Here is a 56156-nt window from a genome sequence, read left to right on the forward strand (position 1 = left end):
CTCCACTCGGCTTCAGTAGATGGGGTCGGTGGGGCAGGAGTGAGAATGAGGCAGGGGGTTCAAAAGGGGAAACGTGAAAAGGAGGAGGGAGAAGCAGAGGGGACCAGGACGAGACAACGGGACCGCCCAGGATGCCTGTGCAGAGGGCACCGGCCGGATGCAGAGGAGATGGGACATGGATGAGAATGGAGAGGGAGAAACAGGGAGAAGACGTGAGAGAAAATCACAAGAACATGCAGCTGTTGAAGAATAAAGAAGTAAAAATAGCGTAAATGATTTCATGTTAAAAAAAAAAAACAAACTGGGGGCCGAGCGCTGTAGCTCACGCCTGTAATCCCAGCACTTTGGGAGCTGGAGGCGGGTGGATGACTCCCTTGAAGTAAGGAGTTCGAGACCAGCCTGGCCAACGTGGTGAAAGCCCGCCTCTACTAAAAATACGAAAATTAGCCGGCGTGGTGGTGCACACCAGCAGTCCCAGCTAGTCGGGAGGCTGAGGCAGGGGAATCGCTTGAACCTGGAAGGCAGATGTAGCAGTGAGCCGAGATCTCACCACTGTCCTCCAGCCTGGGCGACAAAGCAAAACTCTGTAAAAAGAGAGAAGTAAAGAAAGGAAGAAAGACAGAAAGACAGAAAAAGAAAGAAAGAGAGAAAGAAAGAAAGAAAAAGAAAGAAAGAAAGAAGAAAGAAAGAAAGAAGAAAGAAAGAAAGAAAGAAAGAAAGAAAGAAAGAAAGAAAGAAGGAAAGAAAGAAAGAAAAAGAAAGAAGAAAAAGAAAGAAAGAAAGAAGGAAGGAAGGAAGGAAGGAAGGAACAGCAGTTAGAACTCTGCGTGCTCGGTTCTTTCTTTTCTTTTTGAACGTAAATTCAAGATTTTCTTGTCTTCATAAAAGGAAAGATGAACCTTAGAACTGGATCACTTGGCCCTTTCTCTTATCTCCTCCCAGCTCAAAATGCTTGCATCTTTTAGTAGCCAGCATTCTCCTAGATCTGCAGTGGGGCTCAAGGCATTCAAGCCTTAGCACAATCTTCTTTGTAGTTTTGGCTTTTTTCCAGAAAGTTGGCTTAGTTAGCCCACCATAGCCATCCTGCTTCCTGTCATGACGCCGCTTTTCCTGGGCATGCAGAGAATCCTGGCCCTTCTTGTGCTGTGTCACTGGTGGGGTTGGTGCTTGCCACACCTCTTACAGAAAGTCCGGCAGGTTTTAGGAACATTCACCGTGTTGGTGTGAGGGCTTCCGGCTTGGAAAGCAGCAACCGCGGTTCTAATCCGAATCCTGGTATAGTCTGGCTATAACCTGGACACACTGGGGCGAACCCACGTGTCTTTTGGTTTGCTTTTACTTTTTCCACCAGCTGCAGCCTTTATCTGCAGCCAGAAAGCCACAAACACGGGGCCCAGTCAAAGAGAAACCTTCAACGTGCTCTGTATCTCACTGATTTAGAGAAACTATGAACCGACTCTCAACCTGGCTGGTCTGCAGCTTCCACGGATGAGTAATGTAGTCATTGCCTCTCCCTGGTTGAGATATTTCAAATATTTAGTGGGGCTTTTAACGAGAGACAGACACTCTCGAGTGTGGAAGAAGAAAATGACGGGGTGTGAAGATGAGGCGACTTTAGGACAGAAAAAAGAGAGACAGAGAGAAGGAAGCCATAAACGTTTTCCGGTGGGCATGAGGCGGTGCCAATCCTGAACCCGGTTATGTCAGCGCAGCCCTCGTCCAGCACAAACACCGTTTCCCACATTGAGGAAATCACCTCGATCAGCACGTCTAGAGTGCGATGAGGAAGTTTCACTCTGGGAGAACCCCCTTTGTGACACGGTCTCCCCTGCCAGGTAAGTATGAATGAGCGCATAACCTGCAGGGACAGCACAGCCTCCTCTCCCCTGGCGGTGTGCTCACCCCTGGCCATTCTTCCACCAAAGACGGAAGCTTCCGCCATTCCCTCCACCAAAGATTCCACCCACGGTCCCCCACGCGACATCCCAGGCCTCCTTTCAGCGGCGGCTCCGCCCGCAGCCCCCACGCTCTCACCGCAGCCGCTCCGCCCGCGCCTCTGCCGAGTCCGCGCACTTCACCCCCAGGCTCCCGCTCCCCCCTGACGTTTCAGTGGACGCGGGGATCTGAATGGAAAAGGAGAAGCCTGTGCAAGTGCTTGGTAGAGTGCAGACATGGCGGGATTTGACGGTGGTACCACTGTTTTGACATCCTGGAGTGATTTTTACACCTGCCTTCTGCTTAGGACGCCGGCAACGGTTCTCCATGTGCTCCTACTCCGCCTGCCGCCTTCGTTTGGTCAGCGAACATCGTCTTCCTCCACCTCTGGATCTCCGAATGGAGGGGCCCTGGGGGGCGTCATCGGCGCTCACTCCCCTCCCATCCTCCAGTCACCTCTTCCAAAGGCCTAACAAGCACGGGAGCTGCAAACCGAGGTGGGGAGGCTCAGCTGACGGGCCGGTGTACACACAAACACCACGACCTGGCTTGGCCTCTCTCTTAGTTCACAGCTCAGCCCCATCAATGCCTCCAGGGCGGCGGCAGCAAAAAGGGTGTGCTTCTTGGGTGCTGACATCCCTGCACGGCTGGGTACACCTGAGTGAGATGCTCAGTCGCTCCCTAAAGCTACTTCAGCGGATAACTGACTCGGAGATAAGCCAGAGCGGTGTCTTGAGAGGCGGCCCACCAGGACTTGCCCTCCTTTACCAGGGTTTGCACCTCACAGAGGAGACTGTTCTGCATCTGGCCCTTGGAGCAGGCTGTCTGACAGCGCAGTAGGAAGACTCCCGCGGGAGGAAGGCTGGTGCCAAAAGCTTCCCTGACCGGGAATCGAACCCGGGCCGCGGCGGTGAAAGCGCCGAATCCTAGCCACTAGACCACCAGGGAGATGCAAGACATTGCTGTCTCTCCTGTCTTTGGCCTGAAGTGACAGTTTCCCTGTGCTCTGGGAGGACTTCGGCCTTTTGGGGGTCACTGATGGCTCCTAAAGTCATCTCAGAAGGCCGTTCCCTCTTTTCTCCAAAATAAGAGCATACAGGCAATGCAATGAGCTCTCAGTGAGACCCAGGAAGGCCATAAGTCCTGAGTTCCTGAGTGAGATGCAGCATCCCAGCTGCACCTGACCACTTTACTACAGATGCACCTTTGCAGGGGCCGCAAGAGAAAGGATTCCCTCCTGCCTGAAGTTCTCTGTTCTTCTGGGATTGGACGACCTGGACCCAACTCCCTCCCCCAGCACTGGGATGGGGCTTTTGCAAGGGCAGGTGATCTTGCTGTGCTAAGGAAAACAGAGCAAGGGGGTGGAGGAGGAGCTCGGGTGGAGGAGCTGAGGAAATCAGGTGAGAAACGTGAAGCGGTTGGCTATACCAGGCACAAATAGGACCCACTGGACCCCAGAGCCTGCATGTGAAGCCAGGGCTTGGGCCACCTTGCTCCTAAAAGGGGTGCCTACTTCCACGGGGTCTGCAAAGGGACTGTGGAAAGAGAGGCCTTTGGCCCACGCCTCTGAATGTGTTCCACCACAGCGTGCCCTGCGGCCTCTGTCTTGCTGCTGAGGGGCAGTCAGAACCGCAGGGCTGCAGAGCCTCTGTGCTGGTCAGTGTCCCAGCCTGAGCGCCAGAGTTCAGCGGGCAGGCCCCGGAGCAGGTAGAGAGGACGGCACCTTTCGGACAGAATGTGTGGAACAAGAGCGACGGCTCAGCCCTTCAGGCTCCTCACGAAATGAGAAGTCAGGAAGATCAGGGTGCAGACCTGATTTCCCACCCAGGGCTGAAGGCAGACAACTGGAGAGTGAGCAGCACCTGGGCCAGTGAGGTGGAAGACAGAAGCCCGCAGTGTACTCCTGCCCTCAGCCTTACCCCCTCCCTCCCACATCGGCCACACCCCTGACCACCTTCCTCAGAAGTGTAATAGGAATCCAGATTCCACCTGGCCTGCTTGCTGCGGGAGGCACAGTGGCCGGATGGAGCTTGAGGCAGGTGCGGGAAGATGCAGATTGTGTAACTGGAGGTTGGGAGCCCAGGGTGCAGAAGAAGTCTGGAGTGCAGGATTTGGTGGTATGTGTGTGGCAGTAAGCAGAAGAAAGAGAAAGCCAAGCCACTGGAAACACCTTAAGAATTCAGCTAGAAAATTCCCAGAGAAGTATGCATGCAGGCGTTCACAAGATCCAGAAAGCAGCTGCCGCATACCTGCAAGCTGCAAGCAAGCCCTAAACTGCTGACCTTTAAACAGCCGGTTGGATTCACAAAGACAGTTTCCCAATAGTCTTAAGAGCAGAGGTTCACTAAAGCCACTGTGCCCTGCAGCCAGGATCCCAGTAAATTCTTTAAGGAACGTTTATGGAAGAATTTTGAAATTGTCCTTGGTAACCCCCAAGAATGTTTTGGTTAGGAGTAGAATTTTAGATGTCATCGATTTAAAAATTAAAACTAGAACTCTGGAACCCATAGGGATATAAAATTAAAAGAACACATTCACTATCCTGAGTAGAAAGATCTCTTATAGAACATAACAAGCTTTAAAAATAAAGAAAATATAAGGCAAAACTTCATCAAAATTAGATGCTTGAGAACTAAAAATAAACCCTGAAGCCACCCCACCAACTAGACAGACCCCTTAGCCAAGGAGACCCCAGAGAAGTGTTAAGTACTGACTTCCTGGCCAGTATTTGGAAGGTCAGACACCTGTCCTTAGACTCTCTCCCTTTATTGATTTAGACACAGCCGACCAGTACTAATGTTAAAATAGCGACCATGAGACTGTCAGAGCAGACGCTTTACAGCAGGAAGATACCACTTTATACACAAGATGTAAGGCCGTGCCAGGCAAGGTTAAGCCGTGCACCACTCAACTTAAAGAATAAAGTGTGTTCTAATTGCCACAGGTATTTTTCTTCTTCCTTTCTTCTCTAGCAGCTACACCTGCACTGGCCTTGAGATAAGCAATGCTGAAGCCCTCGCAGCTCACCCATTACCACACACTGACTGAGCCCCCCACCCACAAGCCGTAACTGCTGATTTGATTGGACAAGAGACTGATTTCAGCCACTTTCTCTTGATAAGAGACCTCTGGCTGTGGACGGGTTCTGGCCAGTTCACAGAGGCTGTGCACCTGATTGCCTTTGTGTCCCTCCTTCACCTTTTGAAGCAGGAGGCCTAATTACAAGGTATTTAAATGTTGCCTCCACCCCAAAGTCAACGTGGGTTGCATGTAGCAGGCCTGTTTCTTCAGCATGCATGCAGCAGGATCCCTTCATGAATATTCAGAGCTCTCCTATTCCCTGTTGAATATGTATACGTGGCCAGCCAGATCAACATAGATACCTGCTCCACTGTCCTCTCCCTGGAAACCTGCTTTTCCGGTTTCAGCAGGAGGGCGTGCCTCCCAGTCTGTCCGAATGGCCACCTTGCACGCTTGAACCCTATATAAAAAATAAAATCTGCTTTCTAAGTTTATAAATTGTGTAATTTTTCAGTTGAGAGTTTTCAGTTGTCAGTGAAGCCACAGACTGGGAAAAGTCATTTGCAATATAGCTATTTGAAAAATTACTCCATTTCTGAACATATAAGAGATCTTCCATAGATCAGTAATAGAGAGCTAAGCCAAATAGAATCAGGCAAAATATTCGAATAGGCTTTCCAAAGGAGAATTTCTTATGTGTTGGAAGCCATAAGAAAATATGCTTGATAGTATCACTCCTTAGGCAGGTACAGACTAGTTCCACATTGAGATAGCACTAAGCACTCACCAGTGTGCGGCTACATTTACCCCCCAAGACAGGTCTCACTCTATCCTCCAAGCCGGAGTGCAATGGCACCATCTCCACTCACTGCAGCCTCCCTCTCCTGAGTAGCTGGACTACAGGTGCACGCCTCCATGCCTGGACAATTTTTGTATTTTTAGTAGAGACAGGATTTCACCATGTTGGCCAGACTGTTCTGAAAGCATAGCTCCATTTCACAAAGTTAGTACACCAAATGCTGACAAGAATTTGGTGCCACTTCAACTGTCATTGCTGCTGAAAAACCATTCTAGAAGACTGACAGTTCATTCTAACGTTAAACTTATAATCAGGTCACGACCCAGCAATTGAAGTACTTCCATGAATCTCAAGTGCACAAAAGACTGTTATGCAGATCAGGAGGTCAAGAGATCCGAGGCCATCCTGGCCAACATAGCGAAACCCTGTTTCTACTAAGATAGAAATATTAGCTGGGCGTGGTGGCATATGCCTATAGTCTCAGCTAATCAGGAGGCTGAGTCAGGAGACTTGCTGGAAGCCGGGAGGAGGAGGTTGCAGGGAGCCAGGATCATGCCACTGCACTCCAGCCTGGTGCCTGGCGAAAGAGTGAGACTCTGTCTCAAAAAAAAAAAAAAAATTCATCACAAGACTTCAGTAACACCAAAACCAAAATTCAGAAGTGATCTATGATACTATGTGAATAGATCTCATGAGTATAATGAACATAACTACAGAATAAAGGCCAAATACCAAAGATATATACATTCACTCGTGAATTTTAAGAACAGGCAATTGTAACCTGTGGCAAAAGACATCAGAATAGTTATTAACTAAAAGCACACAGGGTGGGAATTGCCTGGAAAGGAGCTCTACAGGCCTTTCTCAGATAATGACAGTTTTTGTAATTGAGTTGGGTGGTGATTACATTTACCAAAAGTAAACAAATTGCACTAAAGGCTTGTGCACTTTATGTGAACTGTCGTTTAATAATTTACTGTTCTCATTGCTTGAACCCGAAAACGAAGGTTGCAGTGAGCCAAGACTGAGCCACTGCACTCCAGCGTGGGTCACAGAAAAAGACTGCATCTCAGAAAATAATAATAATAATAATTGTTCTCATAAAAATTAGCGGGCAGGGAATGGAGGCGAACCGATGTAGTCATGACAACTAGTGTAGATTTTATCGTAAACTCATTAAAACTCTTTCTCATTTTGTGTTTTTAAAAAGTCCCGCTGATAGAGCTGTTTTCTCTCCCAGAAAAGACTGTAACCGTATTATTTCATCAGTGGAAGCTGTAGAGAAAGGGTCCTTGAGAGGTGGCATCTTCGCCTATGGGGCTGTGAGACGAAGAGCACGTCCAGGTTCCTTTTGCCCAGGCCGCCCCTAGCTCACGCGCTGTGGGCTGAACTCCTCTGACTGCGGCGCTCCGGGCTGGCGGTTTACTCTGCTCTCTGCAGGTTGCTGGGATTAAAGGCAAAGCGAACTGCAGGTCTATTCGCCACCATCGCAGGGTAGAAAACACCACTGTGACTTGGACTAGAACCGAGGCTGCCGCAACCACAACCACAGGTATCAACCACTACACGACCTCAAAGCCTGCTGCCAACCATCGTAGTTTTTATAATTTTCAATGTAGAAACACACACTATTTTCTCTGCTTTTTCCTGAACGTCTGCCGACGTCCCTGCTTTTCTCTCTTTCATGCGCCTCTCCATTTCTTTCACCCCATTCTGCTACATGATTTCAAAAAATCTCACCTCTCAGATCTGGCCACTGCCTCTACAACAAGCCTCCCGGAAGGTCTCCTGGTCTCATCTACACCTCTGCCTTTTTTGCTCCGTTTTTGTTTTTGTTTTGACGGAGTCTTGCTGTCTCCAGGCTGGAGTGCAGTGGTGCGATCTCGGCTCACCGCAACCTCTGCCTCCTGGGTTCAAGCGATTCTCCTGCCTCAGTCTCCCGAGCTGCTGGGACTATAGGCGCGCGCCACCACGCCCAGTTAATGTTTATATTTTTAGTAGAGACGGGGTTTCACCGTGTTGTCCAGCATGTTCTCGATCGCTAGATCTCGTGATCCACCCGCCTCAGCTCCCAAAGTGCCGGATTACAGGCGTGAGCCACAGCGCCTGGCCTCTTTCACTCTTTCTCAAGTTTCTCCTTTTGACGCAGTCGGTTTCCTGGCTCCTTTCCCGCCACCTGCACCGACTGCACTGACCGCACCGATGGCACCGATGGCACCGATCGCAGGAGAGATGGGAGGGGAGTGCAAGCCGCCCAGCGAGGCGCAGGCACCGGCGGTCACAGTCCCGGGCATCTCAAGGGGCGCTGGCTTCTGAAGCAGGTGGGAGCAAGGCCGAAGGCGCTACAGGTTAGGCTTGCTGAATAGTACTTGCTTCTTCTTGGGTTCACACGAAGCAAGCATTCTCATCTCGGTGGTTCGATAGGTTAGCGCGTTGGGCTGTTAACCCAAAGGCTGGTGATTTGAACCCACCCAGGGATGTGAGCTTCTCCTTTAGATAAATTTCTGCTTGTTCATACTAATATCTCTAAGGCAGACAGACTCCCTGGAAGGGCCTAATTGTCAGCTCATCCTTTGTCAACTTGGCATCCAAGTAGAAACAATAGCAAAGTCATTTTTTTTCTGCTTAACCTTTATCCTATATATAAATGGAGAAGAGGACCCGAAATCTTCGCTGATATGTTCACTGTTCTTCGTGGTCTCCTGTAAATTACAGATGTACTAAGGTATAAAACTGTACACCTTATTTTGGATGAGTAAGGAGATGACGAGTGAAGAAAACAAAGAGTTTATATAAACATAAGGAAGAAATACTCATAACTACTACATTCCTCTTTCTGCAACTGGCCTCCTGGCAGCAGCTGGTATTTGTGACCAACCACCTTCTTATCTACCATTCCACATTCTGCCTTCAGCAAGCACCTTGCCTGGTTGTGGTTTTTCACCTGGTGAGGGGACATAATCTGCTCCTAAGGGATCTGTGTGTATCTTTTACCACAATGAAAAATTTAACACACACACACACACGCACATGCACAAAAACATACAAATAGATATGGGTTTATCCTGAAGAACTTCAATAAAGTTCATATTAAAAAGGAAATGATCTGCTTTAAAAATCAGTTTTTTTCCCCATTGCTTCCTTCACAATCCACAGCTTCTCTTCTTTTGTCTCAACCAGTCTTTCCAATACAATTCTCCCCTGCTTGTGCCCGTGGGATCTTCCCCCCACCACCTGCCTTTCTTCCAGCCTCTTCACTGCAGCAGAAGGAAAAACCTGACTATGGTGGATGCACTTTCTAAGTCATGAGAAGATACAGAATAGAGTCAAAGTGGATATTCTTCAGCAAAACCATAAGATATATTTGGGACTCTGGAGTCTGAACGCCTTTGCTGCATGGCATAATAATTCATCAGTTTCCTTTTCATGAATCAGGACTTCTACATTTTTCTTCCCTAATATCTGATTATTGTTTAGAGCTAAATAAAATAAGGCATAATGGGCCAGGCTCCATGGCTCACGCCTGTAATGCCAGCTGCAGTGAGCTGTGACCACACCACTGCACTCCAGCCTGGGTGAGAAAGCAACACCCCCATCTCCAAAACAAAAACAGAAAACTGTTATGTATTGCACTTCAGAATTTCTTCATGAAAGTCAGAGATCCCCCAAAGAGCTTTAAATACAAAAAGAAACCAAGCCAGTTAGTTCTAGCCTGGTCTCAGCATTGTCTTATACACAACATGTAGAGAGGCAGTCACACTTAGAAAAGTTTTCCTATTGAATAAATTGAAGTTAACTTTTGAAACAGAAAGAAAAAAATTTCCCCAAATGTGGCTGGTCCTAGATTTTAAGTGATTGTTAAATGGGGAGAAAATCTTCCAAAAATCTTTGGAAGAAAATTCATCACCTGTTGTCATTTGCTGTGTCCCTAATGCAGTAACATCCTCACAACACAACCAGATAAACAGTTTCCAGATTCTGTTCTTTGCTTTCCTGTATTACAAATATTTTTTGGACCGGGAATGGTGGTTTAGCTGTAATCTCAGCTACTCCAGAGGCTGAGGCGGGAGGATCACTGGAGCCCAGGAGTTCCAGACTACAGTGAGCTAGGAGTGGGTCACTGCAATGCAGCCTGGGCAGCAGAGTGAGACCCTGTCTCCTAAAAAAGAAAAACTAAAAAATAAATATATATGTAATGTTTGGGCCAACACCTTTTGTATTTTTTTGAGACAGTCTCCCTCTGTTGCCCAGACTGGGTGCAGTGGCCCCATCTTGGCTCACTGCAACCTCCGCTTCCCGGGTTCAAGCGATTCTCCTGCTTCAGCCTCTCAAGTAGCTGGAAGAACAAGTGCACACCACTACACTTGGCTCATTTTTGTATTTTTAGTAGAGGCGTGGGTTCACCATGTTAGCCAAGCTGGTCTTGAACTCTTGACCTCAAGCCATCCATCCGCCTCAGCGTCCCAAAGTGCTGGGATTACAAGTGCCAGCCACCATGCCCAGCCAAATTCCAGGTCAACACCTGTTGATACACATTGCCAGACACAGATTCCGCAACCCGTCCTGGAACACCGATGGGCCCACAGAACACTCCGAGGCTCCGGTAGCTGACGATGTTAGCAAATTCTGTTCTGGGTTTCTGGGGTACAGCCCCGAGGGTCCCCTGCACAAGTAGGTCCCCGCAGCTCCCCTCATCTCCAGGCAGATTCTTCCCCACACACTTCCCCTTTCTTTGGGCCACTGAATCCTCTTGGACCTCTGAGGCGCCCACAGCTTCTCTCCTTCCAGGAGCTTCGTTTCTTGATCCTCACCATTGTGGCCCAGCGGGAAGCCCAAGGTCCAGCACGCGAATCAGGAACCTGATGTTTTTTTGGGTTTGCAGGGATTGGCTGAGAAAATAGATGAAAGTAACCGGCACCAATATCAAATCTGCGGTGACTCGCCAGAAACACTTCGTATTTGGCACTTTGCTAAGTGGTTTGTGGAGTCCAGCAACTGCAAGGGTCCCGGGTTAGTCTCCTGAATGTCTTCTGGCACGACCTCGGTGACTACCGTCGTCAGTTTACCTTGTGGTGATGGAGCCTTTAAAGGCACTATTAGGCTATGCATTATAAGTTTTCAGGTCAGAAGGGTAAAGGAGCAAAAGGAAAGTGAAGCTCAAAAACCAACTGCATTGGCCGGGAATTGAACCCGGGTCTCCCGCGTGGGAGGCGAGAATTCTACCACTGAACCACCAATGCTTCTCCCTTAGTAGGGTGTGGTGGAACAATGAAAGGAGTATACAGAAAGACGGAAACTTACAAGAGGTTTTATCAAGTGTAGACTAAAAGCTAACAAAGGCATCCAAAACAAATGTTTTTTGGAAAACTTTTACTAGACAAAGTTATAAATATTAAAATAGCTTATTTTTCAGATCAAACTGTTAACTACCTGCATTACAAACCCCTGATAATAAAACATCAAAATTCCATTCATGTTTCTTTTTTCTAATCCTATATCTTCAATTGTCAACCTCGAACTGCTGCCTTGCTTCTGAGAAGGTAATATAACTGGTGGTTTAGGTGAGTAAAATTCTAACCGGGGTGGACATGAGAAGCAGAGGCAGAATTAGAATTAGAAGAAAGAGAAAATTAAAGGCCTGAATCAAGGTAGAGATAATGGGGAAACAAAGGTTGGTCCACTGCGTTCATCCTTTGCAGCTGTTTTTTTGCAAAAGAGTGATTAATGATTGGTCTTGTAATCATTATAACACTCTTATTTATCTGCTTGTAGACGTAGAATGCATTTGAAGGAAATGTGATATAAAAAGACTAATAACGTTTGCAGTCAATGTTTCATTGTTTGGGAGAATCCAATTTCCTAAGATAATATGCTTTGATGTATTAGCTATGTAAGAAGTAGACTGGATTAAGGAAATATTGATGGTCAAAATATTAACATATTCGTCTTTTGATGAAGTTCAAATGGGAGAGTGGTTTCTTTCCTCAATCTTCCCTGGAGGGATTAAACTGAAGAGAAAAATCTAGACTTTGCCCCACATATTGGGTCTGGGAGTCATTAAGACTTTTTCAAAGACAGGAGCTGTGACATGAAATCATGCTTCTTCTCTAGTCAAGAAGCTAAGCCAGGTTCCAGCTGAGTCATAAACTTGAGCCCAACAGGGAAATCACCCTTCACATTGACCTTGCAGAGCTGTGGCTCTATCCATTGTCTGCCCAACACCCAAGACAGACACCTGCTCTGGCCATCAAAACTTCACATATTATCTATATCAACCAGAGCACATATATTCCCAAATCTCTTTCTAAAATACAAAGCTGTACTTTCTACTCATAACTTCTAAATTTACAAAGAGTCACAGATATTAAAACTCAACACACCAGGGGGGAACCAAGTACCTTGATGCAAGTACCCAAGCATCAAGTACCACCCTCTACCTCAACACCCAGTGATCAGCCCTAAGCCAGCATCTCCCAGAGAGTACGGGGTGGCCCTGGGTGTTTGAGCAGACACCCAAAGCTGCTTCTACCCCTGCCTAGACACTTATCCTCACCACCATCCATCCTATTTCCCAAAGCAAATCTTTCTTTGGATAAATTCTCTTTTTTTTCACGACAGAACAATTTCAGTTCAATTCAAAAAATAGTGTTTACGTGTATTGGATGCTCCACAAGACTACTGCTGCTTTAATATCACACTTTTCCACCATCAGCTCTTGTGACCATTAACATAAGCAGATAAACTACAGCCAGTATAGTCTGCACCATTTACGTGCCACACTATATGCTGAGTGACCCTTCCGCAGCTTAAATCTGCACCTAACTTCAGCCTAAAGTCATGTCACGTCCCTTTATTTCTTCAGTACAATGACTAATACCTCATTCTCTGTACCGTGTTTCCCTCTAGGCTTATCATTCTAATAGCTCTTACTAATACTCAAATCCAGGAGCAGCAAACTACTTGATATATCACAAGCTTCTCACGGGTTCAGGCAATGGATTCCCCAGTGAACGAGCAGTCTCAACTCAGGCTTCCATAAGAAAATACCACAGACTGGGTGGCTTAAACACCAGGAATCTCTTTCTCACAGTTTGAGAGGCTGAGAAGTCCAAGATCGAATTGCCAACTGATTCAGTTCCCTGGTGGTGAGGGGTCACTCCCTGGCTTGCAGACTGCTACCTTCTCTCTCTGCCTTGCCTGATGGAGAGAGAGAGAGCACTTTGGTCCTTCTTCTGTTTCTTATGATGACAATGATTTCATCATGGAGATCCCATGGTCATGACCTCATCTAAATCTGATTACCCTCCAAAGGCCCTACCTCCAAAAGTACCTTCACATTGGGGGCTAAGGCTTCAATATGTAATTTGAAGGGAACATGAACATCCATTCCGTCACACCAGCCCCCACATTTGCAATCCAGTCTCTGGGTCATGCTTAGCAATATAGAGCCCAAGGCTTCAAGTGACAGGATTTTTATGCTCTCATGCTCTGGCTCCTTGGCTCCAGAAGCTTCTAGAACCAGTAGCGTGGCACATTCTTTAGCAACCATACTATAAAACTCATGGTGGGTAAAGGAGTGCCTTATTAGGTATTTTGGTTATGCCCCCATTGGTGTGCTTGGCTCAATCTATTAATAGTTAAGTAGTGATTGCATCCACCTCAGCACCATCCCCTGCAGTCATCCTGTCAGTTTCCATTCCGTTCTTCTATCCTTGGCTTGCTTGTCCAATATTCTCAAGCGATTTACTCCTGGTGCTCTCCTTTTGCCCTCAGAGATATCTTGTGATTTCTTTGATTCTCTGCGCCTCTACAGGTTAATATGTCTAATTTTTAAAAAATCTGTAGAGAGATGTTGGGAAGCTGTTGGGAAGATGTGGGGAGAGCCCTTGGGCTTTTGGCCCGGGTAAATGGCAGATTCCTGAGGATTCTGGGCCTAGGCCTCCAGCTGCACTAGTGCTGGCCACTTAGCTGTTCTCAGCAGCGTCACCTGGGGCAACAGTGCTGCAGTACACTGTCGAGAGGACAAAGCAAATCAAGAATCGGGGTCCTGGAATCCACCTAGGCAAAATTGAGGGCGTGTGGGGACAAAGCGGTAGAGAAGGGTGATCAATCCAGGATCTGGACACCACACATTAGGAACTGCATTTATTAAATCGTTGATTATCTAAGCCTCCGGGGAGTAGTTTGAACACCTGCCGGTTTTCTGAGGATTTTTTGGGGAAGGGATATGCATGCGAATATGTATGTATGTATATAATTCGTGTGATTTCCAAATATTGATTTTACGAGTTCCAGATGCAGATTTAGAACCTTTTCAAAAAATATTTTGTTTTTGTGGTCTCGGCAATCGGTCAGACCTTCAACTGTATCAGAGTAGAGCGGAGCTAAGCGGGACGCTCAGGAAATGCGCTAAGATGTCATCCACTTTCAGCATCAGCCTGTGAAAATTCAGGCGATCAAAGAGAATGAAAAGAACCTTAAGGAATTTCTGGAACCAAAACTAATATTAAGCAGGCCTGCTGTGACACCCCCTTACTGGCAGACCAGTGGCCATTGTAGCCTGGCCGACAATCTGTCTAGACCGTTGAGGTCTAAAATGTACGCACAGGTTCACTGTTTGTTTCCCAACCTCGATTAATTTTACCCCTAAATTAAAATCCTCATGTTTCCGCCCGGTTTCGAACCGGGGACCTTTCGCGTGTGAGGCGAACGTGATAACCACTACACTACGGAAACCACATGCGTACCCAAATGGCAAAATATAATCATGAAAATCTTAGATCGGCCATTTCTATTAGAGTGTCTAACGTAAGAAATCCAACCGCATTTTGAAATTTGACTGAAAAAAGCCCAACAAGCACCGGCCATCAAGGAGACTGTGGCTCCCAATAGGGCCAGGCTTAGCGTCCCGCGCCTATCCCCAAAACGAAGGCCATGGGGAGCCATACCTGGGCTCTAGCCCGGGAGGTCGTGGGGTTTCCAGTTCCAGAAGTGAGCGCCCGGGTGCGGGATCCTCCCGGCGGACACTCTCCGGTCCCAGAAGCTGCAGCAGCCGGTGGGTTTGGAGCGTCAGAGCCCCGGGCGCCCGCGGACGCCGCCTGTCCAGGGGTGAGGACCGCACGTCGGGGACTTTTCCCCGGCGCCGGCACTCAGCGTTCTTGGCTCTTCGCGTCCTCCCGGGAACCGCAGGATCAGCCCTGCCCGCCCTTCCCCAGGCCGAGGGGCCCGGGCTGCGCTCTGTCCTCGCGGGCCCTTGGGCCTCGGCGCCTGGACTCCTGCCTCCCAAAGGGCGTCCTTCGCTGCCGCTGTCTCAGTCTCCCCGACTCCATTTAAGTAACAGTTCATCAGACTTTCACATTTCAGCAGGTACCGTAGCGAAGGCTGTGTCTCAGGGCACTTGGCTGTTGAAAACACGAGCACATCGTATTTCCCTTTATTTCCCATATTTGTGTCGCGGAGGCCAAGCCACGCCGTCATGAGCCCGAGTGTGAAACCTGGAAGGCCGGGCAGCCCACCCGGCGTCAGCCCGCGCCTCTGCCTCGTCGGTCTTCTGAGGCTTCTGGAAGGGCAGTTTCTTTTTCCCTGTTACAATACTGAAACGTCTTATATTTGCTTTTTGTAATTTTCCTGTTCAATAGGGTTATGAATTGCGGATTTTAACCTAAGAGGGACAACGGCAGTTTTCACTGAAAACTTTTGGATGGATTTTCACGTTCACTTCGCAGAAGACGGCCAACAGGCAGAGGGTCTCTTTTTGCTTGAAGATGCAGGGCCACGTGTTAAAGAAGGTTCTTAGTAATATTTGTCCAATGGCTCAAAAGAGAAACGCTTGCAAACCTCCAGTCATCTCAACCATACACTTGTCCCAAGTGTCCTCTCTGGGATGCTCTACATTTTCCAAAGAGGCAACAATTTCCCTTTCCTGGAAACAACTCTGCTTTATACCATTTGGTCCATGTCCTGGGTTCAGTTATCTTGGTGAGACTTGATGAAAACAGACGGTCCTCAGCAGTTCCTCTCAATGGTTCACCCTCTTAGATAGAAGAGGTGTTCTTGGCCTGTCTGCCTTACTTTGAGCTAACACTCCACCCAGTTTAGGAGCGCTACCACATTTGTTGAAATTATGTTTGTGTTCTTCCTCCCACTGGCTTGAGTTCCTCAGGAAGACATTCATATCTGAACCCAAGTGTTAAACACGGAGAAAGGAAAATTCAGCACGTACCATGTTTATAAGATATTGTGTGTAGCGCCTCTCCCAACTGTAAATACGGAAGCGTATTGTTAGTAGCGCTGCTTCAGATTCCAGAACTCTCCCACCTCGGCCCCTCCTAAACTTAGGGCGGAGCTATCTAAGGCAAGAACGGATGTCTCCAGCCCTTCTCTGAGCACCACTCATTCCCGCTAAGCCCACACTTACTTGAAGAGAATCCACTGTGAGGGCAGCCCCAAGGTCAAGGCCGCTGGGTCTTGGGCAGGGTTTCATGGAGTCAGTGTCCCCCTCTTGGACTTGCTGTTTTCCCCTCAGCATAAACCAGACCTGAGTGTGCCTTGTGGATCTCCTTCACATGGTGCAAAGTTCACTGTGCGGTAAGTTACTCACTGCTCCGCCCAAGGTGTTCTTTGAGGAATCTGATGATGCCTTAGACACTTCTTTTTCCCCCTGACTTATCGGAACCCAGCTCGAAATCTGTCCTTATTCTCACCACCATAGGCTACCCCACCTTCCACCATTACTTTGGAAGTTTAAAAAATTATTTTCGTCCCCCAAACTTGCTGACTTTCTTCCATTTTGCCTCTCAGCTTTGCACTTTAAGGGCATTGGCTCAGGCTGAGCCAGGTCCTGGACACTCACAGTAGGGACGGAGGTCAGGTCTCCGCCGCCGCAGTGTCTGGAGTATGCCGAATACACATCTCACTCCCTCGTAGACTCAGAGAAAACTGAGCAGAAAGTGGCCTTAGAGAACTAGAACAGTAACCTGATCTTTCTGATGAGGAAGCTGAGGCTCCAAAACTGATGTTCCCAATCTCCTCCCCACGTGATGGCAGCAGAGCGCCCACACAGCTTTGGCCTCAGCGTCCCTGTCCAGAGCACCTAATTCACCCTCTGGGCGCTCTCATCTGAACGTCAAAGGACTTTGTATCAAACATAGTTATTTCCACTGTTAAAACAAAAGTTTCAGAGGGCTTCTCCTGGGAAATATCTTTTTTTAGCTATATAGTCTTATTGTTTATATTCAGTCAGTTTTCAATCACTGGCTGATACAAAAGGACCAAGGAACACACACATATGAACTAACACCTCCATCCAATAACATGTATTCGTGGGATTATCTGTAAAATGTCTAGAGTGAAATTTTGGTGACTTTCCAAGGTGGCTGACTAGGGACCAGTTCCCCTCAGAAAGATTAAAGTTAGCAGTGAACGGACAAGTTCCACACGGCAATCTGAGAGAAGAAAGCCGCGTGGTGTCGGAGTGCCCCCAGGAAGCAGCGGGGCGCAGAGAAGGACAGCAGCAGGAGCCCGGCAGAGACCAGCCCCTGCGGACCTTGGGGCTCCGCAGCGCAGGTGGCGGCGGCTTCTCTGCTCCCCCACCCCTCTGACAGTCTGCTCACCGCCAAACTGTTGGGGAGACCCTCGACCTTATGACAGGGCAACACCATCGTAGCGGTCTGCAAACTTCCCAGGGACGGAGGATGAGCGGCCGGCACACTCAGGCACGCGGCATCGTCCTCGGACCCAAACGGAGCCCGTGCCGCCTGCGGGCTGTGCAGCCATGCGGAGCGCTGTCCCGCCTGGGGACCCTACCCTCCTCACTGTCCACCTGCACAGGTACCCCACAGCCTACTCTGACTTGGGCAAGTACAGGGCAGGTCCCTGGGGAGCTGCAGGAGCCCTGGAGACCCAGCGCTGAGCGTGGGGCACCCCGAAGGGAGGGGGGCACAGACTGCCACAGCCCTTCTAGGGACAAAGGAAACACTGGGCTGGCACAATCGCGGGGGTGGGCAGCACTGACACCCAGGAACGGGCGTGGAAAAGCAGGGGTCGCCTCTCCCCTACCCCCTATATGGCCGCAGACACAGCAGTGGTTTTCTCCAGGACCCCGTGAGTGTGCACTGAGAGCACTGTTCAAGTTTTCATGGCGGCACCACCCAGGCTGCAAGTGAGCCTGGCCGCTTGGACTTTCAGGAAGGACGGGTCCAACTCTCGCTCCCTATGCAGGCCCTGGAGCGCCTGCCCTGGACTGGAAGAAGCAGCTTTGCCCCAAACCCCACTGTAGTGGAAGCTGTTAGAGCGGTAGATCCACAGACTTCAGCTGCACCACAGCCGGGAACCGAAGGACAAAGGCTTTGTGAACTGAAGGTTGTGAGCTCTGTGGCAGCGGTGTGAGAGCCAGGCGGATCACATTCCTGCCTACTCAGGAGGAGGAGCTGGGGCACCTCGACCCCTTCCCCTGAGGCCTCAGCACACCCAGCGTGACCTCCTGCTACCGCCCTGTCAGGGCAGGTGTTTCCACTGCGCACCAGCCTACCTGCGGCCCTTACCCTTAAGCACCATCTACTGGACCGCATCCTAAACTGCACCGCCAAACAAAAGCCTGCTGCCTGAAGGGTTTAGGCCATGAGACAAGCTTCCTGAAGATTCTGCACCCTCAGTCCCCAACAAAGGTTAACGGGTCAGCTTTTACTTCCAATACATCACTACGACAACAGAATCTGAGAAATCTGTTCAGAAACTGTCCGCAACCAAGAAACACATCCAGAGCTTGGGCCCTGAAAACACCCAGATATGAAACAACCATACACAGCAAACACCACAGTCACACCATCAATTAAAAAAAATTAAAAAATTAAAAATACTCATTCAAACAATAGCAAATTCAAAAATAAGAAGAAACAGTTCCCTCAGATGAGAAGGAATCAGTGCAAGAATTCCAGCATACTCAGAGTATTTACATACTTCCAAAGGATGGCACTAGTTTTCTAGCAACTGATCCTAGCCAGACTAAAATGTCTGAAATGACAGATAAGAATTCAAAATATGGATTGCAATGAGACTCAACAAGATCCAGGAAAAAATTGAAGCCCAATACAAAGAAACCAGAAAAACAATTGCGGAATCTGAAAGTCAAGATAGGTTTATTAAGATAAAACAAATAGAACTTCTGTAATTGAAAAATTTGTGAAAGGATTTCAAATACATTGAAAGTTTTAACAATAGGCTAGACAAGGAGAAGAACAAATTTCAGAGCTTGAAGCTTGGTCTTTCAAATTCAGCCAGTCAGGCAAAAATAAAGAAAAAAGGACTTTTTAAAATGTACAAAGCTTTTGAGAATTATGGGATCATGTAAACAACCAAACCTATCATTGTTGGCATTCCTGAGAGAGAAGAAGGAAAAGCAAGTAACCTGGAAAACATAGTTGAGGGAATAATTCAGGAAAATTTTTCCTCATCTTACCAGAGAGATTGATATCCAGATGCAAGACATTTGGACAAATTCTGCAAGATGCTATACAAGGTAACCATGCAAGGCATACAGTCATCAGACTTTCCACGATCAGTGTGTAGAAAAAATCTTAAAGGCAGTTAAAGAAAAGGGCCAAATTCGGGTGGATCACGAGGTCAAGAGATCGAGACCATCCTGGTCAACATGGTGAAACCCCGTCTCTACTAAAAATACAAAAAATTAGCTGGGCATGGTGGCACGTGCCTGTAATCCCAGCTACTCAGGAGACTGAGGCAGGAGAATTGCCTGAACCCAGGAGGCGGAGGTTGTGGTGAGCCGAGATCGCGCCATTGCACTCCAGCCTGGGTAGCAAGAGTGAAACTCCGTCCCCAAAAAAAAAAAAAAAAAAAAAAGAAAAGGGCCAGATTATCTATAAAGGGAATCCCATCGGACTAACAGCAAACTTCTCAATGGAAATCTTACAAGTCAGAGGACATTGGGGCCTATTTTTTAGCTACCTAAAAGAAAAAAAAGTGTCTGTCAAACTCTCATACTCTGCCAAATTAACCTTCACAAATGAAAAATAAATAGTTTTTCCCAGACAGAGAAATGCTAAGGGAATTCATTAACACCAGAAAGGCTCTATAAAAATGTTCAAAGGCATTCCAAACATAGATAGTACTTGCTACCATAAAAGCACATGTAATTACAAAGCTCATAGGCCCCATAAAGAAATACATAATTGACTCTACAAAGCAACTAGCTGAACACTATGATAGGAACAACACCTCACACAGCAACATTAACCTTGAATGTAAATAGCCTAAAAGCTCCACTTAAAAGGCATAGAGCTGGCCAGGTATGGTGGCTCACACCTGTAATCCCAGTAGTTTGGGTGGCCAACACGGGCTGATCACTTGAGGTCAGGAGTTTCAGACCACCCTGGCCAACATGATGAAACTACATCTCCACTAAAAACACAAAAATTACCTGGACGTGGTGGCAGGTTCCTGTAATGTCAGCTACTCCAGAAGCTGAGGCAGGAGAATCACTTGAACCCAGGAGGCAGAGGTGGCTGTGAGCCAAGAGTGGCATCACTGCACTCCAGCCTGGGCAACAAAGTGAGACTCCATCTCAAAAAAGAAGGAAGGCATAGAGTGGCAATTTGGGAAAAAAGAATCTAACTTTCTGTGGCCTTTAAGAGAGACCTATCTCACATGTAATAGCCCCCATAGACTCAAAGTAAAGGGATAGAGAGACATCTGTTATGCAAATGGAAAACAAAAAAGATCAGGAGTTGCTATTCTTGTACCAAATAAAAAACTTAACTAACAACAGTTTAAAAAAAAAAAAAAGACAAAGAAGGTCATTATATAATCATAAAGCATCCAATTTAACAAGAAGATTTAACTATCCTAAATATATATGTGCCTAACATTGGGGTACCCAGATTTATAAAACAAATACTACTAGACCTAAGCAAAGAAACACACAGACATACTATAATAGTGGAGGACTTCAGCATTCCACTGTCAACACTAGAAAGACCACTAAGGCAGAAACCTAACAAAGAAACTTTAGACTTAAATTGGACTCTTGACCAGCTGGATCTAATAGATGTACATAGAATATCCAACAGCCACAGAATATACATTCTTCTCATCTGTGCACAGAGCATTCTCTAAGATTGACCACATGCTCAGTCATAAAGCAAGTCTCCATCATTTTTTTAACAATGAAATTATATCAAGTATCTTCTCTGACAACAGTAGAATAAAAGCAGAAATCAATGCCAAGATGAAGTGTGAAAACCAAACAAATACATAGAAACTAAATGACTGAATCAGTTTTAGGTAAACAATAAAATTACGGCAGAAATAATAAAAAAATTGAAATAAGTGAAAGTAGAGGCACAACATGCCAAAACCTCCAGAACACAGCAAAGGCAGCATGAAGAGGAAAGTTGACAGCACGAAATGCCTACCTGGAAAAGACAAAAATATCTCAAGTTAACAACCTAATATCACACCTAACGGAACTAGTAAAACAAGAACAAAACCCAAAGCTAGGAGAAGAAAAAAATAACTAAATCAGAGCAGAACTAAATGAAATAGAGACCCCCCCCAAAAAAATACAAAGGATCAATGAAATGAAAAGTTGGTTACTTGAATGAATAAACACGACTGATAAACCATTAGCTATATTTATAGAGAAAAAAAGCTCCAAATAAGCACAATCAGAAATGACAAAGGTGACATTACGACTCATACGACAGAAGTGCAAAAGATCTTCAGAGACTACTACGAGCATCTCTATAGGTACAAACTAGAAAACCTAGAGGAAATAGTTAAATTCCTGGAAACACACAGCTTCTTCAAATTGAAGCAGGAAGAAATTGAAATCCTGAAAAGACCAATAATGAGTCATGAAATTGAATCAGGAATAAAAATTCTATTAATCTGAAAGAGCCCTGGACCAGACAGATTTACAGCTGAATTCTACCAGATGTGCAAAGAAGAGCTGCTACTAATCTTACTAAAACTATTCCAAAAACTTGAGGCAGAGGGATTCCTAACTGATTCTATGAAACCAGTATCATCCTGATACCAATATCTGGCAGGGACAAAATAAAAAAAGACAACTACAGGCCAATATCCCCAATGAACATAGATGTGAAAATTCTCAACAAAATACTAGCAGACTGAATCCAGCAGCACATCAAAAAGATAATTCATCATGATCAAGTGGGCCTTATTCCTAGGATGCAAGGATGGTTCAACATATGCAAATCAAGAAGATGCTATTCAGCATCTAAACAGAATTAAAAACAAAAACCATATGATTATCCCAATAGATACAAAAAAAGCACTTAATAAAATCTTACATCCCTTGCATGATACACACCCTAAACCAACCAGGTATCAAAGGAACATTAACGCAAAATAAAGAGAGCCATCTATGATAAACCCATAGCCAACATCATATTGAATAGGCAAAAGTTGGAAGCATTCCCCTTAATAACTGGAACAAGACAAGGATGTCCACTCTCAGCACTCCTATTCAACATGGTACTGGAGATCCTAGCCAGACAAATCAGGCAGGAGAAAGAAATAAAAGCCATCCAAACAGGAAAAGAGGAAGTCAAATTATCTCTGCTCACCAAAGACAAAATCCTGTATCTAGAAACCCCTAAAGATCCCTCCAAAATACTCCTAGACTTTATAAACAAGTTCAGTAAACTTTCAAGTTACAACATCAGCATACATAAATCACTAGCATTACTATACGCCAAAAATGCTCAAGCTGAGAATCAAATAAAGAGCTTAATCCCATTTACATTAGCCACACACACACACAAATAAACAAAACACCTAGGAATACATTTAACCAAGGAGGTGAAAGATCTCTACTGGGAGAACTACAAAACACGGATAAAAGAAATAACAGACCACACACACAAGTGGGAAAACATTCAATGCTTGTGGACAGGAATAATCAATATTGTTAAAAAGACCATTCTGCCCAAAGCAATCTAAGGAGTCAATGTAATTCCTATTTCGTTACCAACGTCATTTTTTTTTAATAATTAGAAAAAAGATTATAAAATTCTTATGGGCTGGTTATGGTGGCTCACACCTACAGTGCCAGCACTTCGGGAGGCCAAGGCAGGAGAATTACTTGAGGTCAGGAGATCAAGAGCAGGCTGGCCAATATGGTAAAACCCTGTCTCTACCAAAAAAACACAAAAATTAGCCAGGCATAGTGGCACACGCCTATAGCCCCAGATACTTCAAGAGGCTGAGTTGGGAGAATCACTTGAACCCAGAGGCAGAGGTTGCAGTGAGCTGAGATCATGCCACAACACTCTAGCCTAGGTGACCGAGAGAGATCTCTGTCCAAAAAAAAAACAAAAAAATAAAAACCATGAAACCAAAAAAAGCCAGCAATCCAAAGCAGAAAGAACAAATCCAGAGGTATCACATTACCTGACTTCAAACTATACTACAAGGCTATAGCAACCAAACAGCATGGTACAGGCACAGAAATAGACACATGAATCAATGGATAAGAATAGAGAACTCAGAAATAAAGCCACACACCTACAACCAACTGATCTTTAACAAAGTTTTCAAAATAAACAATGAGGGAAAGGATATCCCGTGAAATAAATGGTGCTGGGAAAACTAGCTAGCCAAATGCAGAAGAATGAACTGGACCCCTACATCCCACCACACACAAAAATTAATTCAAGATAGTTTAGAGACTTAAATACAGGATGTCAAACTGTAAAAATCCAGAAGAAAACCTAGGAAAAACTCTTCCCTACATTGGCCTATGACTAAGACCTCAAAAGAAAATACAACAAAAACAAAAACTGATGAATGGGACTGAAACTTAAAAAGCTTCTGCATTGCAAAAGAAATAATCAACAAAGTAAACAGACAACCTACAGAATGGGAAAAAATATTTGAAAACTGTGCATCAACAAACATTTAAAAAATGCACAACATCACTAAGCATCAGAGAAATGAAAATTAAAACAACAGTAAGATATCATCTCACAGTCATCAGAATGGCTATTTTCCAGGCTCAAGACAACTGTGCTCTTCATGACTTCTCAGTCTTTATTCACATTGAGAAGCAGTTTCTGTCATTCTCTTGAATGCAGTTCACATAGTACGGTAATTTGTCCTCATTTTCAGACGTTCAGATTTTATCCTGCTATCCTTTCACATATGGTAGATTTTCTGTTCTTCCTAGGCATGTAATGGAAATCGAGGAATTCGACATCCTCACGATCTATTAATATTTCTCACCTTCCCACAGCAGTCAACTTCCCATTCTAGGCTTCTGAAACAGAGGTAGCTAATAAAGAAAACTCATTTCTCCTTTAACTTTTTCCATAAATTCAGACCATTCTGAGGTTTATTCTTTTCTACACAAATTTTACTCTTTATAGGCATTCAATGAATAAATATAAACACTAATTTAAAAAATAATTGATTAATTTGACCTCTTCATTTAGAGGTAGTATCCAGTGTATCCAAATTCTCCCCCAGGAATTCTATTGGATAGGGCTGGAAAGTTCTGGAGAACATTCTTCTATACCCTCTAGGCATCATGTCACAGGATGTCCTCACCAGAGCCAGAAGAGTGACTCTGAGTATATGAATGAGGGGCTAGAGCGGGCTGTGCGGTCCCTAGGGAGGGAGAGACAGGCCTGCAATTAAGTCTGGAGGGGTTTAGGGAATTCACTGATTGTACCAACCAGAAACTGACATTTCTTCCCCCTCCTATTCCACACTCAGCTGAAAGTGGGAGACAGGAGGAGAGACACCAAGCTGCTTTCTAGCTGACACCCAGTAGCTCTGCGATTATCTGCAAAGATTGGGAAAGGAACTTCTACATTACATGTCAATTTTCCAGAACCATTTACTCCTGGAGCCAGGGGTCTGCGAACATGAAGGTGAGATCCTGGAAGCAGAAGCCTTATCTAGATTGAGAACATGCGATTATAGTTTTAGGCCATGTGGATCCGGTCCATTTTTGTGCTGCCTCTGTACTTCTCTTTGCTTCTGCAACTGGGCATTGCTGCAGAAAGGGACCTCAGCTTTGATTTTTCTCCTTATGGGAGGGAGCCTGAAAATTCCAGTTTCCTTCCCTGAGGTCCTTTTCCTGTTGCAGAGCTAGGGTGTGGACTACGGGTCCTCCCCATAGAAGATAGAGGGAGCTACTTCACAGGGAAGACAAACACCCAGCCGTGTCACACACTTAGGGAACAGATACTTTCAAAGATGTACTTTCCTGCACCCATTAACGTTTTAGCCTCAGCCAAGCAGAAGCTCTGGTGTCCCCATGTGCTGGGACAAAGTGCAATGTGCTCGGGCTCAGGTTCTGCTGGGCACCCACAGCAGGCCACACACTGTCACGTGCACCGGCTTCAGGTGTGGATCAGGGTCTTTCCCCCTAACTGGCTTCTGCTGTGATGTGGAAGGTCATCATTCTTCCGGCCTTAATACGGGAGGAGAAGGGGTTGGAAGGATTGGTCTCCAAGTGAGAGCATCCAGGGGGAAGAGTGTGGGAATAAGGGTTGTCAGCACAACAGAAGAGGCGGGTGACCTCCAAGGCATGCAGTCACAGCATAAAGGTGGAAGGTCACTCTCACTCTGCTGAAGTGGCACCATGGGAACCTTGGTGCTACCACCCGCCAGTCAGGCCACAAGCCCAAGAACAGCACCAGGCAGTATAAGGACATATGAGAATGACGTCACTTCACACAGTCCTGAGAAGGAGACCTGTCCCTGCTTGGGGCAAGCCACTCAGTGGGAGCAGTAGTACCCTTCCTGCTTCCCTGTCTGGGCTGACTGTGAGGAACAAGTGAAATCAGGCACACCAATGTGCTTTAAACCTGTGAAACTCTGCCCCAAGAAGCTATATGCCCTTTAGAGTCTCCCTAGATGTGAACAGAAACATGAAATGTCTGCCCTCTCACCTTTCCCTTGGTCACATGGCTAAGTACATGCTTCAGCCTCTCGCTCAGGCGGTCAGTGATGGTGACGGACTCCTCCAGGCGCTGCCGCAGGTCCTGGATCTCAGCAAGATCCTTTTCCAGCAGGTCGGCCCCTACTGCAAACCACAGGACACAGGAGAGGTGTGAGGCAGGGAAGCCTGATCCTCCCTGGGAGCTGTGAGGCCCGCCTGGCAGCTGTCTGCGAGATCCCTACCGACCTTCACCCTTCTGTCAGCTTCCTCCCCTCCCCTGGGCATTCAGGAAGCACCAGGCAACTTTACTTAAAGAGCTCCTGGCTTTCGGTCACACAGTGGCCCCCTGTGAGGAAATACCACAGGTGCCCTCCCAGACAGAGACCGCCAGCACATCTAAGGGAGATGGACACTGGGTGAGAAACTGCTAAAGGCCTCTAGGCAGAACTGGCCTAGGAAGGGGAAAGGCTGTCTGCCTCCTGGCCATGGATGACCGTCCAGAGAGCCTCCCTCTCCACCTCATCTCTCTCCCCCGTGATGATCCCCAACTCCACAGCCTTTGAGAGAAAGACCGAGGTAAGTGCACACGAAACTGTACCAGGCTGTGAATAATGCGTGACAGTGAGTGGTTTCCTTTAACCAGCTTTGGCAAAGAGAAGCATGGAAGAGCCTGTGGAGGCGTCAGGATCTGAAGGGGGACAGGAGAGAGGGGAACAATCTCCAAGGAAGGAAAAAGATGCTCAGAGGGAGGAGGCTGAGAAGAGGCTTCGCCCACTGGGAGGTTTGTGTGGAGTCCGGTTTCTCCCTGAGAATTTCAAGTGTCTTGTCACACTGCCTTGGACCCAGAAATGGAGCTGCTTCAAGCCGCTCCTCTAAACAGCTGCAGTCCTAGTGCTGGGTGCCAGCATGTCTGGCTCCAAACCCTAAAGCAATGTTTACAGGGCAGGACGCACTCATGGTTGTACGCACACTGTGTGTGAAAAAGTGGAAGAGTGTGGAGGGGTGGGTGACCCTAAAAATCGTTTCCCATCCTACAGTAGCTCTTGACCTAAGGAAGACCTTCCCCATGGAAACCTGAGCTGAGCCTTCCAGGACAGCCTTATTCTAGGCCTAAGAGGGTTGTAACACAGAGAGAAGGCAGAAGGCAGCATTTAAATGTGAGGTCGCTCATCCTCCTTGTGGAGCGCCTCAGAACGTCCCTGACTTCTCCTGCTCTCCTGCCCAGAGTGAGTTCCCAGGTAGGGTGGCAAGGAGAAGACACTTGCGAGGAGCCAGCACTGAGCTGGTTCTCATTGTCTGATCCACATATCGTCCCATCATCTTTTGTGAGCCAGGTTCTATCAGAGGCATCAAAAAATTCCCTGGCCAGAAAAGGAAAGTGTCATTCCTATCGATGGGCTCGATTTCACCAAGTGCCGCTTTGTGTTTTACCAGAGGTTTTGGAGTTGGGCCGGTACAAAGAGGAGAAGGAGGCTAGGTCTCAGATGCATCCATTTTTTGAGGCCTCATCTCGTCCCATAGGCCACTGCTGCCATGTTCTAGTGTCCTGCTCAGCTGGCCGGCTCCACTCAGAGGATGGAAGGGCTGGGCAGACCTGGTTCCTTGGTTGCTGGGCAAAGCAGCTGAATCAGCAGCAGTGGCAGCGCTGGCATCTGTTCAGAAAGGAATATGAGTGAGAAACCAACAGGGAAGTCATAAATGAAGTCTTTTAAAGGGAATTATAGTGAAATGAAGAGTGCCCTCCAAAAATTCACTCAGCGAATGAATTCATTCATTCAGTTCACTTGCAACTTCAGAATGTGACCTTATTTGTAAATGGGATTTTTGCAGATACAATAAGTAAGATGAGATGATACTGGATTGGAGGTAGGTCTTATATCCAACAGGACTTACGTCCTTATGAGAGGAGACACAGAGGTCAAGAGACACACAGAAAAGACCATTTACCAATGGAGGCAGAAATTGGGGCGATGTGTCCACAAGCCAGGGGAACACCCCCAGAAACCACCAGAACTAGGAAGAGGCAAGGAAGGGCCCTTCCCTGGAGCCTTCAGAGGGAGCGTGGCCCTGCTGACACCCTGATTTCAGACATCTGACCTCCAGAACCATGAGAGGGTATATTTCTGTGTGAAGACGCCCAGCTTGTGGGGCTTTGTTTTGGAAACCCTAGATAACGAATAGAGCAATCCAGGGAATGAAGACGAAGGCAGATGCCATCAGACTCATTTCCCAGGGACTATCCACTTCACCCCAAAGTCACTGGCATTTCTTAGCCCATGACCTAAGCAGCAGTGGTTAGATGTAACATCTGAGCATCACCAGGCACACACAGGGGAAGTACGGGGCCCCTCTCCTCGCTTTTTCTATGATTCCCAGTGCTGGAACAATCCCAGGGACGTACTTCTGAAATGGTTCTCCCAATAGCAGGACTCATGACCAGTCCTAGGAGTTCAGACAGTGACGGGTGAAGCATTTTGCTGGCCTGTGAGCGGGTGGCTATTATTCAACAGTCTATGCCCTTGCCAGAAACAGACCAGCTCCTCATGCCTGGAATTGAGGTTGTAGGAGGAGAAGGGGAAAATGGCCTCCTCTTCCGGACAGCGTGCAGAGAACCTGGACAGTGTCCCTTCCACTCCTGGTGGTTCTCGCTGCGGCCCTGGCCGACTCTGGACCTGCACTGAAGCTGAGGAGGTTTCTGTCTAAGGCAAGCGGTGATTTGGATTCCACCTAGAATGGCTCATGACACTGCAAAAACAGTTCTTCTGTACAGCTCACATTGTCTGGCTCCTGTACAAAGAATAGCGAGTGTACTCTTGCATGGGGGATTGCAGAATCAGAAAAGACATGGCATCTTACAGATCAGTGATGCTGTGAGAACATGGCCAGGTCCTCTGGGCCCTTCGTTGCTGTGTCCCTTTGAGAGAAAAAAACAGCTAGGGTGACAGAGCCCTAAAACAGAGGAGTTTATTTTGGTATGTTTATTTATTTATTTGTTTGTTTGTTATGAGACAGAGTTTCACTCTTTTTGCCCAGGTGGAGTGCAATGGCGCGATCCCAGCTCACTGCAACCTCCGCCTTCCAGGTTCAAGCTATTCTCCTGCCTCAGTCTCCCGAGTAGATGGAACTACAGGCGCCTGCCACCATGCCCAGATAATTTCTGTACTTTAGTAGAGACAGGATTTCGCCATATCGGCCAGGTAGGCCTCAAACTCCTGACGCTGTGATCTGCCCACTCGGCCTCCCAAAGTGCTGGGATTACAGGTGTGAGCCACTACGCCTGGCCAATTCAGAGAAGTTTAGCAGTCTTCCCCTTTTCGAGGATTATTTTCAAGGACTACAGAGCAGACAAGTTTCTCCTCTGAGCAGGTGGGATGAGGTTTCTGTTTGCCCTCAGCAACATCACATTCTTCTAGGAACTGGATATTTAAATCAGTATCCAGTAGATCTCTCCTCCTCCAGTGTAGAAAGTATCAGATACTAATGAGAATCACTGTGAAATAAAGAGTAAGGAAAACGATGGGAAGTCTTCAGTTCAATGCCTGACTTAAAGTAGGAACTTAATCAAAATGTGATTCCCAACCCCTTTCAAACCTCCTTTATGGCAGAAAATCAGTTTACTCTGAACCATGGCCATGGGGGGGTCTAAGTCTTACCTGTAACGGTGATCAGTGTTTTCATGTTCCCTTGTCACACCACACGGGAAACATGCTCCGCACTACAAATGGAAAGCAACGGAGCCTTGGCTTTGGTGAGGGGAATTCAGCCTCACAGTGCAGCTGCTATGCCAGTGCACTACAACTGGTTGACTGTTCTAGAAATTGTGGCTCAAAAAGCAAAGAGGAAGTGGTGATAAACAGTTGCCTGTCTGAAAGGACAGTGACTTCAAATGGGAAAGAGAAGGGCTTCGATCTCCCTCAGGAAAGACTGTCATGGCAAAAAGTCTGGCTGGTGCTCCCCACAAGTGTCACTACAGAGGCCATACCTCACTGCAGGTGATGGAGGGATTGCAGGTGAGGGAAACGTGTGCTTGCCTTTCTGCCACCTCCTGGGGCAGTGCTGAGGTTGAAACAAGTGTCTCTGGGCAACGGAGTCAAGGATGCACATGAAACTCCTGTTGGCCCCTTGGAACAGGCGATGTGCCTCCCAGGCACAGAGCATCTATTGATAAATTCTTAGCTAGAAGTACAGGATGTATAAGGTCTTGTCCCATCGTCAAAGGCCAGGACTCTGTGCTCAGTGCAAGGAGAAGAAAAAGTGGAATGGAAAGAACACTGCTCCAGAAGCCCAGCAAAGAGGTGCTGAGAAGCAGTGAGCACCCTCTCTGTGCAGCCCATGACTTCTTAGGCTGCAGAGTGAAGGACTCAGAACCTGAGCTTGTAGTTAGGTAGACTCAAATTTATGTGACCCCAAACTTCTTCATCTTCAGTAAGTTCCTTAACTTTACTGAGCCTCGGTGTCCTCCACTATAAGCCAGAACACCACTACTTACTTGAGGGGATCCCTGCATCAGTTAAATGAGGCAACACGTGGATAGTGGTCAGTACTGTGAGCACAGCAGGTGCTCAGTCATTGGGAAGCTCCTGTCTTTTCTCGGCTGCTCTAATCTAGAGGAAACGTTTTGGTGCTTTGTTCCTCAGGGTGACATGAGAAATGGGAATAGTACCAGATCAAAACCCATGTGGGCCAGGTGAGGTGGCTCATGCCTGTAAGCCCAGCATTTTGGGAAGCCAAGGCATGTGGATCACCTGAGGTCAAAAGTTCGAGACCAGCCTAGCCCACATGGTGAAACCTCGTCTCTACTAAAAATAGAAAAATTAGCTGGGGGTGGCGGTGAGAACCTGTAATCCCAGCTACTTGGGAGGCTGAGGCAGGAGAGTCATTTGAACGCGGGAGCCAGAGGTTTCAGTGAGCCAAGATCATGACACTGCACTCCAGCCTGGGCCACAGGAGCAAAACTCCGTCTCAAAGCGATAACAAAACCTTTGTGGCTCATTCACTGCCTAAAATAGCCAATTAGGAAAAACATCAGATATAGCCAGGGACTAAAATAATTTCTTGGTATTGTCCATATTAGGATTTAATTCATCCTGGCCTAAAGCTTCAAACATTTTCCTCAGGAGGGAAATTAAAGTGAAAACTGAGCAGGAGAAAATGAAGGTCTGGCTTAAAGCTTAACCTCCTCTTCCCATCTCTACCAAGGCAACCCCAAGGACCCTCTTGGGGAAATTCTCAGGAGGGACATGCCGGTGGTGTTGGTGAGAGACTCAGCTTGAACCTCACAGCATGTGCCCATTTACCGATGGTTTAGAGGGTGTTATAGCAAACTTAGTAGGATGATGAATGGGATCTGTAAATTCACAAATAATCAAGATGATTAATTGTGAACAGAAAATAGGAACTGTCGGGAGGCCGAGGCGGGTGGATCACGAGGTCAAGAGATCGAGACCATCCTGGTCAACATGGTGAAACCCCGTCTGTACTAAAAATACAAAACATTAGCTGGGCATGGTGGTGCGTGCCAGTAATCCCAGCTACTCAGGAGGCTGAGGAAGGAGAATTGCCTGAACCCAGGAGGCGGAGGTTGCGGTGAGCCGAGATCGCGCCATTGCACTCCAGCCTGGATAACAAGGGCAAAACTCTGTCTCAAAAAAAAAAAAAAATAGGAACTGTGGCTCTTTACCCCAGGGATTCCAGGATCAGGGGTGCAATGTGAGCAATATTCATGTCCCTAGTGTGAAAGATGACGTAACTGTGTTGCAGTGAAGAGGGAATATTTGACGCCTTCCCAACTCATGCCCCATGCCCCCAAGTCTATCACCATGTATGTGCCAGAGAGGATCTAGTGACTGATGACATGTGAGACTAGGAATGGAGAAAAGCTACTTGAAACCCTTGGGGCTCATGCTCGGCACCGAGTCCCAGAGCTCTGGCCAACCAGGTACATCACTGTGGACCTACAGGGCCTGGCTGCCAAGATACCACCTCTTGGTCTAGACAATGTGTGAGCACCAAACACTGGAGCCCTGTGGTACTCACTGACGACAGTCACTGCAGGATGCACTTCCTGTGTGTCAAGCCGGGGAGGTCCTGCTCAGGGAGTGATGGTGGCAGACCGGGTGTGGCTGCTGCATGGGATCTGGGGCTGAGTCTGGGACCGGGAATCCCACTTGGTCTCTAGGACTTCCGTCACTTTACCCACATTATGCGTCCTCCTCAAGATACTAGTGGGATAAGAAAGAAGGAAAAATAAAGGTCACCTGAACGCCACAGCTGTACTAACGTGGAAGCTCAGAGGAGAAGTAAAGGGGAGGTCAGAGGATTGTTTCTTAAGAGAAGCCACACAATTCATTTCTGTTTAGGGACAGAGCGCGGAGGAAAGGCAGGGGCAGGGAGAGCAGCACTTGTCTGGTGCACTGGCTACAAACACTCCGAGGAAAAGAGAAGCCTTACCAGGCCTTTAAATAACACTAACACTTCCTTCACAAGACACCCAGAGGCCATAAGAGTTCAACTCCAGGCAGGCCAGGCGCGGCGGCTCACACCTGTAATCCCAGCACTTTGGGAGGTTTAGGTGGGCAGATCACGACATCAGGAGATCGAGACCATCATGGCCAATGTGGCAAAACCCTGTCTCTACTAAAATACAAAAAATTAGCTAGGGATACTCGTGTGTGCCTGTAGTCCCAGCTACTCGGGAGGCTGAGGCAGGGGAATCACTTGAACTTGAGAGGCAGAAGTTGCAATGACCTGAGATTGTGCCACTGTACTCCAGTCTGGTGACAGAGCCAGACTCCATCTCAAAAAAAAAAAGTTCAACTCCAAGTATGGGCACGGTGGCTCATGCCTGTAATCCCAGCAATGTGGGTCCAAGGCAAGATGACTGCTTGAGCCCAGGAATTCTAGGCCAAACTGAGAAGCATAGTGAGACCCTCTCTCTACAAAAAAATACAAATGGAAAATGAGCTGGGTGTGGTGGCACACACCTGTAGTCCCAGGTACTCTGGAGGCTGAGGCAGGAGGATCCCTTGAGCCCAGGAGCTCAAGGATGCAGGGAGCAGTGATCGTGTCACTGCATTCCAGCCTGGGCAACAGAGCAAGGCCTCATCCCAAAAATAAAATAAAGTAAAATGTGGAAAAAAAGAGCTCAACTCCCTCTGTGAACATAATTTGTTACATAGCATTTGCCGTAGACCATTTAAACAGACTCCTGGAGCCTCACTGCCGTCTCCCAGTCTCTGGCTCCCCTTCCCTGATTATAGAGACACAGTGTAAACTGTTATTTGCAATGAAAATTTGTAGCTGTTTCACATCTGCCAGGACTCCTTGGGTCACCCTTGAAGAAATCAGATATAATCTTACTCTGGTCTTTAGACAAGGGAAGCCAGAGGGGATCCCCGGAGCTTCGGAAGACTCCTAAGACCCAGACAGGCTACAGCAGCTCTATATTACTAAATTGGTGAATGAGTTGGTGAAAACAAAATAGTACATTTAAAAACTTTTAAATGAGGCTGCCTTATCACTAAGGATACACACAAAATGGTTTACTGAATAAATAAACTATTCGTTTTTTACTGGCCATGTGAGCTCCTATTTCTCTGAGCTTCTGGCTCTTGCTTCTAGATTATTCACCAGATTCCATCTCTGATAGCCCCTAAAAATATGGAGTTACCTGAGAGTCGAAGGCACCTGTCCTGCTTGGTTCTTCTTACTTGTACAGTCACCTGAGAACAAAATTCAGAAAGGACCAGTCATGATTTAAGCAGGTCTCATTTCCCAGACTGCAAACAGACATGGAGCTCTGTCCGGGACCAGAGACATAACTACTTGATGCTTGACTCCAGGACACTGATGAATTCTCCCAGGTCGTGGGTTGAGTCTTTAGAGAGCTTGCCTGGCAGGCTTTCCTGAGCCCCCGTGAAGGTTGTCATCTCCACTTGCTTTGCCCTGAGTCTTTATTCCCACAGATATGGGACTCATCTCCAGCTGGCCTCTGGACCCCTCCAGCCACAGCCTCCAAGTCCTGGCACGAGGCCAGCACCAGGCCCATGGCTGTGTGTTCCACCGTAGCTTCCATGCAGAACCTCCCCCCTTCTCCGAGGAGATGAGACATTCCTGTCCCACCTGCCATCAGGAGACAGTGCACAACTCAAGCCTTCTGTTACCGTGTGCCCTCCGGGTATTCGAGGGAAAATTCCATGTAAGAAGCTTCTGAAACCGTGAATTTTCTCACCACCTTGTACTAGCACACAGAGTGCCTAAACCAGGCCAAGCCAGCAGGATTCGTTATCATTTTTTTGAAGTGTACTGATTAATGTTGCCTATTTAATCCATGGAGCAATCATGCAACATTCAGGGGCTGGTATAATTTTTTAGGTGGGGAAACAGAAATCAAAATAAATATTAATCTGTCCAGAGCCAGTAAAGAACACATATAAGCTAGTGGTAGGGTCTTTGGATTACAGAAACCAGCTGCCACTGTTCTTTCTCTCTTTCTGCCAAATAGTTTCAGATCAATATCATCATCCCTGGGGAGGCCTCCTGCCCTAACATCCATATTCCATGAGGGATGGAGGGGCTGGTGATTACCATGGCATTCTCTCCCAATGTGTTTCTTCTTGGAGCACGTCACCAGCCAGTCCTGACTCTGTCATGGTCGTAAGGTGGTGATTACAAAGCAGGACACCAGGTTGAAAAGTGACTTGTGAGTAGGGTTGGGCTCCTGTGAACTCAGGACCGTGGGAGAAACTGGAAGTCTTCCTTGGGAGCTTGTTTGGAGGCTCTAGCAGGGGAGCGCAGCTACTCGTTACCCTTGACTGAAGACCAGTCCTCCTCTATCAGGGATGGTCGTCCTCTTTGACCAAGCACACAGCTTCGGGAGGGACGCACATGGAGTGGTGAGGGAGGAAGGGGACACCTGCCTAGCCATCCAGATCTGCCGAATCAACCCTGGTGATCAATGGGGTGACAGATGTCACAGCCAGATCACCCTCACATCCTAGACTGGAAGTCTTCCTAAGCTCGGTGGCCAACTTACCGGTGCTGAATTTTCTGGCAAGACTCTCCACCAGCTGTCTGCCTTTGGCCGGCTGCTTGCGGAAATGCTGCTCCTTATAGTGGTCAATGTTACTGATCTGAATAGCTGCTCAAAGGTCTTTACTGTGTTCTCGGCATGCTGGATGAGAAGAGAAGAGCTGCTCTCCCAGTCTGCATCTTCTGCTGTAGATGAGTTAACTCTCGAGCCTCCTCCTGGATCGAAGACTACTTCCTAAAGCAGAAAAAAAGAAGTAAAGGTAGAGAGGTATACCTGTTAGGCTATAGCACGTTAGGAGAGGGGACTGGAGGGTATGACCAGAGGAGGCCACACACTGAATTCCAGCACATGTTTAGTGTCCCGAATGTGGTAAAAGGAATGAAGGAAGGAAAAGAAAAGCAATCCTTATGTGAAAGATCCTTTCTAAGATTGTCACTTTCCCTGCTGCTTGCTAAAGAAGAAAAATCACATGATCGTGTTAATAGTTGTAGAAAAAGTATTTGACAAAATTCAACACTCATTAATCATCAAAACTTTCAACAAAGTGAGATAGAGTAGAACTTCCTTAACTTGATAAAGAACATCTCTACAAACTCTACACGAATGTCATACTAGAAACTAGATGCTTTCTCATTAAGATCAACAATAAAGCCGGACATGGTGGCCTGTGCCTGAAATCCCAGCACTTTAGGAGGCTGAGGCCGGTGGATCATGAAGTCAAGAGGTCAAGACTAGCCTGGCCAAGATGGTGAAACCCCATTTCTACTACAAATACAAAAATTAGCCAGGCATGGTGGTGGGCACCTATAATCCCAGCTACTCAGGAGACTGAGGCAGAGAATTGTTTAAGCCCAGGAGGCAGAGGTTGCAGTGAGTCTAGATACTGCCACTGGACTCCAACCCAGGCTACAGGGCAAAGCTCCATCTCAAAAAAAAAAAAAAAAAGAGAGAGAAAGATCAGCAATAAGACAAAGCTTTCCCCTCTTACCACCCCTTTTCAACATCACCCTGGAAATCCTAGCTAATGCAGTCAGATAAGCAAAGTAAATAAACAGTATGCAGATTAGCAAAGAGGAACTAACACTGTCTGTGTTCACACATGACGCAGTTATCTATGTATTATAGAAAATCTCCAACATCATGAAACCCGTCTCTGCTGAAAACACACAAATTAGCCGGGCATGATGGCATGTGCCTATAACCCCACTACTCAGGAGGCTGAGGCAGGAGAATCGCTTGAATGCAGGAAGCAGAGGTTGTGGTGAGCTGAGGTCATGCCACTGCACTTTAGCCTGGCAACAAAGCAAGACTCTGTCAAAAAGAAAGAAAGGGAAGGAAGGAAGAAAGGAAGGAAGGAAGGAAAGAAGGAAGGAAAAAAGGAACAAAGGAAGGAGAGAAGGAGAGAAGGAAAGAAGGAAAAAGAAAAGAAAAGAAAAATGTTGAAAGAACTGACAGCAAAAATCTCCTGGAACTAGTAAGTGATTATGTCAAAGTAAAATCTAACAAAACATGTACAAGATCTATATGGGGAAAACTGTAAAACTCCATTGAGAGAAATCAAGAAGGATTAAATACACAGAGAGATATTCTGTGTTCGTAGACAGGAAGCCTGAATATGGTCAAGATGTCAGTTCTTCCCAACTTGATCTAAAGATTCAACACAATCCCAATCAAAATATCAGCAAGTTATTTTGTGGATATCGGCTAATAGATGCTAAGGTTTACATAGAGAGGCAAAAGACCCAGAATGCACAACACAATATGGAGAAGGAACAGAGGGCTGATACGAGCTGACTTCAAGACTTGCTGTAAAGGTACAGTAATCATGCAGTATGAGATTTGTGAAAGAGTAGACAAAGAAGTCAGTGGAACAGAACAGAGATTCCAGTAGACTCCAACATACAGCAGACTGATCTTTGACAAAGGGACAAGGGCAATACAATGGGAAACAAGATGGTGTTTTCAACAAATGGTGCTGGGACAGCTGGACCTCCACATGCAGAAAATCTAGACACAGACTTCACAGTCTTCGCAAAAACTCACTCAAAATGGATCATGGACATAAAGGTCAAGCATCAAACTATAAAAACTCCTAAAAGATAACAATGGCAGAAAATCTAGATGACCTTGGGTTTGGTGATGAGTTTTTATTTATTTTATTCATTGATCTAAAGATTCAATGCAATACCAACTTTAATTTAGAGACAGAGTCTCTAAGTAAATAAATAAATAATTCTCCTTATTTGCTGGAATGCAGTGGCATGACTATGGCTCAACGTAACCTTCCTTGGGTGTGATCATGGCATGACCATGGCTCTCCGTAACCTTCCTTTGCTGTGATCGTGGCATGACCATGGCTCTTCATAGCCTTCCTTGGGTGTGATCATGGCATGACCATGGCTCACTGTAATCTTCCTTGGGTGTGATCATGGCATGACCATGGCTCTCCATAGCCTTCCTTGGGTGTGATCATGGCATGACCATGGCTTGCTGCAGCCAAACTCTTGGGCTCAAGTGGTCCTCTTGCTTCAGACTTCAAAGTGCTGGGATTACAGGTATGAGCCATGGAGCCCTGCTACATGATTACTTTTCAAGTATAACAGGAAAGTCAAGACCCATGAAAGAAATAAATGATAATCTGGGCTTTATTAAAATTAAAAACTTCTGCTCTGCAAAAGACTCATCAAGAAAATGAGAAGACAACAAACTGTTGGCAAAAGACACGTCTGGTAAAGGACTGTTATCCCAAATACACAGAGAACTCTTAAATTCAACAGTAATGAACAACCCAACAGAAAATGGGCAAAAGACACCTCCCCAAAGATGATGGTCAGATGATAAATAAGAATATGGAAAGATGCTCACGTCATATGCCATAGGGAGTTGAAAATTAACATGTGATACCACCCTACACCTATTAGAATGGTGAAATCCAGAACACTGATAACGCCAAATGCTGGTAAGGATGAGGAACAACAGGTATTCTCGTTCGTTGCTGGTGGGAATGCAAAATAGTAAAGTCACTTTGGAAGACAGTTTGGCATTTTCTTGTGAAACTAAACATACTCTAACCAAATGACCTAGCAATCTGCTCCTCAATATTTACCCAAATGATCTGAAAATGTGTGTTCACACAAAAATCTGCACATGGTGTTTACAGCAGATTTAGCCATAACTGCAGAAATTTGGAAACAGCCTAGATGTCCTTCAGTAGGTGAATGGGTAAATTTTTGTACATGCAGTCAATGGAATATTATTTGGTACTAAAAAGAAATGAGCTATGAAGCCATGAAAAGACATGAAAGAAACTTAAGTGTATTACTACATGAAAGAAGCCAATCTAAAAAAGCTACATACTGTGTGACTCTGACTATATGACACAATAAAAACTTCTGCAAAAACAGGCAAAATAGTGAAGACAGTGCAAAGATCAGTGGTTGCCGGGTGCTGGGGGAAAGAAGAATGAATAGGCAGAACACAGCATTTTTAGGACGGGGAATAGTCATTCTTTATTATAATGGCAGATACATGCCATTATACGTTTATTCTTGTGTCAAAACCCATAGGCTATATACCACCAAGAGTGAACCCACTGCAAACTGTGGACTTTGGGGGATGATGATGAGTCCATGGAGGTTCATTGATTGTAACAAAGGTTATCACTCGGGGGCAAGATACTGAGAGTGAGGAAGGCCGTGTGTGTGCAGGGGCAGGGGGCGCATGGGAACGCTCTGTTACTTTCCACTCAAGTTTACTGTGAACCTCAAACTGCTCTAAGAAAGTCTATTAAAAAAAGAATGATCACAGGAGTATAAGTTTTAAAAATATATTTGACAAGTGAGTGTAGTGTGGGCTTTGTGAATTCAGAGCACAGGATTCTAATGTCATCTCTGCCAGATGCTTTTATGCAACTTTAATCAAACGACTATCACCTGGGGCCTAAGTGTTCTTGCTTCTAAAATGAGGAAATGAGACTAACTGACTCTAGAGGTTTGGTTTTGTTTTTGTGTTTTTGTTTTTGAGATGGAGTCTCACGGTGTCATCCAGGCTGGAGAGCCGTGGCATGATCTCAGCTCACTGCAATCGTCGCCTCCCAGATTCAAGCAATTCTCCTGCCTGAGCATCTGGAGCAGCTGTGATGACAGGCGCCCACCAACATGCTTGGCTAATTTTTGTGTTTTCATTAGAGACTTTCACCATGTTAGATGGGCTATCTCAAACTCCTGACATCGAGTGATCCTCCCGCCTCAGCCTCTCAAAGTGCTGGCATTACAGGTGTGAGCCACCGCGCCCGGCCTAGAGTTACTTTACATTTAAAAACATTATTCTCTGGGTCAGTGAAATTCAAGGGGAATATATTGGGGAGTGACTTAATGGAGCAGGAAGCAGCATTTGAATCACTTCCAAACCTGTGCACCACTTAGGCAAATTAGTGACAAGTTAGTATTTTCAGTAACTGGTGCTCACAGGCAAATGTGTAATGGATTAACCCCATATGATTTAAGTGCTTCCAAAAAGCAGTAGGAAAATGGCCATTAAAGACAAACTGACAAATCTAGCCAATAGGCAACTATTTGACAATTTCGTCAGCTTATTTCAAAAGCTGAACTTATCAAAATTGCTATTCTTGAAGCCAGGGACCTGAGTTTCCATAGAGGCTGGAGTGAAATGGAGGGACCGCTGTATAAATCCACCTCCTCGGGCACTGGGACGGCTCAGCATTCACTAGAGTGACATGTGAAGAAATAGGAGATTCCTACATGCTCCTGTGGATCCAGAGAGAGACCATTCACATGGCTGGAAGATGTCCAGCTCAGGTACCCGTGAAGACCAAATATTTGGTGAATACATGCAATGGTAGTTAGAATACAAGCAAATGTCTCTGAATAATATAAAGTCATTACTCATAAAAATTTTACAGATTTTTATCTAAGAAATTTCAGGAAGGTGTTAAGAGCAAGTCCTACAATTAAGGTGTGGAGGCTGGATGCAGGCCCTGAGAGCTGCTCTGATGAGCGATGACCTAACACTGAGAGTGGGAAGTCTCTCACCCACTGTGGGATGCAGAGGAGAATTCTGCTTCCTCAGGCCGAGGCATCTGCTCATCTATTCATTCCTATCAGGTCCCTTCTTCTCTGAGGGCTGATCCATCCCAGCCCTCAGTTGGAGCATTTTCTCATGAAGAGCTCTCTTACAGCCATCTTTAAAAGGAAGGACGGAGAAGAAAGGTGTCTATGTCTTCACAATGGCCAGGTTTTTCTCTAAAGCTACCTAAGGGAATTGAAACAATGTCGTGGCTTACAGAAGTTGGGTTATTAGTGGAGATCCTGTAGGAGGATGGAATCTCAAGAGCAGAGGCCACAGGAAGTAAAGAATGAGCCTACAATGTGCCCCCTTGAGGGGAACATCCTCAGCCACGAGGACCCAGCCACCCACTGGGTAAAGGAGAGAAATAGCATGTACTGGGGACTGGGGGTACTGTGATGAGGAGGAAGGAGAGGCTCCACAGGCGTTTCAGAAGAAAACACAGGCAAATGATGAAATCAGTGAATGAAAACAAACAGGGTTTAAATTGAGCTAAGGGATGAGTATTTTCATTTCTTATAGTTGAGATAAGGGACACAGGGAATGTCACTTTCAAGGTCAGGAAGTATTTTTGCTTCCAAAGTTTTGAGACTCATGAAGGCAGAAATACAGAGATGCCAGAGTTCAAATCCCACGTCACTGGGACATCAACAACAGTGCTATGGGGAAGACTCGGGGCGCCCGCTCTAGAGTCGCAATCACAGAATTAGAATGTGGAGGTAGCTACAGAAGCCAGGAAAGTCCCGACTTCTGATGGCCTGCCACACTGAATGCAAGGCTGCCTGTTTCACCCTGGAGGTCCCTACCTACTGGAGGACACCCCCTCCTCAGCCACCTTTAATACTTGTGTACACTTTCGCTTAGATTGCCAACCAATTTCTAACCACAGAGAATAGCCTAAGCATTCCTCTCCTGAAAACATCCAAACATTTTGTCAGCATGTTTTATTTCCTTGAGGACGGTTTCAATAAAACAATTCTTGTGGCTTTTCCTAAATGAATTTGTTTTTAACTTCTGGTGATTCTTACTGTTCCTTTTTGGGAACTCTCCAGGTTTTCACTTCCTACATTCTTACAAGAGTGTAGTGAGCAAGACTGCAGTATAATCATCTGAGTATGACTAATACGTTTAGCATCATGCTGTATTACCTTTAATACATAATAAATAATATATCCCAATGCAATACTTGCTTCCTTTCCCTTGCAGTAGCAATGTATGGGGTTTCATTTAATATGAGGTCAATTTTAACCTTCCAAACTCCCACCCCACCCACCTTTGCATGCACTCATGGGAAAACTCAGTCTATATCTGGTTTGCCCACATTCCTAGGCTATAAACCTCTAGGCCTCCCAATTTGTGAGGCATCATTTTTTGGAGGGTACTGAATTTTTATTTCTGTCTCCTTCACACCCCTATGAATGAAAACTGCCTTCAGCCACTCTCTGCTGGCCTCTCACCAGCACAGAGCTGAACAAATGCCTTAAGGTGAAAACCTTTACCAAGTGTTCAGTTCACGTCTCAATTCACTCTAGAATCCTGGACAGCTCCACATGTCTACCTCTCCCCACCCCCATGAGGTCACTGAAAGTGCTGCTGTTTTCTCTGACTCTTAATTGCTGCCCTCTCACCAGCTTCTCACCCTCTTCTCCCTTGCCAAGAACTACCAAATGCCCTGAGGAGGACAAATTGTTTCAGTCCAGTGAGAGCTCCTCTCTCGCTGTCTCTCTCCCTCTCTCCACCCCTTTATGTAGCTGGCCCTGTGGGTCAAGCTTTTTAAGACTTCAAACAGAATTCCTTTAAGCCAGATTTTATCTACTTCTTTTCAAAGGAGGTACTGGTTTGCTACAAAATTCCATGGTAACTGAAAGAGGAAATCTACAAATTCCAGGCAAATCAAATTTTTCTACTTGGATTTCTGAAGAAAAGAAAAACAGAGAAGAGGTCCCTGGTAGGTGCATACTTGCTTTTTTCTTGTAATTCTTGGGTTAAGTTTGAAACGATATTAAAGGCTCTTGCTAGAATCATGTGCAAAAGAGTGTCTACCATGAGCTAAACAATCATGCCTGTCCAAGGCCCAAGAACTTGATGAGGTTGGCTCCAGCCCCCTGATGCCCTAACAGAGACCCTGCGGGAGGATAGACCCCTGCTTTAGGATTCTACGTCTGCACTTTGAGTAGACCCTTCAGGTAACCAGTTTTTCAGAACCCTGGCCATTAATGTGGTGAGAAGAGGTCAACCAAACCAGTGAACACTCCTAATATATTTTAGGGAATGTTGAAAGTTCTCACGGGTACAGTTAGAAATGAAAACAAAGACATAATAATAGTAATAACCGATTGAAGAGCATTATGACAAGCATGGTTCCTAAGTGCCTTACTGTGGAGTAACTTATTTTGTCCACATAACAACCCTGTAAGATAGTTGAGTATTTTCGGTTGCTTGTTTTTTGTTGTTTTTTGAGATGGAGTCTCACTCTGTCACCCAGGCTGTAGGGCAGTGGCATGATGTTGGCTCACTGCAACCTCTGCCTCCCGGGTTCAAGGGATGCTCCTGCCTTAGACTCCCAAATAGCTGGATCATAGGTGCCTGCCACCACACCCAGCTAATTATTGTATTTTTAGTAGAGACAGGTTTCACCCTGTCAGCCAGGCTGGTCTCAAACTCCTGACCTCAGGTGATCGGCCTGCCTTGGCCTCCCAAAGTGCTGGGACAGGCTGAGCCACCGCGCCCAGCTGATAGTGTAGAGTATTACAACCCCTTGATGCAGATGAGAACGCTGTACTGAAAGGCTGAACTTACCTTTCCAAGGGTCCCATCATCTCTATGACAGTGAGAGCCAGGACTCAGCCAGGCAGTTTGTCCTCCAAACCCATGCTCTCAGCCATTAGGCTTGGTGATAGCGATGAAGACTCCACCAAGATGTGCATTTCCTCCTTGCTCAACCTCCAAGCTTTCAAGGAGAAAATGGAAATGAAAAGTGAAGCCCACAGGGTGTCTATTATTTTAAAAAGAAGGAAAGAAAATTACCAGTGTTGGTTTGATGTGGAAAAACTGGAACCCTTGTGCACCGTTTGTTGCTGGGAATGTATTAGGTTGGTGCAATGGTAACTGCGGTTTTTGCCATTACTCTTAATGGCAAAAATTGCAATTACTTTTGCACCAACCTAATAAAATGGTACAGCTACTGCGGAAAACCATATGGTGGTTTCTCAAAATATTAAAAATAATTATGAGGATGCAACAGTTCTACTTCTGGGTACAGACTCAACAGAACTGAAAGCAGGGACTCAAAGAGATATTCATACTCTTACATCCTTAGTGCTATTACTCCCAATAGCTAAGAAAGGAAAACCATCCAAGTGTCCAACAACAGGTAATGAATAAACACAGTGTGGTAAACACATGCAATGGAATATTATTCAGCCTTTTAAAAAAGAAAAGAAATTCTGACACATGCTACAGCATAGATGAACCTAGGGACGTTGTGCTGAGTGAAATAAACCAGTCACAAAAGGAAAGCTCCTACATGATTCTGCTTATATGAAGTACCTAAAGGAGTCAAATTCATAGAGACAGAAAACAGAAATGTGGTTGTGCCAGGGGCTAGGGAGGGAAGAATGGGAAGTTAATGGGTTAGAGTTTAGGAACTTTAGTCTAAGAAAGTAGAATATTGCATTCCAAAAATTCAGTTTTCATTCTGTTCCAAGATCCCCTTTAGCTAGAGCAGTATATCAAAGTCACAGCTCTTAAGGGAAAATCATTGTGTATGGAGAGCATCCTTGTGGATAAAAGGTGCATCAATAGTAGATCAAAAGATATCCCACTTTTGCAGATAGTGACACCTGTTGGTCCCATAGGATTTTACCTAGTGTTAGATAGATAAGATGTGAACCACTTCTAAACACCACAGGTTCAAATACCAGGAAATACTAAGAAATTCAGCACAAACAAATAGCCCATTAAAAAAGACTCACAGACAAAATAAGCTTTCCTCTACCACCTAACAGAGAATGTATCCCAGTTAACCACTACGCCCAGATGTTCATTTCATAAAATCAAAATCAGAGTTCCATGTTGATCACTGATGGGAAAAAATAATTGACAATGTACAAATGAGAGAGAAAAAAATCCTTGTCTAAGAATTACATTTAGTGTCTAAAAGCCAAACAGCTCAATTTCTGCTCATGAGACATAACAGATGAACTGAGGAACATAAGCCAATAGCTCTGGGATTATAGGTCTGTATGGGACGCCCGTCAGTTGCAGGATTCTGTTCGCTACGATGATATGTCTCAGGTGGGCAAATCTTTGTGGAAATAGCAAGAAAAAAGAGAAACTGTCAATGAATAATATAGACAGTGTAGTGGTTAATTTTATGTGTCAACTTAGCTAGGCCACAGTGCCCAGGTATGTGGTTCAATATGATTCTGGAGGTGTCTGAGAAGGGGTCTTTCGGATGAGATGAACGTTTATATTAGTAGACTTTGACTGCTCTACTTCATGTGGGTGGACCTCATCCAATCAGCTGAAGGCCTGAGTAGAAAGAGGTTGACCTTGCTGGAAGAAGCGGAAACGCAACCAACAGAGCATCTTAGTACTCCAATAACAACTCTTCCCTGGGTCTCCAGCCTGCTGCCTTCAACTTTCCCAATCATGTGCCTAATTCCTTAAAATAAATAAAGACAGGTAGATAATAGATAGATGGATGATTCTGCTTCTCTGGAGAACCTTGACTAATCCAGACAGCATACTAATTCACCCTTGCCACTTATAGAGGAAAGAGTGGAGGAATGTGTCAGGAACCAGGAAGGTTTTTCTTCCCTTCTGTAAGCTGCTTGGCACAGAGCTATTGAAGAGGTGACTCTTGCTTGGTCTTCTCCAGACCCAGTAACCACAGACACAGTTGGAGTTATAAAAATATCTTGAGAGTTTAGCTGAAAAGCAGATGGGGCAATACCCTACTGCTTAATGTCTGCCACGTCATCTGTTGTACCTCCTGGTAGTTAAGTCAGGAGGGCAACACTCCCTTTATTTTATTTATTTATTTGTGTGTGTGTGTGTGTGTGTGTGTGTGTGTGTGTGTGTGTGTGTGTGATGGCATCTTGCACTGTGGCCCAGGCTGGAGTGCAGTGGTGTGATCTCCGCTCACTGTACCCTCTGCCTCCGGGTTCAAGTGATTCTCATGCCTCAGCTTCCTGAGTAGTTAAGATTACAGGTGGAGCCATCACACCCAGCTAATTTTTGTCTTTTTAGCAGAGATGGGGTTTCGCTACGTGGGCAAGGCTGACCTCAAACTCCTGACCTTAGGTGATCTGCTCACCTTGGCCTCCCAAAGTGCTGGGATTACAGGCATGAGCCACAGCGCATGGTCCCTTTATTTGATGATCAGACAGATGTATAGAAAGTTTATTGTGCTAGCAAGAGTATGAAGAAAAGGATTCTCTCAGTTGACAAAATAAACTGGAATATATGTTGGTACCACTTCTACGGAAGGCAAATTTACAGGGCTTATTACTTAAAATAAAAAATGTGTACTGTGCCTGCTCTCATACCAGGACTCTACCCTATAGAAATACACATAACAAATAACAAAAGATATTTGTACAAGAATGATGACTGCAGTATTATTTGTAATTGTAAAATCATGGAACCAACTTAATTTCAACAACAACATGTAAAGGGTTAGATGATGGAATAAGCAAAAGAAGAAATGCCTTCATCAAAAATAAGGTAAGGGATAATAATAATCTTGATTCTACTGATAACATTATCGATTGAGCAATTATTAAATGTAGGCAAACCCTGACAATAAGGTATTATTACCGTCCTCATATTACAGTTGAAAAAAATATTGAGGTACAAAAAGCTTGTCAATAGCCCAAGGGCACAGTCAAAAAGAAAGAAGATTTCACCCAGAACCCCTCCCTGCACAGATCACACACGGTCTCTACTGTTCCCTGTTCCGAGAACTTCTGTACCTTCCAACTGCATTTCTTCCCAGCACAAACTTCCGGGAGGATGAGAAGAGCCACTAGATGACAGGAGGGGAAGTGAGGTATTGCCTTCAAGGGAGCTGACCACCTTGGGAATTATAAAAGGTCAATGACAATGACGTCCCTGGGTGGGCTCGAACCACCAACCTTTTGGTTAACAGCCAAACGCGCTAACCGATTGCGCCACAGAGACACAGATAAAGAAATTCCTTCATTCTAAAGGAGGACAAGCTGCCAGCTAGCACCGTCCTTTTTCGCAAAATGACTGAGTAATCTCCAATGCCTCAGAAAACCGGAGCAGTCAGAGGGACGAAACCTGTGACCTGCCTGTCAAGTTTGAAACCTGTCCATTGAGTGATTCTGAAACACCCCACCCCCGACCCCCCACCGTGCCCCCAACCTGCCTCAGAAGGCAGCGCCTCCAGAGATGCCAGGATCGCGACTCCTGTTAGAGCGACTTGGGCCCCAGGGAAGCTGACTGCCCAGGGCGCTCAGTGAGGATTTGTTGAATTAATAATACATTTGAGAGACTGAGTATACAATCTGACAACGGCTGGACAATATATATAAAAAGAGAACTCTGATCCACAACCTGGGGCCACCTGCCCAGGAAATCAACCTCCTTATTTACAAATAAACAGCCCGGGAAGCCAGCCTGCTGTTATACAAGTCAGACTCGCTGAGAGCCAGACGGTTTAAAAAACAATAGCGCCTGTAACAATCCTCTGGAAAGGGCCTGAGCTTGGTTAGTAACTGACGCTTTCCCTAATTTATGCTCCCACTTGCAAGGTAGGACGCACCAGGGAAAGCCAACTGTGCACCCCTAACCAAGCACACAGGATGCCCTGCTTCTACTTAGCCCACGGGCAGCTTCCCCACACCAACAGCCTCCACTCAGGGCCACCTGAAGCCTTCCCTGTCCTCAGCTCTAAAGCCGCCCCACTCCTCTGCCTGCCTGCAAAGCTTCCTCAAAATGCCAGTGCTGGTGGCTGACGCCCTTACGTCGGAATAAATAACCACTGCTTTTTCATTTGGCTGGCCTTCATTTCCTCACTTTGTCATCTTTAAGCTGTTAGTCCTTTGAAGAATTCTGAGAGTGGAAAATAAATCAAAGGTTTTTTCAAAGGGGGAAGTTCTTTTTTAAAAGGCTTTATTCTGGCCAGTTGATTTCCAAGTGTGCAATGTCCCATGGGGTAGGCAACAAAGGGGCCTGCAGTGCGCCATCTGCCCCGCCGCAGCTCCCCGCTCTCAACAGAACTGAGATCTGAGGGGTCTGTGGGGTCAGTGGGCAAGAGCAGGAAAGGGGCAGGGACCAAAGGAGCCATGAACAGAGGAACAGCAGATAGGGACAATGAGACCGCCCGGGAGACCTGTGCAGAGGCAATAGCTGGTTGTGAGAGATGAGAATGGTTTTTGTCATGCATTTGAATGGGAAGAAATAGAAAAAGGACTTGAAAGAGAAAAAAAAATGCAAGAACTTCTAGCTATGAAGAACGAAACAGGAAAATATTGTGGATGTTTTTGCATCAAAAATATTAAGAGCAGCCCACTGGCAACCCCAGGTTATGGTGCACCGTGATGCTGTAATAGCGCCCTTCGCTGTGGCCGAGGCAACTTTGGCTGGAATTGGAGCCACAGTAGCATCTGGCTTCTTTCTTGGCAGGATTTGGTACGTGTTACAGTTTCACTTTTTAAATTCCCTACCAACTGCACCCAGTAGCTGTGGTCAGAGAGCAGGGATGTGTCCCTGCCACGCAGTCAGGACATGAAAATAAAATCCCCACAGTGCACTAAGCTAGGGCAGAGTCTTTGGAGGTTAGACGGGGCTGTGGGTCTGCGCATGTGCAGAAACCATCTCAATAGGTAAAGCCCTGACTCCAGGAGCCTTGTCTGTGGCTTAACTGATGTAATAGTGTGGTAATAACCATTTTTCTGGCTGAGCTATTTCAAAGATCAGTAAGGCCTCTTCAGATGCAATGACAATGAGCTTGCTATGAGTTCACATTCAACAGCGTATTTTACAATAAAATCTGATCATATAAAACCCAAGAAATATAATACAACCTAAACTGGATGCCATTCTCCACCTCTGCTACCCCATTTTTGGCAGACGGGGGGAGCACTAATAGTACATTATTGATGTATAATTCACATAGAGTAAAATATGCAAATCTTAAGGGCATAGAAACGTAACCATCACCCAGGTCATGTTATAGAAAATTTCCATCAGCCCAGATAGGTCAGTAGCCTCCTTTAGATTCCCACCAACCTTCTTTTCACTTAGGCAAACCATTCTGATTTCTATGTTCACAGATGAATGTTGACTGTTTCTGAAATTCACAGAAAGGAATACGCTTTTCTGTGTCTGGCTTCTAATTTCATGCAGCATAAGGTGTTTGAAATGCATCCATGTTTCGAGTGTGTGATTTTGGTGTTGTGATGACCGCTACTTCTGTGTGGATGCTTGGGTTATTTCCAATTCTAGCTCTCGTGAACAAAGCTGCTGTATTCCAGGGCAATTCTTCTTGGAGACATGTGCACTCATTTTTCTTGAGATTATACTTTGAAGTGGAGTTGCTAGATCTGGAGCAGGTCTAAGTATAACTTTATTACCGACTGCCAAAGAGTTTTCCAGAATGGTTGTGCTGCTTTACCTTCTCACCAGCAATGAGAGTATAGTTACTCCACATTCTTGTCAGGACTTTGTGTCTTTCAAATTTTGAGCTGTTACAATATCATAAACCGAGTAGTTTACAAATAACAGGAATTTCTTTCTCACAGTTCTGGATGCTGGGAAGTCCAAGTTCAAGGTGCCAACAGATTCTGTGTTTGATGAGGGCTCGCTCTCTGCTTCATAGGCTGTGCATTCTTCATGTGTCCTCACGTGGTGGAAGGGCAAACAAGCTCCCTCCAGCCTCTTGTATAGAGATACTAATCCTATGCATACAGGCAGAGTCCTCATGATCTGATCACCTTCCAATGGCCTAAACCTCCTATTATCACCAACTTGGGGATCAGAAGTTCAACAAATGAATATGGTGGGGGGAAGGCAGACACACAAGCATTCAGACCATAGCAGTGCATAAAGGCATCTCATCACTGAGGTTTTAATTTGTGTTTCCCTAACAAGTAATGATTTTGAACATTTTTTCTTATGTCTTTTGGCTATTTAGAAACTTTGTGTGTATGAAGAAAGACTATTCTAGTATTTTGCTCACTTTTAAATAGTGCGGCTTTTATTATTGATTTCTAAAATTTCTCTCTAAATATTCGATATCTGAGTCATTTTTCAAATAAGCGTACTGCAAATATCTTCTCCCAGTCTGTGGCTTTCCTTCTTTCTTATGGTAAGTTTTAGATCAGTAGCAGTTTTTAATTTTGATGAAGTCCCATTTTCTTTTCTTTTTTTTTTATTTTGTGACCTCTAAGACATCTTTCCTACCCCAAGATTGTGAAAATATTTTCCTACATTTTCTTCCAAAATATGTTTATATTTTAAATCTATAATTTTTCTCAATTTCCTCTCCTGATCTGAGCACAATGCTTAACCACTATAAAATCCACAGTCTGCAGACCAACAGCCCAGTCTCCCAGAAACGTGCATAACCCTTGATGTAACAACATTTAGAGTAACTTCCTGCTGTGCTCTTTGACAACTGTCCATCCTTGTGCTCCCACCCCTCACTCACTCCCTCTCCTGCCTTCTCCCTTCTTCTCTCTCCTCTTCTCACCTCTACAAGCTGAGAAAACCAGAAAGACCTAAAACTAAGGAGAAGAAAGACCTGGTCTAACCTGTGCTCAAGATATCAGAGCACAAGAAGAAGAAAGACTGAGTCTGATCTGTGCTCAACACACACCTGTATTCTGGTTTGTAAATCTGGTTCTGCTCCTGTGTGACGTTGGATAAATAAACTTTATGTGCCTCAATTGTTTCTTCTGTAAAATGGGGCTAATAAGAGCAGTCTTAGGCCAAGCATGGTGGCTCACGCCTGTAATCCCAGGACTTTGGGAGGCTGAGGCAAGTGGATCACTTGAGGTCAGGAGTTCAAGACCAACCTGGGCAACATGGTGAAACCCTGTCCAACTAAAATTACAAAATTTATGGGAGGCTGAGGCAGGAGAATTGCTTGAATCCGGGAGGCGGAGGTTGCTATGAGCTGAGATTGTGCCAGTGCACTCCAATCTGGTGCCTGGCAATGGAGCGGTACTGTGTCTCAAAAGAATAATACAAAATTCAGCTGGGCATGGTGGTGGGCACCTCACTACTCAGGAAGCTGAGGCAGGTGAATTGGTTGAATCCAGGAGTTGGAGGTTGGAGTGAGCTGAGATCACACCACTGCATTCCAGCCTGGGTGACAGAGCAAGACTCCACCTCAAAAAAAAAGTAGTCTACTTCACTTTGCCATTGTTAGCTGTGTCTGGATTTGGTTGACAATTAATTAACAATCAATCAGAGTCATTCTCCTCCTTGTCATTTTCCACTGATTTATTTTTGAAAGCAACTGTTGATGTGAGGTTTTGCATCTTAAATTAGTTTTGCTTCTTCTAAGAATTCCTGTAGATGGGCTCATGAAGTATGCCCACTGTTGCATCCGGTTCTTTATGCGTAGCGTCTCTGAGTTTTATCCATATTGCTGAGTATGTCAGATGTCCTTTCCTTTTTATTGCTGAGTAGTATTCCTTTGAACAAATATACCATGATTTATTTACCAGTGTCCTGATAATACACACTTGGGTTGTTTATAGTTTTGTCTATTGTGACTAAAGCTCCTATGAACGTTCTTTTTAAAGTGTGTGTGTGTGTGTGTGTGTGTCTGTGTGTGTGTGTGTGTGTATACATGTGTTTTAAAGTCTCTTGGAAAAATATCTATGTGAAGAATTGCTAGGGAAAAAAGAATGTTTATGTTTAAATTTGTAGGAGACTGTGAAACCAAAGTGATTATAATATAACATTTTACATTCCCACTGAAAATGTATGAGTTCTGGGTGTTCCATATATTCACCAAGATTTGGTGTTTTCTGATTTTACAATTTTGTCATGAAAAATGGCAGAATGGTGTCTCAATCTTGTTTTAGTATCTATTTCTCTCACAACTAATGGTATTAAGCACTCTTTTTTACTTTATTAGATGGAGTCTTGCTCTGTCACCCAGAGTGGACTGCAGTGGCATGATCTTGCCTCACTGACACCTCCACCTCCTGGTTTCACGCAATTCCCTGCCTCAGCCTCCAGAGTAGCTGGGATTATAGGAACTTGCCACCACGCCTTGCTAATTTATGTATTTTTAGTAGATATGGGGTTTCACTATCTTGGCCAGGTTGGTCTTGAACACCTGACCTTGTGATCCACCTGCCTCAGCTTCCCAAAGTGCTGGGATTACAGGCATGAGGCACCATGCCTAGCCAAGCATTCTTTTTTGAGCTGACTGGCCACCAGTATACTTTCCTCTCTGAAGTGTCTGTTTAAGCTTTCGCCCATTTTTAAAAATGGATGTTTCCATTTCTAATACTGAATTGTAGGAGCTAATTATGTACTCTGGATACAGGTTCCTGGTCAAATATCTTTTGTGAATATTGTCTCCTAGTTTGTGGCTTGCCTTTTCACTTACTTAATGCTGTCTTTGGATGAAAAGACATATTTCATATTGATAAAGCCTAATGTATCATGTTTCTGTTTTACTTATTTCTCTGTGTAATATTTGGGAAATATTTGCTTTCTGCCAAGTCATAAACACATGTTTATGCATTTTATTCCAAAACGTTATGGTTTGTATCATTTATTCTGTGATCCAACTCAAATTAGCTTTTGTGTATGTTGTGAGGTAGGGATTTAGATTTTTTTTTCCTCACTGGTAGATATCTGGTTGGTCCAGCACTATTTGTTGAAATGACACTTCTTTCCCCATTGTATAGCTTTAGTGCCTTTTATTGAAAAAAATCAACTGGCCATATAACAAGGATCTGTTTTCAGTGTCTCACTTCAGTTTCATTTATCAATACGTGTATCCTTTTGCCACGTTCACATTGTTTTGTTTATATCAATAAACAGCTTCCTAGAATGTCTTCCAGGCTTCATTTTTTCCCACAGCTCTATAAACCTGAAATATGTCCGTCCACCATGCCACACGCCGCCACGGAAATCAAGACATGCTGTCAGTTACTCTCCCTCATTTCACTAGAGGACACATGCTCTCACAAATAATGGTTGACCTCTTAACCAAAGATCCTCTGTTGTACCCTCTGGAGAAAACAAATCTCCAGTTACCTTGAGAACTGATTTAGAGGTCAAATGTCTGCAACATTCAGCAATGAATTTAGATTTTCCTTGGAAAAACATTCATTTTCAAGGTGGTTTTTTTTGGTTGCCATAGATTTTTTTTTCTGTTATTTATTAGCAGGAAGTACAATGGTTGGTTTGCATTTTCTGTTGTTTGTAAGAAGAAAAACTACAGTAGAAACAACCAGTATTTAAAGACCATTTTATGAGGTTATCATTCACATATTATCTCTCTGCTGCTTTTGTTAAAATGGCATAAAGTGGGCTTTACATGCCTACTCCATGTTTTCTGGAATGTGTATTTAAACTAAAACCTTAAAATGAAAATATTCATCCACACTCAGGTTAAGTTCCACCAAGAGTGCACTTAGGATGAGTCCAACCTAAGCATACAGCCCACCTGCTTGAAGTGTGCAGTTGGTGTGTGTGAGACATTCTCAACAGTGTTTGTGTCCCCTGCTGTAGTGATTTTCGTGTTCCTCCCACCCCTGAAAGTCCTCGACTTAAAAACCATCTAGAACATTTCCTTTGCTAAGATTTTATTCTTTCTTCAAGTAAGGACAGTTTTTAAGTAGTTATCAGTTGCGTTTTTGCATTCGTAGAAACCTTGGGGAGAAACCACCCAATGCACAAGGTCAGCGGCCAACGGGCCGAGAAGGGACCGCACCCGCCGGTTTCCAGGCCAAAGTCGTCGGCCTTGCCTGCTTTGGCTCCGACAAGAGAAGGAAACTCCCTGCAGCAGCGACTGGAGGCCTGAGACAGGGAGCAGGAGGGCGGCTGCCCTTCCCCCGGGGTTCCTCCCTGTTTCGGCGTCTTCGGAGTTGGGGCTGACCCGGGGGTTACTGGAGAGGGCAGGAACTGCAAACGCCACGCGCGCGTCCCCGGCACCCGCCCCTGCGCCTCGCGGACTCCTGGCCAGTTGAATACCGGGTCCCCGCAGAGCTTCGCCACAGCTGACAGTTAAGGGGTGCAGGGTGGAGGACCCGGCGGGAGGTGGGAGGAGCCGCGCGGAGGGGACCAGGCCCTGCCGGTGGCCCAGAGAAGACAGGTCCAGAGAGGCTGATTTTGACCTGCTGGGCCAAAGGCTAAGGCGGCTCAAACCCGAAGGTCTGGGCGAGCCGCGGGGACCGAGTGAAGCGATCTCTACCCCTTGCTTGTCGTTTGCCAGGATTCAGAGACCTAAGAAGAGAATAGTTTCGTGGATCCAAGTCTGCAATTAACCAAGAAAGAAGGATGATCCTGTGTTAGCTTGCTTAGGAAAAAGGAAGAAGGAAGAAGGAAGGAAAAAAGAAGGAAGGAAGGGAGGAAGGGGGAGGGAGAGAGAAGGGGGAGAAAATGAAAACATCAATCGAAAAAGAGACATGAATTTCCTACCTAATCAGATGCGGGTCATGAGAGAAAGACCTGCGTGGAGGTTTCGGCCTGAACGTGCGGAGGGTGGAGCTGCCATTAACGAGCGTGGGAGAAGGCAGGTGTAGCATGTTGCAGACAAAAGCTCCGGGTTCGGTTCCAGGGCTGGGGTCTCGCTTGAGTTTTCCATCCAGGCCGTCTCGGTTTCCGCATCCGTCTGAGCGGCTGAGGCTGCGGGGAATGCAGGGGTCTGAGTCCTTTACGTGTCGAGTGTGCCCGGGTCTCACCCCGGCGCCTCCGGGCTCCAGCCTCCTCCCGGGAAGGTGGTACGCTCGGCCCCCGCGACCCGCCACCGTCTGTCCACGCGCTGCCGCCTCGCCAAGGCGTATCCCTGGGTCAGCGGTGAAGCGCGGACGCGGCAACTCGTTCCGGGACTTGTGGGCCCAGCAGGTCTTCTGGGAGCGCCACGGGCTGGACGGGAGCGGAGAGAGCTCCGCACAGCACGTGTGCGCCTGCAGCTTAAAGCAGGGAGACGACGGCTTTGGGGACTGTTTCTTGGCTGGGCAGGTGGCACCAGGAAAGGTAGACGGAGCTTTCTAGAGGTCAATGTCAGCGAATTTCCGCTGCGACAATTGAAGGAGAAAAAAAAAAAAAATAGCCTGTGGCTCGTGGTTCCCTGGTAGTCTAGCGGGCAAAGTTTGGCGCTTTCACCATCTACACTGGGTTGATTCCTGATCGGGGACAAGGTCTGGGCCTCACTGAGAGGTATTGTTCTTTACTGTGTTTGCCGTCTACCACTGCGGCGGCTCAATTATTCCAAGACTGCTGGAGAAATGGAGTGAATGTCGATCGTAAAATTTAAGCTATTTATCTAGGATATATTCCAGACAGTGGAACTGCTAGCTGAAATTTAGCGTGAAGATTCCAATGTAGACGGCCCACTAAGGTGTAAACACCAATTACACGCCCAAAAGTGTGTGAGACTGCATTTTCCCCAGCATTTAAACCCAACGCTAGAAATTATCCATCTTTTAGAGATAATTTCAAGGTATATTTATCATCAAAGGATTTCTTCATAGTCAATTTCCCCTTCGACTCTAAATCCACAAGAGATGGCAAAACTGGAAGATCGGCCTAGAATCTCAGCAAACTTGAAATCAATAGTCCCTCTGCTCCCTCCTGTTTTGGCATCTACCCTTTTCTTCCAGGTAAGATTGGTCACAATAGAAAAATAATTAATACATGTAATAAAAATATAAGCCTGAATTTTTGCTCGCAGTGTTTTCGTTGGGTCTACATTTTGTGAATGTGGTGCTGTTCCTTGGATGGTCTCATGGCTGTGCCTGAGACTTTAGGCCCTTGGACAGCTGGTGCCTGGGAGGGTCCCAAAACCCATCTTCAGAAGTGTTGACAGAGTAAATGGGCAGCAGTAATAAAGGCAGCGGTGCCTGAAGACCTAAGGCTGGTTGGAACCAGAGCAGGTTTTTGAAAACCAGAGCAGACTTGTGTTCATAATTCAATAATTTCACTTTTATTTTGATGAAATTTAAATTTGATTTGAATTTTCATAACTTTATTTTCATTTTGATGGCAACTTTATGTTTTGACAAAGACACTAGTGGAGGAGAGTCTCTTTATTGGACCATCCATTTTCCTGTAAGTCTTTGTCTCAGAAAAATTTAATAATAAATTATAATAAAATAATGTTTCACATCTTACGTTATCACATGTGATTGAGTTGGCTTATGCTGTCAGTGTGTTGCCCACTGTTCAACACTGCCTGTTGAGTTACATTCAACTATGTAGTAATACATATTACTACATACACACACGTATACATATACACAACTAAATTTACATATGCATATACACGTGTACATGTGTAGAAATATATATCCATACGTAATTTCAAAAGGTAAATTAAATATAGTGGGAAGGTGTTGGTAACCTCTTAGTGTAGTGGTAAGATAGCTGAATTTATGGCATGGTCTCATATCCTGCAGATATCTATACGGTAATATTAAAATGACATTTCCTTGGACAACTAATTGTCCATTTCCTGGACCAGCATGATGCAAGAAAGGAGTAAAACTGGGAAGAAAATAGCCTTTTGAAGGAGTTGCCTAGTAAACTTCTGCCATAGTATTACTTCGAGTGACATCAGAAAATGGAATGAAATGTATCTGTAAAAAAGGCAAATGCCCTGCTCTCTTCTCCTTAATACACAGAGGAGGAAAGCTAGCCTCAGGTTAGGATTTCTCTTCTCATTCTTCACATACCAGGACAGGGGCTGAGCTCATTTGCTGATGTCTGGGGACATAGTATACGATACAAAGGGCTGTAGTCAGTACTGCCCCTTTTCTGCCAGACCATCAAGACTGGCTACCTGGCTGGTGTTAAGGGGAGCTTCTAACCTTGAATCCCCACTCCACATGATTTCTTTCTGTTTCTCTCTTCTCAGAGAACTCGCATCCATCAGATTCATTTGGAGAAGTTTGGTAAAGGTTACTTGATGCTTGGACAGAAGAAAAATCCTAAGGCCTTCAACTGAACCTCATCCTCTGATACAGTTTACTGGGATTCCCCCACTGTGGTACAAGCCCTGCCATAAATTGTGATTATCTCTGCCTTTCAGTTTTATCTATGTATGTATCTTTTACTGTAATCCCCACATCCACCAGAGAACCTAGGTTATTGACAGAGTGAGATTTGGGAATTCTCTGGTCCTCTGGCCAGAC

At 45.7% G+C, this 56156-nt stretch overlaps 4 non-coding genes and 2 pseudogenes across 5 annotated transcripts; 1 reads left to right on the forward strand and 5 right to left on the reverse strand.

Moving 5' to 3' along the window:
• Positions 1-853: 853 nt before the first annotated feature.
• Positions 854-2359, reverse strand: LOC116545981 (annotated as a pseudogene).
• Positions 2360-2520: 161 nt separating this feature from the next.
• On the forward strand, positions 2521-5450 carry LOC116545980 (annotated as a pseudogene). Its single transcript, XR_004266541.1, has 2 exons — positions 2521-2707; positions 3328-5450. The product of XR_004266541.1 is annotated as a putative protein FAM231AP (transcript).
• Positions 2812-2883, reverse strand: TRNAE-UUC. Its single transcript has one exon. It is a non-coding gene; the product is annotated as a tRNA-Glu (tRNA).
• A 5474-nt stretch (positions 5451-10924) lies between the features above and the next one.
• On the reverse strand, positions 10925-10995 carry TRNAG-CCC. The gene has a single exon. It is a non-coding gene; the product is annotated as a tRNA-Gly (tRNA).
• A 3423-nt stretch (positions 10996-14418) lies between these two features.
• Positions 14419-14491, reverse strand: TRNAV-CAC. The gene has a single exon. It is a non-coding gene; the product is annotated as a tRNA-Val (tRNA).
• A 31419-nt stretch (positions 14492-45910) lies between these two features.
• Positions 45911-45984, reverse strand: TRNAN-GUU. Its single transcript has one exon. It is a non-coding gene; the product is annotated as a tRNA-Asn (tRNA).
• Positions 45985-56156: the final 10172 nt, after the last annotated feature.

The sequence above is a fragment of the Sapajus apella genome, unplaced genomic scaffold, assembly GCF_009761245.1.
Source record: "Sapajus apella isolate SASKATOON/1434 unplaced genomic scaffold, GSC_monkey_1.0 scaffold469, whole genome shotgun sequence".
Classification (NCBI taxonomy): Eukaryota; Metazoa; Chordata; class Mammalia; order Primates; family Cebidae; genus Sapajus; species Sapajus apella.